We start from the raw sequence: 72,089 nt of genomic DNA, 5'->3' as shown, positions 1-72,089 counted from the left end.
TGAAAACATTGAGACAAAGTGAAATATAGAAGTGGAGAAGGTATCTTTTGAGAAATTGGGATTTTGGTGTGTTCACTTACCTTTAAAGATGTTTGATGCAAGGGATGATGCTGTGACTAAAAAATTGATTGATTTATGTGTGTGACCGATGCAGAAAATATGTAGAAAATACTTAAAAATTTGGACAGGGGTTGAAAATTAAGCTCTAGAGGGCTCTAGACTAAGTTTAGCAAATTCGGTCATGCAACAAGAGTTTTAGCAAGTAGTGAGCAAAGTATCGATCAACAAAGACTCTTAAGTGTTGATCAGTTTTTGAGTTCTGGATTGAAATACTTGCAGTAAAACTTTCAATTTTCCTCGATTTGACTCTGACATTTTCCGACTTAAAGAGATAATTATTGCTTTAGTTGTAAAATTGTATGAAGCCGGCGTTGATATCAAAACAAATTATAATACAAAGCTCAAGCCACCTCCCCACAAAGTGTAATAACTAGTGCACATACATTGTTGCACACAAAGCACATACGAACAATTTTGCACTGAACTCGTGACTTCAACAATAAGAAAGGACCCCAACGAACTAATTCTCTAATGTCCACTGCTAATGAGAAGTACCCTCATACTGATTGTATTTTTGTCATCTCGTTCCCTAGGCTTTCGCAAAAGTATGTTGTATTCAATCCATATGAGGTTTAACCACCGCGTTCTCTCACCAAGCTTGTCGATACTTGACTTCATGGGACCTGTGAGTTCTATTATATTTCAGGATTGCCTTTGACTCCCCGTAAATTAATCTCGACCATTGTTAAATGGCATACCTCGGCTTAGGGGTGGGTCAAAATAAACATGGATAGTTCCTCTTAGTTAATTCAGGGTTTGTGGAGTTCTTCAGGACCAAACGAAAAGTGGATTTGTGGATTTATGTGTAAGATAGGAAATGCAACAAGTGTTGTGGTGGAGCTATGAGCTCTAATGTATGGTTCGAGCCTTGCATTATCCTTGGGGTTTCCTCTTGTTGTGGTAGAAGTAGATGCTTTGTTGGTAGTTTCCTATCTTATTAGTTTTGGTAAGTCCATCCAGGATTGATATGTTTAGTTGATATATTTGCAAGTCTCTGTTGGGGAGAATCTACACAAGTCAAACATGATATTAGGGAAGCAAACAGGTGTATGGATGCTTTGTTTGCCTAAGAAGATCAGTCAACTTTGTTGTTGTTGTTGTTTTTTTTTTTTTTTTTAATACCCTGGGATTTAATTTAGGATTTTTATTGTTTTTGATAATTAAGAGGAAGCCTGTGTTCATCTTGTTCTCAACAGTGTTGATCTTTTTTCTATATTTTTGAGGGAAAAAGTTGATATACACATTTTCGCACTCAAAAAAGTAACTAAAAAGTTTGACTTCAAGTATTTTCAACTTAGAAATTATGATTGAAAGTCATGGTTTCAGTTACTTTTTCATATATGTGTGTATAATAAACACTGCTCTATAAGAATAAATGCCTGTGAGGTGTGGGGGCCAAGGGCAGGGTTTAAGTCTTCAAGAGAGAGCTTCACACACATATACACTTAGATTAAGCTAGAGTAGAAATTCTATCTTGTATAAAAAAAAATAAAGGTTTGATAACTACTTTCAAAGCTCTTCCTTGGCTATTTACACATCGAAGGGCATGTTTAGTTATGTATAAATCAATAAATGGAATTTTAAAGGTCCAAAGTTCATATTATTATCCAAAAAATATGAATGACTTAATGACATAATTAACATATATATGTTGTAAAAATAAAAATAAACGACAACAGGTTAAGCACACAAGTTACAAGCTGTTATTCACCATTTCCAATGACAACAAAATTCAGGAAACGATTCTCCATCAATAACCGCATGAAAGGTCTTAAAAAAAAAAGAAGGAAAATCAAGAAACAAGGTATGTGTAAGAGCACGAAAACCTGGGGGCCCAAGCCCACTTAGAATCGCGGGATTAAAGTTCCCAAACTTGGCCCAAATCAACAGATACTTGTAAAGAAAGTGGGAAGAACAAGTTTGGACTTTGCCTGAGGACACAGATATAGTAGGAGTAATTAGAGGTCTAAGATTTAAATGTGCAAATGAATCTTTACAAATTTACTCGAGGACAATGTTCTTGGATTTTACAAGTACTATTCACTCTCTTTCTCTCAGTTACCGTTCTAGCTGTGATTATTTTTTATTCTTGTTCTCTGGATCCCCTCTGATTGAGAGTCCATTTCCTTTATATACTCCATGGCCTTTTTCATCCTAGCCCTCCATCTGCAATTTTCCTAAATCTCCTTAGGACATTATCCCATTAGACTTCTAGTGAAGGTGGTGGAAGGAGTTGCTGAGTTGTGGATCCACTGTTCAGGTCACTTCCTCATTAATATAGCTGATAAAGCTGTTGTCAACCATTTAATGCGGAGAAACAGGTGAGACTTCACAAGAAGCTTTCCACAAATATCTTGTTTATCCCCTGAAGCACCTACCTTCATCTCTTATACTCCCTAAGTACACCTTGTCACTTCCCATTCCCTCCTCGGACAACCTCACTCCTTGGACTATGGATGCCTCTTCATGAGGAACAACTGAATGCTACAGTAGTGCTTCCAACCTTCGGTCCTCGGGTCCCCACAATAGCCCTCTAAAACCTTGCTATTGCCTCTGAGGTAAAAAATAAGGTTTTACCAAAACTGCCACAATCCGTACGTGCCGAACTTATTCCCACGTGATAACGTCTCTTCACCTGCTCCTGACACTTCGATATCCACAATGCGTCATGATAGGCGAAAAACGTATTGACCTCTTGTGATGAATTAACTAATTAATTAGCCAAGTGAATTAATTAGGTTCAATTATATGCAATGAGTGGCAGCACAAACAAATCACCAAATAACTAAATATGCAGCGGAAATTAAATGATACGGTGATTTGTTTATGAATGGGAAAAACCTACACAGCAAAAACTCCACTGGGTGATTTTAAAGTCACCACTCTTGAGAATCCACTATTATCAAAACAAGCGGTCACAAGTAAAAGAATTCTAGTACTTTATACCAACCTATAGTTGAACCCTTACCCCAATACCCAATTGGACTTGTTCTGTAGTGACAATCGCTCCTTGTATTGCACGGCTCCCAGTATGTGACTAACCAAAAGATGCATGGATCCTAGTATGCGACTTTATCACCAACTTGAGAAGGATGTTAGCTGCAAAGTTTTTCAATTCATCACATGATGAAGATCACGAAGTTGCTTGGTCACAAAACTCTATAGTGTACAAACACAACAACTTCTTCAAGAACTATGGCAAACTAGGTTTCTGGTCACACTTGTGGAATTATACTCTTGTGCAATTATGCTCTTGACTGTGTAACCTAATATGACCCTTAAAATAATCTTTATATATGTTTAGGGTTGTGAGAAAAGAAAGCTCAAACACATACTTACGGATTGGATGAAAAACAGCTCTGAAAAATTGAGTTTCATAAACCTCGATAGATAGCCATCTATCGAGCCATAGGCTTCAGCAGCTTTTAAACCTCGATAGATACTAGCTGCTGAGCTCGCTGTCGAGATTTAAAATCTAGCACTTCTTCACTTGATTCTTGGACAAACTTGCATGGGTTTAACACTTGAACTTGAAACACATCTTAAATCTACCTAAATACAAGTAAAGTATGTTTTGTCAAAGGATTAGCCAATACATAAAATGTTGACATATGTTCCTTACATCAAATCACATATGTCCTAACACGTCATTTATTGTGTCAGGCGGCTCCTTGTCTGCCCATGTTCTACGATGAGATGATGATCATACGGTCCTCATTGCGGAAAATTTACCACTCATTTTTCACCTCTATATAAAGGGGGGTGGAAATAAATTTGCCTCATTTTATCCATTTCATAAATTTTCCTTGAAGCAACAGTTCGATGAGAGATTCTTCTATTGCCTATAGGTGCATCCAAATTCACTTATTGTTATACTTAGCTTTTTTGTTACCCACACTGTAAACGTCCATGGGTAGATTTGCTAAACTAGTAGATACTCCCCAAGGCATGGCTACCTTTAGGACCAAATATGGGATTCCTGATGGTGTTGTATTCCAACACTGTGATTTAGGAGAGTGGTTGGTTTTAAACAGAGCTCCAGGCTCAATGGTAATTTCGATGATCGCCTTCATAGAAGGCAGGATGGAAATCCCAATGAGTAGGGTCACCAGGGACTTCTTTATGAACTATAGGTTGACTCCCACACAATGCATCCCCAATGTATTTAGGGTCCTCGGTAGCATAGATATGATAAACCGTAAGATGAGGACCAATCTCACATAGCATGATGTGAATTAGGTATACAATTGTCAAAGAGGGCAAAAAGGGAAGGAGACCAACTACTATATCAAATGTAGGGTCCTAGCTGTTAGGTTAATTTCGTGTATGCCTGAGTCAAATAAGGGTATGGACGATGATTTCCTCATCATCTCGAGAGACTGGCATGATGGATTGCACTGTCCCACCCAAGAGGGGGAACTAGGTAGGGTTCCCACAGACACTATACGCACGTAGGATTTTTCTTAAAGAAAAGGTTTTATAAGATTCTTTCCCTGACACATAACTTATGTTGCATGTTTCTTGGCAGACAAACATCACACCACCTCAAATAAGCACTTCGTGAACTTTCCTGACCTCAACTGAATTCTCAGATCAGATATTTTTCTACACAAGGACGGTTAGCTTTGGGCAGTGCACGTGATCCTTAGGTTCAACCCCATTTCCAAACGCTTTCAAAGTCCCAAGCACGTAATCAAGGCTAAGGACCCTAAGCTAGCTTTGATTGACGTAGCAGTCCCCAGCTTCCTGACAACAGAGCCTCCCTCATCTGGAACGTAGGACACTCAACTTCCAACCCCGCTTATAACCAAGCTCCCGTACTCCCAGGAGCAACCCATTCCTTTAGATGACAAAGAAGAAGAGCTTGTTTTGGAGCCCACTCAAGAAGTCATAGATAAAGACTTTGAGGTCTTTTACTAACAAGAAGATCCTAAGGACACCCCTGGCCCCTGCCACCGCCGTTTACCTTCTGCCCAAGTCAACACCAGCCAAAAGGAAAACAACATTCTCAAAGGAACGGGGTGTGAAGAAAAACTCCAGACCTCATAGCATTACTTGAAGCCCACGCTAGGGATTTTTCCTCAATAATTCTAGTGTTATTGGTGGTGCCCCAACCACCAACTCCTACTTCCGTTCATGCGTCCTTTAGTGATGCTGTGGATAAAAATAGAAAAAGGGCCCAAGAAGGCAAAGGGTTAGAAAGAGCTGAAGAGGGGGAGATTACTCGCTCATCGCAGCAGCCACCCTCAAAGAAGCCTTGAACAATGAGGGCTCAACAGAAAAAGGGTGCCTCTACTGGGACCTCTAAGGGGTCAGAAGGGGGACAACTATCGAAAGCCTACCCATGGAAGCCATCCTTCGTGCTGAGCTCGAGGAACCCTGTCATGAGTGATGCCACCCTAAGGGATACTCAATAGGGAAGATCAAGCATTCTCTCTGATTGCCTTGAGAATGCCCTTCTCCTCCTTAAGGATATGCACGAACTTCAATCTCTGAAGAAAATGGAGGTCTTTTTGTCCCTTAAGAGGGACCTTGCCAAGGTACGAACTCAATCTTTTATTTTGGTAAATTCAAGCCCCTATTGTATATATACTAACACTTGTCCTTATTCCAGTATGTTCAAGTAGCCTTCGTGGCTGAAAAGTGGGTGGACCACACTTTGGGCGAAGCCCGGGATGCTAATGCCAAAAAGGAGGCAGCTGAGAAGGCCCAGGCCGAGGCAAAGCAGAGAGTCAAAGACTCTCTATTCCATTTGGCTGAGGTGGAGAAGTATAGGAAAAACCCTGAGTTTTCCTTAACCGGTTATGAAAAGCAGGCAGCAGAGGCCTTGACAGCCCAGAAAAAGACAGAGAGTCAGTTGGCCCTGGCCATGGTAAAGGTCAAACAACAATAACAACAGCTGGAGGCCAAGGATAATGAGAGGGCTAAGGCCGAGCAAGCGGCCTATGACGCGGGTATGACCAAGACTGCCTAAAGTCTAACAGCCCAACTCCAGGACATTGCTTGGGCCTTTTGCCTAGAGGTATGGGGTCAGGCCCTCACTATAGTTGGGGTTAGTACTGAATCAGAGCTTAGAGTTTTGGATCAGGTATACTATTCTCTAGCTCTACGCCTTGCCCCTCCTCAACCTTCTACTGATCCCAGCTCTGCATCTGCCTCAACCTAGCCTACCACCACTCCAGCTGCCACACCTGCTACAGAGAAAAAGCAAGACCAGCCACCTCTTGTAACTGTTATGGACGTTGAATCCAAGAAGGTGGCTAAAGTGGGGTAGTTGAAGAGTAAGAAGAAGGAGAAGGAAAAAGATACATCTGCCTAACTTAGTCATAGGTTTATTTAGATAATTTTGTAATTGGGCCTAAGTTTAGTTGATGCCCCCTCTTTCTCCTATTGTAATCCAACTTTTGAACTTCAATGAACACATTCAATTTTTAATATACACTTTTCTTATTCATTTAAGTCTAAATTGTCTATGCATACCTTCTGTTACTTCCTTTCTTAATACTATGTGGAACGTGCTAACCTTTGTCTAATTATCTCATTCAACCTTGCATGAACCTTGAGAAGGTCGTTGGGTTGACATTTAAGACAGTTTATAACCATACTGTGACACTTAATGAAAATTTCATGCAATTCTTACTTTACTTCGGACTTAGGATGCTGGGAGGCTCATCCACTCATCACCTATAAGTCAATTGGTCCAAGGTTTGTGACCCGAGGAGTCGAACAAAACCAAGGTTTTGTTTATTACTTATTAACTTCCACATAAAGGTCAATTTACCCAAGAGTATCTCATGGATATACTTGCAAATGCTTTAAGTGACGCACATGGACACTTCCTTAATTAGGTTATTATGACAAGGGTCTCAGTCATCCACTGTAGATAGATCAAGCACTAATTTACCCAAGGCATGTGGTCCGAGGAACCAGACATGACCGAGGTTCTATTTAGTACTTAGCACAGTAAGAAAAAATTAATTTACTTGAGGTACGTGGTCTGAGGAATCAGGCGTGACCAAGGTTCTCTTTAACACTTAGAAAGATAGAAAAACATTAATTTACCCAAGGTACGTGGTCCAAGGAACCAGGCGTGACCAATGTTCTATTTAACACTTAGAAAGATATAAAAACATTAATTTGCCCAAGGTACATGGTCTGAGGAACTAGGCGTGACCAAGGTTCTGTTTAACACTTAGAAAGATAGAAAAACATTAATTGATTAGCAGTTGAGCCACAGATACAATAATACAGAAACAAACCAGTATTGAATGAAGAGAACATCATATTATTAATAATAGTAACGGCGTAAGTTATTTACATTCCAAGGATGTGTAACCACATTCTCGTCTAAATTTTCCAAACAATAAGCCCCAATCCTTGCTACTAACGTTATTCGGTATGAGCCCTCCTAATTGGAGCCTATCTTCCCGTAGGATGGGTTCTTTGCTGTTCTCACAACCTTTCTTAGGACTAAGTCCCCTGGGGCCAGTAGCCTCAATTTTACTCCCTTGTCATATCCTTACTTGAGTTTTTGCTGATAATGAGTCATCTTCACCATGGCTACCTCTCTCCTCTCCTTAATAAACTCTAAGCTAGTGGACAATATGCCATTATTCCCCTCGACACTAAACTGATTAGTTCTCAAGGTTAGGAATCCGAATTCTACGGGAATCACTGCTTCAGCTCCATAGGTCATTGAGAAAGGAGTCTCTCTTGTTGATCGTGGAGGTGTAATGCGATAAGTCCACAGCACATGGGCAATTCATCTACCTATCTTCCTTTGGCATCATCTAACCTTTTCTTCAACCTAGACACTATGGTCTTATTTGTGGCATCGATTTGCCCATTCCCTTGTTGATAAGCAGGAGTAGAATACCTATTTCTGATTCCAAACTCACCAAAATACCTTCTAAAGACTTTACTATCAAACTGAAGCCCGTTGTCTGAGATCAATGCATGTGGGACCCCAAACTTGGTGATAATGTTTCTCTAAATAAACCTCTTAGCGTCCACATCCCTGATGTTAGCAAGTGGTTCAGCCTTCAACCACTTAGTAAAATAATCCATCCCGACGAGGAGCCATCTTCGGTTTCCTTTAGCACGAGGGAATGGCCCCACTAAGCAAATGGTCAAGGACTTGAAAGTGGGTTTAAGGCTCCTCTTGGCTAATGAATATTTGGGACGTACCTTTGGCACTGGTCACATTTATTTACGTAATCTTGGGAAGTTTTCTACATGCTCGGCCACCAGTATCCTTGAGTAAGGGCTTTATGGCAACGATCTCCCACCTGTATGACTTCTATAAATTCCCTCATGTAGTTCCTCTAACAAGGGTTCCATTGCCTTGGGGTGCACACACAGCAGGTACAACCTTGAATAGGACCGTTTGTTCAACTTCTGTCTTTCAGACAACCAATAATGAGGAGCCTTTCTTTGTATCTTCTCTGCATCACCCTTATCCTCGGGCAATAATCCTTGTTTTAAGAAAGTAACTAAGGGGTCCATCCAACTTGGCCCAACTTGAATACTGTGCACACCCATTTAGGGCTTCATCACAAGGCTAGAACTAGCCATGTCTTCAACAATAACGACCTAGGGAAAATTTGACCTTAGAGATGTTGCTAGCATGGCCAAAGAATCCGCATGAGAGTTCTGTCCTCTCGGGATTTGTTTTAGCGTAAAGCTCTTAAAATGAACTTGAGCTTGTCTAACTTTAGCAAGATATCCCTGCATTCGTTCATCCCGAGCTTCAAAATCCCCATTGAATTGGCCCACCACTAACCATGAATCTGAATATAACTCTACAACTTCCCCTCTCAATTGATCAACCATTGCTATTCCAGCCAACAGAACTTCATACTCAGCTTTGTTATTTGTAGCTAGAAAACCCAATCGTAGTGATTTCTCCATCATTAGCTTTTCGGGCATTGTCAACACAATTCCTACTCTTGCCCCTTTTTGGTTAGCTACCCTATTAGTATACACCTCCCAAGTGGCGATGCCCGAGGCCAAGACCGTCATTACATTTGCCTTCCCATTCTCTTTCTCGGCCATACCCTCAGCAACAAAATCTACCAAGACCTGCCCTTTTATAGTAGTAGGAGGCATATATCTGATGTCATAGGCACCCAGTATGGTTCCCCATTTAACAATCCTACTCATGTAATCTAATCTTCGCAAGAGTGCTTGCAAGGGAAGCTGGGTGAGCACCATCATAGTGTGGGCTTGAAAATAATGTGGAAGCTTCCTCGTGGCGTGTACAATGGCCAACATCACCTTTTCCAAGGGTAGATAACGTGTCTCAGCTACCTGTAAGGACTTACTAACATAGTAAATGGGTCTTTGTACCCCACACTCGTTTCGAACCAGAACTAGACTAACGGCATAATCCATGATTGCCAAGTACGTATATAGTACTTCCTCTTTCTCAAGTCTAGAAAGGACTGGGGGATGCGACAAATATTGCTTGAGCTCTTCAAAGGCTAACACATACTCCTCTGTGCACTGAAAAAATGGACGACACCTATCTGCTGACCGGGAGATAAACCTATTGAGAGCTGCTGTCATTCTGGTTAACTTTTATACCTCCTTAGGGTTCTCAGGAGGATGCAAGCTATTAATGGCCTTAATCTGATCGGGGTTGACTTCAATTCCTCGATGTGTTATCATTTAGCCTAGAAACTTTCCCGAGCTTACTCCAAAATAACACTTAGATGCATTCAAACGCAACCCATGTTCCCTCAACACCGAGAACACCTCCCCCAAATCTGCTAAGTGCTCTACAACATGCTTGCTCGTTATTACCATATCGTCAATGTACGCCTCCACGTTCCTCCCAATTTATGACTCAAACATCCGTGTCACCATTCTTTGATATGTGGATCCTGCATTCTTAAGGCCAAAGGGCATAACACGATAATGGTAATATCTAGTGGGAGCATAAAAAGTAGTTTTTTCTTGATCGGATAGTACTAAAGGTATCTAATGATACCCATGGAAGGCCTCTAAGAAACTCATTCGAGGATGTCCAACTGTTGCATTCACCAATTGATCAATTCGAGGAACAGGGAAAGGGTTCTTTGTACAAACGTTATTCAAATCCATGAAGTCCACGCATACACGCCACTTCTTGTTTTTCTTCTTTACTACCACGGTATTAGCCAACCACTCGGGGTAGAAGATTTTCTTGATTGCCCCTGCTAGCTTGAATTTGTTCACCTCTACCATTACTGCCTCAACATGCTCTTTTGAGGAATGCCGAGTAGGTTGCTTTTGTGGGATCACCCCTAGACTCACGTTTAACCGGTGGTATATAAACTCAGTATCTATCCTGGGTATGTCGTAAGCAAGGTTGTCAAAATTGGGATCCTACATAGAATCGCGGGAGGTAGATAGGATCGTAGATCATAAGATCGGATTGTGAATCGTAAGATCCTACCTATTTTTAGATTTTAAGCAAAAAAGACATTGATAGTGACTTTATATGTTGAGTAATCACGTAAAACATGAATTCATCCATTACAAAACAAAGATTTGCATCATATAATGTAATTTGCATGTCGTTACGTCTATACTAACGAAATAAATATATTTAAGTTTTGACACAATGTATTTAAAAATTTTAGTACATGTTTAATTAGCAACTAAGTACCAAGATATTATTGACACATATTGAAAATATTTTCCAGTTTCTAAGTTCTAAATCCAAAATAAGTTAGGCTAGTTAGCAAATGAAAATTAGCTTATTACAATATGAAATCCAAAATAGAATTCCCATTCTAAGGTAAACTAGCTAATTATAAATATGAAATCCAAACGCAACGTCATTGAGAGTGCTAAGAGGTGATGGGTTTTGGGGTTCTTGAAAGGAGGCATGAATTTAAACTTAAGTACTGTGGGTTTTTTTGAGATTTTCTTTTAACAAAGATGTATATTTGGGACTTCAATTTGTTATTGGGCTGTTGATAACCAATTGGGCTTGTGGGTTTAGTTGGATTATCTTAGCCTAAACCAATCCCATCAAGGAAAAAAAATTGAAACCAAAAACACATATTTTGGTAGGATCCCATACAATCCTACCATTTTTACGATCCTACTACGATTTTAAACATTTTGGTGATGTGAAATCGTAAAATCATGCAATCCTATGATTCAGATCGTGATTTTGACAACCATGGTCGTAAGTACTCCACGCAAACACATCAATATTATCTTTCAAAAATTTCACCAACGCTGCCTTTTCCAAGGCCGGCAGTTGAGACCCCACTTGGAAGTATTTTTCTTCATTCTGTCCAATGACAACCCTTTCAAGTTCCTCAAACAACACTCCATGCGACTTGATCCCAAGTCCAACCTCGGGACCTTCTAGTTGCTATGGGATTTGCTCCCCTTCCCTCACAATAGGATCCACAGGATGCTGTGTAATGGCTACCACCAGACATTGTCTGGCCATTGTTTAACTACCAACTAGTTCCCCTACTTTTCATTGTGTAGGATACTTGACTTTCAAATGCAAAGTTGGGGACACCGCACCCATAGCATAAAGCCACGATTTGGCCAAAATAGCTGTGTACGGGGAATAGGCCTCAACTACAATGAAACTGACCTGCACCTCTTCATCTCCAACCTGCACAGGTAACCTTATCATCCCCCGAGGGACTACCATCCTCCCATCAAAGCCCACCAACGGCGAGTCGTATTTTTCTAGGTCCTTGGGCCTTAAATTTAACCCTTTATACAGATCAAGGTACATGATTTCCACTCTACTTCCTTGGTCTACGAGTACCCTTTTTACATCATATCCACCAATTCTTATGGTAACTACCAAGGCATCATCGTGTGGCTGGAACGTTCCCTCCTTATCCTCCTCTGAAAAACCCAAAGTGAGGGTAGCCATCACCTTGGATTTTTTTGAGAACCTAACCCCCATCATTAGAATCCAGGCTCATAACCACAAACATGACCCTTGAACAGGTCCTGACATTGCCCTTAGGCTTAGCAAAAATTATATTGATTATGCCCAAAGCTGGCTAAGGAGCTACATCCCTCTAGTACTCGGCTCCAAAATGCTCGATCTGACCTGTGGGCTGGTGCAAGAATTGACATAATTTCCCTGCCTTCACCAATAGACCCAGGTAATCTTGCAAAGTCCTGCAGTCCTCTATTGTCTGCCCTTAATCCTGATGATAATGCTGATAAAGGCTCTGGTTCATCTTAGACAGATCCTTTCTCATCTTATTAGGCCACTTAAAGTATGGTTCATTTTTTATCTTCTCCAGTATTTGATAGACTGGTCTTTAACCAATGGTTTGACTGTTTGAGCCCCCATTGATGATGTCTAATTAGGGAAGTCCATTCTAGGACGGTTATTTTGATATCCCGTTCCCCGAGGATCCCTCTTTTTTGGGAATATCTTAGCTTTAGCCTTTCCCTGGGTCTGATCTTCCTCCACTCGCTTATACTTATCAATGTGATCCATAAGTTGGCGCATACTGAGGGCCGGCTTCATAGTTAGTGACTTTCTCAACTAATGTTCTGTCGGGAGCCCTACCTTTAAAGTTCTCACCGCCATGTCCTCGAAATCCCCCTCTATTTCATTGTAAGTTTCCTAATACCTGTCCGAATAAGTCTTAAGAGTCTCACCTTCCCTCATTGCCATGGACAAGAGAGAGTCTAAGGGCTTAGGAACTCTGCTGCAAGTTATAAATCTAGCACCAAATGCCCTTATTAGCTATTCGAAAGACCTTATTGTCCCTTCCTCCAGAGCATCAAACCACCACATAGCCACGGGCTTGAGGCTGGAGGGGAAAAGCTTGCATATGAGGGCTTCATTACCAGAATGAACTGCCATCTTCTAGTTGAAGTGGCTCACGTGCTCCATAGGGTTGGATCTTCCATTGTAAATGGTAAAAGTTGGTTGTGAAAATTGGTGGGGAAGCTTAGCCTTGTTGATCCCCCTAACAAAGGGTGACTTAGAGATTTGCTGAAGTGATTTGCTCATCGCATCATTCTCCATGCTCTGGTGAGATGACCCTTGCCCACGCTTGTATTTGCCTTTTTCCAACTTATCCTAACGAAAAAAGGCTGAGAAGGACTCACTAGATGGAGTTCTTGACCTGTGGCGATACGAGCGATCCCTACTTCCCCCTGATCCATCACTTTATGGGGGTGATGGACTCCTTCTGTCACGCTCCCTTCGCCGCAATTTCATGTGCATGTGATCTATGTCACGCTGCAACTTTCGCGTATGGCTCCCTGACCTTGAATAACTCCGCTCAATGTGCCCTGTATAGTATGACTCTACCACAACACTTGGTGTATGGTGCCTACCTCTCCTCTGTTCCAGATTAACAAACAGATTCTCCCTTTGTGAGGCAACAAATTCTTCCTTATTCTGCTTCGAGTTGGCCATGACTTATTAGACAAAGCTGCAAACTTCTCACATATGGCGCCAATTGTAAGAGCACGAAAACTTAAGAGCCCAAGCCCACTTAGAATCGTGAGATTAAAGTTCCCAAACTCAGCCCAAATCAATAGATACTTGTAAAGAGAATGGGATGAACAAGTTTGGGTTTCGCCCGAGGACACAGATAGAGTATGAGGAATCAATGATCAAAGATTTAAATGTGCAAATGGATCTTTACAAATTTACCCGAGGACAATGTTCTTGGATTTTACAAGTATTGTTCACTCTCTTTCTCTCAGTTATTGTTCTAGCTATGATTATTTTTTATTCTTTTTCTCTGGATCCCCTCTGTCTTAGAGTTCCTTTCCTTTATATTCTCCATGGCCTTTTTCATCCTAGCCCTCCATTTACAATTTTCCTAAATCTCCTTAGGACACTTGTCCCATTCGACTTTTGGTGAAGGTGGTGGAAGGAGCTGCTCAGCTGTGGATCCACTATTCAGGTCACTTCCTCATTAATGCAACTGATAAAGCTGTTACCAACCATTTAATGCGGAGGAACAGGTGGGACTTCACAAGAAGCTTCCCACAAATATCTTGTTTATCTCCTGAGGCATCCACCTTCATCTCTTATACTCCCGAAGTACACCCTGTCACTTCCCATTCGCTCCTCGGACAACCTCACTCCTCGGACTATAGATGCCTCTTCGTGAGGAACAACTGAAGGCTACAGTAGTGCTTCCAACCTTCAGTCCTCGGGACCCCATAGTATGCATAAGAAATCTCCTGAAAAATAAAATTGATCTAGTACTCTTTCACGGAAAATTGGAGGCTAATAATTACACTAGTACTGTTCTAGATTCACACTTACCTTTTGGTAGGATCTATTGATCGGTGAGTCGTGTTTAACCAATTGCATTAACATAATAACCTACCGTTACCATATAAACAAAAGAAAACATTGTATCAAAGTTTGTGCAGGGGTAGCGCCACCTTATGGCCAGGGTGGTCCCGGGACCACCCTAACCTGAAAAAAAAATTATACATAATAATTTAAAATTTTATATTTATCTACCTTTAAAAAAAATTTGGGAACACCAATTTTTTTTATGCTAATAAAATTAAATTTTGGTCTATAATTTGAGTAACTTAACAATATATTAGGGTCTTTCAAGCAAAAAGAACTGCATGCTTTTATATTCTTTTAAGTCTATACTGCGACTTTACTTTTAGTTTTTGCTTTACCTGACACACTGTATTGTATGACTACTTTTCTTCAAAAATATTATAATATATATTATACAACTAATTAGTCAAAGTCACGTAAATTTAGCTTTTTTCATTATACAACTACTTTTCTTTTTTCTTTTTCTGATAATTTTGATTAGAAAAAAATAGTAGTTTTAGTTAATTAAGTGAATAAACTTAAAAAGTTACTTAATGTTTATATAACACCAATTAATTCATTATATATATATATATATATATAATAAACTTTTTATTTTTATGATTAAAATTATACATGTGATTGTCCATTCTAAGGAAATTTGATTAAATTTACACGAAAAGTGTCACTAAATATTATGTTTTTACATTTTGCTATCATATTATTAGTAATAAACTTATTATATTTTTATTTATTTAATTTAAATTTAATTAATTATATTATTTATGACATCACCGGTTCGACCATCGGTCGGATCTCAATCTGACCAAAAAACCAATAACTAGTCCATTTTTCGATTCTTTCACCATACTGGTTTATAAAACCATGGAAAAACCGGGGAAAAAAAACTTGAACGAAAATCTGGGAAAAAAAAATATAATAAAACCACTAACAAGGCCTAAACCAAATGCCAATGGAAAAGCCCAATACAAGATCAATCTCATCTCAGACTAAGACTATCACTACTCTAACACCAACATGATTACGTTTTTAATTCAACAAATATTAAAAAAAATTCTCACTACCTCAGTGCCTCGCGGATTCACAAGTCATTAAACAATTTAAATTAAAACTAAATCAAACCTAAAGGCTAAAAAGAAATAAGAAACTCACTTACTCTCCCCAGCCATCGCCGTCCATCCCTGTTCAGCAACACTAACAACAGCCACAACTGAACTCCACAAGCTTTATGTTGTAAAATTTTATGTATTTATGTGTTTTTTTTATTGTTGTTGTTTTGGTTGTTGTTGTTATCAATATATAAAATTTTCTTTTTATTAGATTGTGTAATCTATACTTTTTGAGGAATACCCTGAAAAAAATTCCTGGAGCCGCCACTAAGTTTGTGTAGTGATAAGCACTAAACATATATAAAGTACCTACTCAAATTAATTCAGGAACCCTATTTCTAAACGAACCAAAGCAAAGTCCAAAGGAGTCCTAACACAACATGCTTAAGTAATGCTTTGGGTAATTACTCTTGCTCCTCCTTGTGAGCATGAATGATAGACCATAGCAATGTTAATTTCGTGATTGCTTGGGGATTCCGCAACTAAAACTCACTTCAACATCTCTCTAGTCTAGTGTGTGGAGTATCCCCTACAGCCTATTATATACATTTCTGGTAATGCTTAAATATATCAACCTTCAAATTCATATACATTATTGTAGCTAGCAAGTATGTAAAATTTTTTACAGCTAGCAAGTATACATTACTGTAGCTAGCAAGTATGTAAAATAGGTTTTTTTTTTGGAGTTTTAGCGACTCCAATGCTAATACTGTATCTTCAAAATAGGACCCACAATCAAGTGCATCGAAAGAAAATGCTCCATGATAAAGAGAGCTAGAGAGATCACATGTGAACGTACTTATGCATGAGATGAGAATAAGGGGCCATGGCATGGGCTCCAATAGTACTCTGCATGATATGTCTATGCTTCCTGTTTTGCAGGATACTCCCAACAACACTAAAGAGACCAACAAAACATGGTTGATGCCTACTGTCGTAGTGTGCAATATCTTTGATGAGAGATGTTATATCCACGGTATTTTTACCATGCTTTCACTCTTAAGTGATAAATTGTTATTGACTATTATTAGTGGGCAAAATAGTAATTTTAATGGAATGATCAAATTAAAACTAATAATAATTTATCACTTAGAATTTATTGTAAAAATATTGTAAATGTGACACTTGTTATTTCTTAAGAAAAAATTACACATTTTTACCTCAAATTATACCCCATTTTACATTTATCCCCGAACTACAAGAATGCACAATTGACCCCTTATACTAAAAAAGTAAAACTCATGTTTACCTCTTCCCGTCACTTTCTCAATTAAATTTAACGAAGTGTAGCATTAAAATACCAATTTACCTTATAAATTAGTTTTTTAATGCCAAATTACATTTAACTAAATCCCAAAACAAACGGCAGAGTATAAGTGTCACAAAGTTATAACTTTGAGGGTTCAATCATGTATTTCAATTGTAATACCCAAATACTTTTATTTGAGGTTGTTAAGGACAACTTTTTCACGCTACATGGTTTTATTTCATTGGCAACCCGCACCAGATCAACTTTATCATGGATTTTGGAAAAAAATCTCTTTTAAAGCCCAAAAGAGCCCATTTTTACACAAAAAGACGTTAAAGCCCATGGGCCAAAACTCATGGAGATATTATCTCATAAAAGCCCATGGTTCAAGCTCATGGCACATCATCTCATTTTTAGCTCATGATCCAAGCTCATGAGTCTCATCGGGGGAATTTTGGGAGTCGTGGCTTAGATGGCCAAGAAGTATGTTCAGTAAAGCTCTAGAGGTTCAAAGTTGATAAAGGAAAACATGTTACTTGGCATGTCTTTCCCAATTCCCTGAACTCTAACGGGCCAGTGTGCAATAGGTAACATTTGGTAAGCCTCTCATATCACATAACACTTAAATGATAAAACTCCACATGCTCTTTACATAAAAATTAATGTTCATCATATAATATAAGTTTAAAAATGTAATTATATTATTTCATATAAATTATATTATTATTTTCATTTAAATCAATTCCAAGCACATGGCTAAATATATATTAATATCTCATACTAGCATTAAATGCTCTCCTGACTCTCCAAGAATTTGGTTAAAATACAAAAAGACTATAATGACATCTCTAAAACTTCATCAAATATTAACCAACTAGTCTATTACTTACCAAAATTATATATGGACTAAAAATATATTTTTCCAAAAAAAGGAAACTTAGCAAAAAATACCAACGATAGTTCCAGCAAAAGCTACCTTAGATCCAGCAGAAGCTGCAACACTTCCAGCAAAAACTGCAATAGCTTCTGCAGAAACTGCAATAGCTCCAGCCAAAGTTGCAGTAGCTCCAGCAGCAATTGCAATAGCTCCAGCAACAACTTAGGTAGTTGACACATGTCCTACAATGACATCACTTGCCCATTAATGGTCAATCCCAGCAACTACCTGCTATACCAAAAGAAGTAAGGGTCCCATAAAAGAAATCCTACCATTTTAAGCTAAGATCCTTAGCCTCCAGCTGCAGTACCAGAAATAGGAAGGTCTCATAAAGGTTATCTCACCATTTTCAGCCAAACCATGAATTTAATGCTAAATATTTTCCTCCAGCAGAAGATGTCATTCAGATGACATCATCCAGCAGTTACTATTGTAGAGCTGACAACTGTAACAACAGCTTCAGCAACATTAAAGGCTCAAATTTTCTTCTTTTGGCTAAAAAACAAAAACCCACTAATGAAACCACTTACTTTGTCAAAGACTTTTCCTTATTGGATAAAATTTCCCTTCAACTAATTCTAATCTAGTTACATGCTTGGCTCTATATAAAGAGGACTAAGCCACACACTAATACACCATCCATCCCTCTCTCACCCCCTTATTCTGAAACTTCATTCATTTTTCTACCATATCTCTAAACACCTCTATATTTTTCTTCATTTCTCTTACAATACCTTTCTTCTTAGAAAGCAACATAACCAATGTCATAACACACAAAACAACTCCAGCAGCAACTATAAGTTCATGTATTTGCTATATTTAACCTTCATATGATCTATTTCATACTTCCACAAATTTTACAAACACACTCCTCACAAACTATCCATACATACTTCTCACATATATATCTCATCTATCTTACAAACACCATATCTCACAAAACATATATATTTCTTACCATCTCCATACATCTTAAAAGATACCCAACACTCTTCCAAGAACATATTACAAATGGAAGGCATATGAACATTAAAGACTAAAAGTCTTTCTCTTAGAAGGCACAATGATCTCATATTAAAGTCATTCTCATGAAAGACATAATTTTCTAATACTAAAAGTCCCTCTTATAGAATGCAATAACACTTATATTTGACTAAAAAATAAAAAGAGTATTACATGGGGAAAATTATTTAAGTGCATAATAAAGAGGATAAACTTTACCAACATATGCACACGGTTGGACATGTTCCCTCTCCCTCCAGTTGCACCTATTTTTCCCCTTCAATTATGAAATTACCATGGAAGGGCTCATAATATCATATTGTACTGCTGGACTCATTTTATCATGCTATCGAAATGTTATAAGTCCACTGTTGTTATGCGGCTAGAGCTACAAACTAAGAAGATAAGTCATTATATTTTTATCTTCAAATTTATATTATTAAGTATATTTTATTCGTTATAATTATGCCACTCGACTAATGTCATTATACTGCTAGAATGTTATCAGTTCATTAACGCTATACGGCTGAAGCCATAAATCATATAAAGAACAAAGTGATGCTATATGGTTGGAGTCAGAAACATAAGAGATAAGTCAATGTTTTCTCCATCTTTGAAATTACATTAACCCATTATTATTGTACCGTTGGATGCAAGTTACTTTAATATTATCTCACTATTTAATAAAACATGGTCTCACTAATACTTCATTAATGAACATACATATTAATAAATTGATCTTCCACCGTTGGACATATATTATTCGAACATATATTATTTGGACATATACCACCGATTGACATATATGATTTGGACATAAAACACTGCTGGACATACCTTATTTGTACATGCTAGACATACCTTATTATATTGGATATGAACTATACTATAACTGGATATTGACTATTGGACTCATCCCATTATTGGATGTATGCCACCTAATTAATTATTCTCTAATATTGGAAATCACTTAATCTATATAATAATGATATTCAACTCATCATTTAATCAAAGCTATTCAATTAAATATATTATTTATTTATTTCAACTATTATCATGATTTTAAGACTTTGGGCTTTATCTATTTTGTAGGCTTAAAAATGCACTAGAAGTCATTAGTCTATGCGGCCCAATGTCGAGTTCTGGATTGGACTCCCCAAAACAAATCTAGGTCTAGGAAAGTCACATCTCCAGCGAAAGATACGTGGCTATGCGCAAAAACGGCCCCTGACATTCTGGTGACTCCACTGGGGAGTCATAGAGTATAGCCTTATCATGCCTCCAAAAGTCTAGAATCACATATCATGAAAGAGATCTCAACTCTGACATATCACACGCTTAATAGCTCTTGATCTAGCAGCTCACAAAGCTGAGTCATGACATTATTATGTTCAAGATGTTTTGTGAAATGCCAAGCCACCTATCTCTCAACTATTTAAGCTACCCCAAGGCTTGCAACCTGCTTATTCTAAGCTTATAGACCCCATGAGGTGAAGAAAAAAAAAACTCTTATCCCTAAAAAAAGATCCAGCTGTAGCAAAAAAAAAAAAAAAAAAGAGGTTCAAAGTTCCACAATAGTGTCTCATCAACAGAAACCTTACCTTGTGCTGAAATAAATTATTATCCATCATCCTAGCCATAGAGGGCTCCAACGGTAGAAACCCCGCTTACCGCTGGACATATTCATTTCTCCAGCCATAGATGGCATCAATAGCAGAAGGCCAAAAACCCCTCTTTTTATTGGAATAATTTATTATTACCCATTATCCTAGGCACAGGGGGCTCCAGCAGTAGAAACCTCTCTTACTGCTGAACATATTTGTCTTCTCAGCAATAGATGACCTCATCAGTAGTAAACCATCATGCTGCCAAACAAACCCATTGTTATCCATCACTTCAGTATAAAAAGAGGGACCTCTTTAATTGAAATCATTCCTATCGCTAGATAATCAATTTTCTTCTCCAGTGGTTCAATCAGATAAGTTTCCAACAAAAACACTTAATCCCCTCCAAATTATTCCTATCCAATAGCATAAAAATATACACATGCCTATTTGATCCTATTTATCCACTCACCAAAATACTCTAATAGCCACCATAAATATTTCTCATTCCATCACCAAATTAGCCCACATATATTTACTTTCTCATTACCAAATTAGGCCATGACACAAACCATTACCGTAAAGCCCAAAAACCACATATGTTGCCCTATTTTTTCTTCAACGCTTGTCAAAGCCCAAAACTGGCCCTATGAGTCCAATGCACAAATCTTATCCCTTCAAAGCCCAAGACAACATATACTTGGCAATATTTAAAAAGCCCATGAGTCAAGTCCATGGCAAAACTATTTTATCAATGGGATTCAACCTCATAATCAAAGCCCATGGTTTAAACCCATGGCAAATTTATTTTATCAATGGAATTCAAATACCATATCCAAAGACCATGGTTCAAACCCATGGCAAATTATTCATCAAAAGCCCAAGCTAACTACTTGGCAACATCAAAGCCCATTACTAAATGGTACCATCAAAGCCCAATTCTCGTTGGCAACATTAAAAGCCCAATTTTCGTTGGCAACATCAAAAGCCCAGTTCTTGCTAGCAACATCAAAAGCTCAGTTCTCGATGGCAACATCAAAAAGCCCAATTCTTGTGGCAACATCAAAAGCCCAAGCTAACTACTTGGTACTATTTTATCAAAAGCCCAAGCTAACTACTTAGCTCTATTTTATTGGAAGCCCAAGGTTATTAATACTTGACAAATATTATAGTATACTAAAAGCTCAAGTACTATTTTTGGCAAACCATCATTTAAAAAAATCCAAAATCACTTTACGAAAATAGTAGATCTTGCTCAAAACTCAAAGTTGATAATCTTTGGCAAAATAAATTTTTTTTTAACAAACGCATAATACTTGAAGCCCAAAGCTAATAACCTTTGGCAAATTAATTTTCCTAACAAGTATATAAGCTAATGAATCATGGAAAATATTTATACCATATTATCTATCTTATGTAATAACACCATTCATTTTTTCCAAATCCCATGGCAATGTGAGTGTGTGCCACTAATAATTAAGCCCATAGAAATTATATTCAAAACCTATGACAATTTTATTTATTTTACAAACCAATGGAAAATATTTATAAAAATCCATGGAAAATTATTACTTATTCAATTATTATAATAATCAAAAGCCCATGATAATTATCTTAAACCCCATGGCAATTATTATTTACCTTGCTATTTCACAAAAACACACAAACACTCAAATAAAATTATATTATTTCATCATGATAATTATTTATCTTATATTACTAACATTTAAATCCCAATACTAATAATACTTGGCAATATCTTATCAAAAGCCCAAGGTTAATAATACTTGGCAAATACTATATTATAAATATTTGAAACCCAATAATGAACAATTTTTTTTTATACAAATTATATTACTAAGCTCTTAAACTCATAGCTATAATTAATACCCTATTATAAAACGATCAAATCTATTTTATAAAACCCATGGTAACTCTTTATGTTACGTAACACTATTCATTTTTCCAAAACCCATGGCAAACATACATCAAGCCCATGGAGAATTATGAATTTGTGTTACTACTATTTAAGCCCATGGAAATTATATTTAAAACCTATGGCAATTAAATTTAACTATTTATTTTATGTAACACTATTCGTCTTTCCAAAACTCATGGCAAACATATATCAAGCCCATGGAGAATTATGAATATGTGTTACTAATATCTAAGACCATAAACATTTTTACCTTAAAATATATAGCAATTATATTAAAAACTTATGACACTTATTTACTTCGTACTTTATTATAAATCCATGGAACTTACCTTAATAAAACCCATGGTAATCATTTATCTTATATCACATTATTTATCTCTCTACTATTCAAAAGCCCATGGAAATTATTTTAAACCCCATGGCAATTAATATTTACCTTACTATTTTACAAAAACCCATGGAAATCATGATAAAGAAATATTATCATGAAAATTATAAATATTTATCTTATGTTATATTATTTATCTCATTAGCATTCAAAGCCCAAGACCAATAATACTTGGCACCATTTTATCAAAAGCCCAATACTACTTGGCAATATTTTAAAAGCACAATATCATTTGGCAAACATTATCGTAGAATCTTAAAAGTCCAAGACTAATAATACTTGACAAATAAATTATTACAAATATCTTATTGAAAGCCCAAAACTAATAATATTTGGCAACATAGATTTCCTAACATATTGTGCATGCCCAAAATACCTTTAACGGGCTAGGCCTAAAATTGGGCTCACAACTTACTTATATAGTGGGCTTAGTGTTTCCTACTATGGGTAGTCCCTTGCCAGGCGACCCAATGGCTCTCTCTAATTTTCGTGAACTCCTCTCTTTTTCCCTCCGGTTGCTCTCCTTCCTGATGATACTAATACTGATACTATCACTCTTTTACTCTCTCTCTTCTCTCTAGAATTGCCAACCCCCACTTCTCATTCTATTCCCCTATTTATAGCTTGAGATGGGTGGAGGTGTTATGATTACTTCCTGATCTCACTCGTGTGGATGGGGTCCAATTCCATCATTTCTAATAAAAAGATGCTCTGTTGGGAATGGTGGTAATGGTATTGGAACTGGTTCCAGCCTCCAAAAGACTGCTCGGCAGCGATACTCCCCAAGGCAATACCGGGCTACCGAGAACATAGGCTGTTCTCGACAAGCACATTCCCGATCAAATTATAATTGATCGGCATGGGCTTGCTTCTGATACGTTTAGGACAAGATGGACCTATTATGGTACTTGAGCTCAACTTGGGCCTGAAAGTGCATGTGGCCCAAGATTAAGGATCCAATGGGAATGGGATCATGCGATGCACCATAAGGCCTGGGCCCAAGGCTCAATGGGCCTGGGACCATTCCCCGTACAATAGCCCCCCTTGATTCGTGCTGGCCTTTGGGAACAAATCAAGGACAATCTGACAGGCGCAAGAGACTCCTCGGGGAGCCCATTCATCAGTTATTAAATGGACAAGATGTCCATTAATGCTCTCTCAAAAGGAGCGTTATGCTAGGATGTCATGTCTAACTGCTATCACAACCTGATGGTTCGTGAATTGAGGCTACGCATGTGGGGGTTATAAAAAGAATTCAGAAAGGTTTTCCCGCCTCCTATTCCATTAAATGCTTCCACCCTATAAATAGTTCCTTCTGCTTCTTCAGATTATTTTGTACTTCCCTGCTCCTTCAAATTTCTCTATGTCGAGCATACTCCTCCTGCGTATAGATCCTCCAACCAAGAGCATTACCTTCTAGAGCCCCAGTAAGTTTTCCTCTTTTCCTCTTTCTTTTCTTCAATTTCTTTTCCTCCCTCTAGTATTAGGAATGGGTTATTCACACCTTCTTGACACTGAGGCAACTCTGCCTAGTTTTAGGGCAACTTACAATATTCTCGAGGATGTAGATATAGCCTACTGCCATGAGGGTGACATCGTTCTTCAGCGACGCCTTCATGTAGTGTTTTTCCCTTTAATGGCCATTTTGGAAGAAGGGTTAGGTTTCCCGTAGATCCCCTTATACTCAGTACCCTTAGGTTTTATGGTTTATGTCCCAACCAGCTTCCCCTTAATATTTATCGACTAGTGAGTTACGTCAGCCACTAAACCAAATATATGGGTTACAACTAGACCACCACGACATAAACTTCATGTACAGTTTGTGCGGTAATATTAAATCTGACTACTGCCTTAAGGTTAGAGATGTATGGGTATGGCTCATATCATGCCTTCTTGACCCTAACATAAACTCGGCGGGAGAGTACGTCCGAGTGAGAGGCAACTGGCTCGCCGGCGAGCTTACTTGCCCAACTTCGCCGCATGACGTTGGTCAGTACCCTATATATTTAACTGTGTTGTTTCTAATATTTGGCTTGCTCTTGTTTTTGTTGAAACAAATATTGACCTACTTTGTCTTGTTTTGATGCAGACAGTAAGAGGTTCAAACCAAACCTCAGAGTTGTGCACGTGAAAGATTTGATTTTTGTGCTTTGGTCAAAGATATTCATGAATTCTGACAGGTAGCTCCGTGCATCCCATCTTATATATGGTTGTAATTTGGTCTACTCCACGTGGCAGCCTTTTGGACAAGCCCTGTTAGTAGATAGCCCCTTACTGTCGTACATCGACGTACGACATCCTAATTTCTTTCCCCCCAATCTTATCATAGGTGAAGTTTGGGACCTCGGTCCTCGGATAGTGAGAGCAGAATCACTAGTGCCTGTGAGGGATGAATCAGTGAATCTCGTTTACCAAAATCGTACTGTCCACAAACCCGTTGGTGAGCCTTAAACCCTAGTTCAGCCGACCGAGCAAGAAGCAGCCAAGTCCGTAAATTCATCCGAAGCAGAGACCGATCAAGGTGAAGAAGAAATGGTGTCAAAGCAAAGGCTAACCCTTGAGCACTTCTTGCCTAGCGCCCGCCCTGAATCGTAACAGCAACAGCCCCAAGGCAGAAGCCCAACTCCCCCCTCCTACTGGCCACTCACGAAAAAGGCAACATACTATCAAACAACAACCTAGGGTCTTGGGTGACGTTCCCTCAAGAACCCCACCTCCCTGGGAGTCTGGCGGGACTACGATCCGAGAGCCTACTAGAGTTGCTCGGCCAACAGCCTAGGTTGGTTCTCATGTAGCATCCTCCACTCAGCCAGAAGTGGCCTGGCAAACCACCTTTAGGCTTGGTAATGATCCCCTTCCAGTGACAACTAGTGTCAGAACCTGGGCGTAGGGCAAAGGTTGGCAAGTTTCCTGGAGCTTGGAACAAGGTCTCCTCCTGCCTGAGGACATGCACTTCTTCTCAGGCGAAGCTGATGAATCATTAGCTAATTGGCTATAGTGGCAAACCATAGTAGTAGTACACTATCCTACCTTTCCCTCATTATATAAATGCACTTGCATTTTCTTTCTTTTCATGCTTGTTGTTGTTGTGTTATCAAGTCGCGCAGCTAGCTTATGTTATTGATGAACGATTAAAGGAAATCACCGAGGATGATGAACGGGAGAAGGCTCTAAAAGACGTTGTCGTTGCCATTACGAAGGATAAGAGTTGGGCTTCTGAGGCCGTCAAGAAGAAGGCTCAGGCGTCTAAGAAGGCCCAGACATTGGCGGAGAAGAGGCTGACAGAGATGGACGTGAAGCTGAGGAGGACGCCAATTTGCCGACCCCGCTGCTCAAGTCTGAAGAAAATTGCTTACCATGCCATACTCCCCTATTATTATTATTTTTCTATCCCATCATTGATTTTTCCTTTATTTGGTTTTGCCTATGGCCACCGGGATGTGGTGACAAAACACTGGTTAAATTTTAATTCGTGCCTATTTTATTTTGTTCAATTAGTCATCTTAAGATGGTGATTGGACATCTATTTTAATCATATTTATAAATAATTGTCATATTGTTGTCAAATTACTTTTCCATTTGTAATGATCTGATAGCCGAATTGAATTTTACCTCAGATTGGTAATAAAAGATTACTCTTTCCTTTGTCCTTAGAAAGGATAGACTATGTCTTTACCCATTTGGCAACTGGGACCGAACTGAAAACGAGTTTTTGCACTTTGAAGAAATAAACGTTAGGTTCACACCCACTCGGTAATTAGAATTGAACCAAGCACTTGATTATGTACTTAACGAAAATAAATGCTTGTGTTCCGCTTGTTCGATGAGTAAGATCGAACCGGAGACTGGTTCGATCAGGCTTCTGTCCTTTGGGAGATTTAATATAAGGTTTCCACTTGTTCGGTGATTAGGATTGAAGCAGGAATAGGATTCTGTCCTTAGAGAAAATTAATATAAGGTTTCCACTTGTTCGGTGAGTAGGATTGAACCAAGAACAGGCTTTCTTCCTTAGGGAAATTTAATATAAGGTTTCCACTTATTCGGTGAGTAGGATCGAACTGGGAACAGGCTTCTGTCTTTAGGGAGATTTAATATAAGGTTTCCACCTGTTCGGTGAGTAAGTTTGAACTGGGAACAGACTTCTGTGCTTAGATAGTCGGCAAATTAACAACGATGCAGTTAAGAGTATGTATGCATGAACATTGATCTCATATTGCATAACATTATAAACACATGGCATTATGCTCCACCCAAGTTTCTACATACCAACCGTCAGTGGTAAAACTTTTTCAAGTTGTGAACATTCCATGGCCAGAGAAGTGGTCTCTCATCCAAATCTTCTAGGTAGTATGCTCTTGTTCTAACAATGACGATAATTCTATATGGCCCTTCCCAAGTTGGGGCCAGCTTTCTCGCGTTAAGGTCACGTGTGTTTCCCATTACCCTGCATAGTACCAAGTCTCCGGCGCTAAACTCTCTCTCCTTTTCACATCCCTGTCAAACCCGGGCAAGTTTCTGTTGATATTTTGCTAGCCGAATGGTTGTAAACTCCCGATATTCTTCTAATAAATCTAGCTGCTTCACCATTAACTCATCATTCTCAGTAAGGGTGAATCTTGAAGCCTGAGCACTTCACAAATTAACCTCTGCCGGTATAACTACTTCCGCTCCATACGTTATAGAAAAAGGAGTTTCTCCCGTGGACCTTCTAGGAGTCGTCCAGTATGCCCACAGAATGTTGGACAATTCCTCAGCCCACTTGCCGTTAGTGCCCTTCAGTATTTTCTTCAACCCGTTCACAATTGTTTTGTTAATGGCTTCAGCTTGACTGTTACTCTGTGGGTATGCTGGGGTGGAATACCTGTTCGTGATACCAAGGTCGCTACAAAACTTGCGGAAGGCCTTGCTATCAAATTGCAACCCGTTATCAGATACCAGAGACTCTGGTACTCCAAACCTTGTTACTATGTTTCTCCACATAAACTTCTTAACATCTACATCTCAAATATTAGCTAATACCTCTGCCTCAGCCTACTTAGTGAAGTAGTCCATGGCTTCTAGGACAAATCTTCGGTTCCCTGTAGCTCGAGGGAACGAACCCATAATGTCTAGCCTCCACTACGCGAAGGGCCATGGACTACTAATAGGATTCAAACTCCCTGCCGGTTGATGGATCAGAGGGGCATGTTTCTAACATTGCTCACATTTTTGAACATACTCAGCGACATCCTTGTACATTTGCGGCCACCAGAATCCCTGAGTCATCGCTCGGTGGGCTAACGTACATCCTCCCACATGGCTACCGCATACCCCCTTAGGGAGCACAATTAAGAGCTCTCTAACCTCGCTTGAGGGTAGACACTGCAAATAAGGTCCCCCAAAAGACCTTCGGTATAACTTGTGATCTGCCGACAACCAATACCATGCAGCCATGCGATGCACTCTATTTGCCTCCTTCCCATCCACTTGCAGCCAATCTTTAACCAAAAAGTCTATGATTGGACTCATCCAACATGGCTCAAGCTTTGTTATCATAGAAACATTTGCCTTAGCATCAATAATCAGCTCTGCCACCACATCTACCTTGATCAGTCGGGGTACCTCCTCGGTTAGAGGAAATGCCAACATTGCCAGTGAGTCAGCGTGTTGGTTTTGCCCTCTGGTTATTTGAACCACCTTCACCTTCTGGAATTGGTTTATTGTTTGCTTTACTAATCGTAAGTATTCCATCATCCGTGCGTCTTTGGCCTCAAAGCTGCCTTGCATCTGATTAACCACCAGCGGAGAATCTAAGTAAACTTCCACATCCTAAGCGCCCAGATTCAGGGCAGCCCATAATCTGGCAAGTAGGGCTTCATACTCAGTTTCGTTGTTGGAAGCCTTAAAACCCAATCTAAAAGAATACTCCAGCTTTATCCCTTCTGGGGTGATGATGACAATTCCAGTCCCAGCCCCCAGTGCGCTAAACGCACCATCCACGAATACCTTCCACGGTTGGACCTCCACATGGCAAACTATCTCCATCTCCCTTCTCGAGGAAAACTCTACAACGAAATCAGCGAGAACCTAACCCTTCACCGAACTTCTCAGCTTGTACCTAATGTCAAAAGAGCCCAGCCAAGTTCCCCACTTGGCTATTCTACCCGTGAAATCAGATCTCTTTAACAACAACTGCAAGGGATACTCGGTTAATACATAGACGGTATGAGCCTGAAAATAATGGGGCAACTTCCTTATAGCATATACTAATGCTAGCACCAACTTCTCCAGGGGCAAATACCTCGTTTCAGCATTAACCAACGTTTTTCTGACATAGTATATTGGTTGCTGCACACCTTGATTTCTCAGCAACACGACATTCATGGCATGCTCGGACACCAAAAGATACATGAATAAATCTTAACCGGGCTCTAGGGATGACAACATAGGTGCCCGTACCAAATATTCCTTTAAGTCCTAAAAAGCCCTCTCACACTCCTTGTTCCACTAGAAACCCTTCCACTTTTTCGGTAGCTGATAAAATGGACGGCACCGGTCTGCAAATTTGGAAATGAATCGGTTTAGGGCAACCAGCATGCTGGTCAGCACTTGGGCTTCCTTTGGGTTGCTCAGTGACTTAAGGCACTCTACAGCTTTAATCTGATAAGAGTTGACCACCATTTCCCGGTACGTGATCATATACCTTAGGAACTTGCCAGCCCTCACTCTAAAAGCACATTTGTCAGCATTGAGGCGTAGCTTATGCTGCCGGAATACTTCTAACACTTCTTCAAGATCATCAATGTGCCCCTTCTCCTATTTGCTTTTAACCACCAAATCGTCAATATACACCTCCACTATACGCCCAATTTTATCCCTAAACATCCTCGTCATCATCCGTTGATAAGTGGCTCCAGCATTCTTTAGCCCAAACGTCATCACAGTATAGTGATAATTGGCCTCAAGGGAGATGAATGATGTCTTTTCCTGATCCTCGGTAGCTAGGGCAATTTGATGATAACCCTGGAAAGCATCCAGAAAACTCATCCTCAGGTGCCTATACGTTACATTTACCAGTTGATCGATTTTCGGCATAAGGAAGGGGTCTTTTGGACATGCCCGGTTCAAATCGGTAAAATCTACACAAACCCTCCATTTCTTGGTCTTCTACTTCACAACCACAGTATTCACCAGCCATTCTGGGAAGAAAACCTCCTTTGTTTCCCCTGCCTCTTTCAGCCTCCTAACTTCTTGCTTAACTGTTTCGACATGTTCCTTAGCTGACCTCCTCGGCTTTTGCTTCTTGGGGGAAATAATGGATCTATGTTAAGCTTGTGAACTATAAACTCAAGGTCTACCCTGAGTACTTTGTATGGACTCCAAGCAAATACATCAACATTTTGTACAAGCAATAACAACATCTCCACCTAATCTTCGTCCTTCATACTGGCTCAAATTTGGAAACTCCTATCTTAGTCTAGTAGTATCCTCACTCTTATTAAGTCCTTGGCACAGCTAGCCCTCATTCCCCCTAGGATTCCTGTAATTGCTATATGGGAACCTCCTTGGCTGGTTCCTTTTGATCTTTTGGTTAATAGCGGCCATCAAGCATTGCCTGGCTACTTGCTGATTTCCCCTCACTATAGCGATACCGTGCTTGGTGCAGAATTTGACCTTAACATGCAGGGTAGACGGAACTGCCCCTATCACGTGAATCCACGGTCTTCCAAGAATCGCCGTATACGGAGAAAATGAATTGACCACTATAAAGGTTACTGTTACCTCCTTACCTTCCATGTTCACGAGGAGCAAAATCTGCCCCTCCGGGATCACCATCCGGCCATCAAACCCCACTAGGGGTGTGTCGTATTTAGACAGGTCCTCTTTCTTCAATCCCAGCCCCCTGAACAAGTCGGGATACATCACTTCGGCAACACTTCCCTAGTCCACCAATACCCTCTTCACTATAAAATCGTTTATCCAAGCTGTAACCACTAGAGCGTCGTCGTGCAGCTGGATTGTCCCTTCCAGGTCGTCATCATTAAAGGTAATGGGCTCCCGAGTAAACTTCAACTTCTTCTCAGAGGGTTGATTATCCAAAAAACTCTTTACCAGAACCACTACAGTATCCCTCTCCTCTTAGTCACTAGGGTACTCCTTAAAGCTGCATGGATGACCTCTATCACTCCTAAAAGAGATGGAAGAGGATTCCCCCGAGGCCGAGTACCCTGCCTAGTCTCTTAATTTCTCGGGTCGACAACAAACTCTTTTAAGTATCCTGCCCTTACTAACTGCTCCAAATGATCTTTTAACATCCTGCATTACTCGGTGGTATGCCCCTTGTCCTTATGATAAGTGTTATACAAGTTCTGATTTCTCTTTGATGGGTCACCCCCCATCTTGTTTAGCCACCAGAAGTATCGCTCGTTCTTAATTTGGTCCACAATTCTGTGTATTGGCTCCCTGAACATCACATTTACTTCCCCTACTTGCGCGCCCGGTTCCTGGATCCTCAAATCTTTCCGGGACCTTGATTGAAAATCCCCTTGCCGAGGCTGGCTGGTGACCGAGGCCTTGCCTTTGTTCTAGTACCGATCATCCTCTAACCTTTTATACTCTTCTATACGGCTTATTAACTGCCTCATATCCTCAGGAAGTCTTCTTGTCAACAAATCTCGTAATTTTGAGTCCTCGGGCAATCCCAATCGGAAAGTGCTCACTGCGATTTTCTCATTACCCCTTCTGATCTTGTTGTATAGTTCCCAGTAATGGCTAGTATAGCCGCGAAGAGTTTCCCCAGCTCCCATCTTCATTGACAACAACACGTCTACGGGCTGTGGCACCCGGCTGCAGGTCATAAATTGGACCTCGAATTCCTGAATCAGCTCGGCAAAACTATGAACTGAGCCCTTCCTCAACCCATTGAACCACCTCAAAGTAGTAGGCCCAAGACTTAAAGGAAACACCTTACATATCAACAAGTCGTTATGACTATGCAAAGACATCATCTGGATATAATGGCTTACATACTCTACGAGATTCGTTTTCCCATCATAGGAGTTAAATGAAGGTCTAGCGAATCTACTCGGCATCGGTACCCGCTCGATATCTCCCGAGAACAATGATTGAGCAGTTCTACGCAATGTTTGGCTCGTAGTATCCATGGTGGCATTGCAGGCTTGTCGCCCCTCTAGAGAGATTGAGTCTCGGTCTGCATACTCTCGAGACCGATCCCAACATCAATAGGAGCCAGATTAATGGGACACCTCTACATAGCCACCTCCCATACTAGCCGACCCCTTTGCACACTCTTCGCGGCCTCTTCTCCAATGCCTACCTCTTGCTTCTAACTCCAAATCCCTTACCAACCTTCGTAAGTGTTCGAGCTCCTCATCCTTCCTGTCAGAACATCCATGCCCGGAGGCACATGATAATGTCCGATGTGTTTAAAATGACCCTTCTCCAAGACCAGACTATTCTTCCCCCTGTTCATATTCCCTGTCTTCACACCTCTTTTGCCTTTTTTCCCCCCAACCGGATCCCCGAGAAGATCCTCTAGAGCCACTCTTAGCATAACTTCCTGATTGCCTCCCGGACATTCTCCAGGTATGTGAATCTTGGCAGGACTACAGCTATATAGGAGATCCCCACAGACGGCGCCAATTGTGCATGCCCGAAATACCTTTAACGGGCTAGGCCTAAAATTGGGCTCATAACTTACTTATATAGTGGGCTTAGTGTTTCCTACTATGGGTAGTCCCTTGCCAGGCGACCCAATGGTTCTCTCTAGTTTTTGTGAACTCCTCTCTTTTCCCTCCAGGTTGCTCTCCTTCCTGATGATACTGATACTATCACTCTTTTACTCTTTCTCTTCTCTCTAGAATTGTCAACTTCCACTTCTCATTCTATTCCCCTATTTATAGCTTGAGATGGGTAGAGGTGTTATGATTACTTCCTGATCTCACTCGTGTGGATGGGGTCCAATTCCATCATTTCTAATAAAAAGATGCTCTGTTGGGAACAGTGGTAATGGCATTGGAATTGGTCCTAGCCTCCAAAAGACTACTTGACAACAATACTCCCCAAGGCAATACTGGGCTGCCGAGAACATAGGTTGTTCTCGGTGAGCACATTCCCCATTAAACTATAATTGATCGGCATGGGCTTGCTTCTGATATATTCAGGACATGATGGACCTATTATGGTACTTGAGCTCAGCTTGGGCCTTAAAGTGCGTTCGACCCAAGATAAAGGATCTAATGGGAATGGGATCATGCGTTGTACCAGAAGGCTTAGGCCCAAGGCTCAATGGGCCTGGGACCATTCCCTGTACACATATATATGTACTTATGTATACCATAATATTTATATAAAAACATAGTAACTATTAATCTTATGTAACACTATTCGTTTTTCCAAAACCCATGGCAGACATACATCAAGCCCATGGAGAAATATGAACTTGTGTTACTACTAACATTTAAAGGCCATATAAGTCATATTTGAGACCTATGGAAATTACATTTATTTTACAAACCCATGGCACACATTTGTCAAAAGCCCATGAAAAGCTATATTATGAAAACAATTGTTTATTCTACAATTACACTAAATAATAAAAGCCCATGATTCAAGTCCATAGCAAAACTATCGTATTAATAGAATTCAATCCCATAATAAAATTCCATGATTCAAGTCCATGACAAAACTATTTTATCAATGGAATTCAATCCCATAATCAAAGCCCATGGTTCAAGCGCATGGCAAATTATTTAACAAAGCTCATGCAGTTAAGAAGAAATCACTAGTGGTCCAGCAATGATACTTGCAGCAAATTTAGCATGTACAATTTTACCGCTGAAACTCATACCAGCCATACCTTCCTAAGAGCTTCCAACAAAGAGGTGGAGATCCAATGCTCTCAATTATCATCATCTACTCAACAACCATTAATACATTCAGCAAGTCACAAAGCCACCAAGGAATGAGGAACCATTTATTCAAATCAAGAAAAAAAAAATACTCCAGCGGTAAATGAAAAGATATCCAGCAGCTTGCCTAGACAAACAAAACAAGCTCTTTATGGCTGGAAGATCTCAACTATCCCTTTGCTACAAAAAAATTGATCATTTGAATATTGCCATGTTCTTTTTCACTAAGGAGTCTAGCGATAACATCCAAATCAGAACTCCAGCTGCTCATGTTCAGAATACTAACAATCTTTACAATCTATACAAACACCTCTAGCAATCAAAATTTGACTAATCAAGCATATTCAAGCAAACAACCATTATACAAGACCGTTACTACAAGTACATGCACTATTTCAAACATTAAATTGCCAAGATTCCACTGTTGAACTTGTCAAGGTGCTTCCCCCCTTCCAAATCTATGCTTATCCAATGCCTTTACACACTTGGGGGCTTGATTTATTAGTCCAAAGGGTTCCATTTCTGGGGGCTACAATTGGGTATTGATCAGCAAAGCTACTGCTCCATCTACAGAAGCTTCAACTACATCAGCCTGCTACTGCTGTGCCTTATGAGATAGCCTATGTAGCCCACATGTTTAGCAGCACCTATTTTCTTACTCCAGCGGTCCTATCAGCATTTTCCTATCCAATCTATCACATCATCTCTAGCGGCCAACAACCTTGGATTCGCTCATTTACAAAGTCTTTGTTCAGGGGCCTTTTTTGGTTGCTCGGCCACGTGTGGTCCTTTGGAGGGGTGACCTTGCTAGACCCGGGTTCGTTTAGGGAGTTGCGTCCCAGAACTCAACATTGGGTCACGTGGTCCAACGGCTACCAGTGTACTTTTAAACCTACCAAATCATTAAAGCCAAAGTCTAAGAATCATGATAATAGTCAAATAAATATACAATATGCGTTTGATATGATATCTTTGATTAGTAGTTGAAATATAGTATTTATTTAGAAGTAAAGTAATCATATACTCAATGATGTAAATTTAAAGATATGGAAGCAAAGTCACTTATCTTCATATGGTTTGTAGCCCAGCTATGTAGCATCAATGAGCTGATAAGATTCCAGCAGAATGCCAGGAATAGAGGTTAGTTAAGCTTGCCCTTCTTATCATGCATTAAAATGAGTTTAAGCCTTAGTTAATAGTGGTAATAGTAGTTGGAATAAAGTAATATGTATTCAAATGTGAAGTAATCATGTACTCAATACTGTAAATTTAAAGATAATGAAGCAAAATCACTTATCTTTGTATGGTTTGTAGCCCAGCTGTACAACTTCTATGAGTTGATAATATCCCAACAGAATGACCCCAGCGGTAGAGAGGCAGTTTGCCATAATAGCTTCAAGATTGAAGGGGAAAAATGGGTGCAATTGGAGGGAGAGAGAGTATGCCCAGCTATGTGTAGGGGTTGGTTAAGCTTGCCCCTCTTATCATGCACTTAAATGAGTTTTTCTCTTGACAATGCTCTTTTAGTTGTTGTGAAGTTATAAATAGTATTGCCTTCCATGAGAAGGGCTTTTGTATGGAGTACTTGTGCCTTCTAAGAGAAGGGTTTTGTGTAAGACGGATTTGTGCCTTCCATGAGAAGGGCTTTGATATGAGATCTTGGTGCCTTCTAGGAGAAGGGCTTTAGTAATAAAAGTTTATGCCTTCTATGAGAAGGGCTTTTATAAGAGAGAGATAGAGAAGAGTGTTGATATGTGTTTATGAGCAGCAGAACAGTAGAACTTCAGAGTGAGAGAGTATGAGAGTGGAGTTTAGAAGAGTGTAGTGTGTTATATGTAATGGTGTAGTAAATGAATATGAGATTGTATAAGAGAAGTGGAGAAAGCGATGTTTTGTGGGATGTAGTATTTGTAATATGTATGATATATGGAAGTATGAGAGATATGGTGGTTAAAGATAGTAAAAATATGAGATTACAACCGTTAGAGAAGTTGTAGAGATTGCTTTCCAAGAGGAAAGATTTTGTAAGAGAAAAATATGGAGATGTGTTTAATTATTTGGAGATAGGATCAGTAAGATAGGTATATTTTTTGGATATGAAGAGTAAGAGAATGAGTATAAGAGGGGTAATAGTGTTGTAGTGTGTTTAGCAATATTGCTGAAATTTACTGCTGGGCTTTTCTGCTAGGAGGGTGTATGAAGGCTTATAAAGGCATTTATAAGCTAAGGGCTGAAGAGTTTAGTTCCTAATTTTGAAACTTAAAACTCAGAACTTCATTAAGAGCTTAGGGAAAGAGAATAGAGAGGTTTTGTGAAAGAGTTGTTCTCCTCCCTTTTTGTCCCCCCTTGAGGTGTTGATCAGGGGTCCTATTTAGTTAAATTTAAGGGGGTATTTTAGCAAAGAATCTCAGCCAAAATCTGTTCCAAATAGCAATGAATCTTCAGAAAATCCATCTTAAGATTTGGGCAAAAATGGTAGGTTTAACTTTAAGGTATTCTTGCTGTTTTAGGTAAGAGCTGATGGGGAAAGAGCAGCTGAAAAGGAAGGTATTTTGGCAAAAAGATGGTTACTTTGGTTGGTTTTAGTTTTAGCCAAATGTGGAAAAAAATTAATGCTTAGGCTGCTGGGTCAACTGTCATAGCTGTTCTGAAAATGTTGTTCCAGCTGTCAGGAAAAGCTGTGATAGCTATCGTAAGACAACTATCATAGCTGTCATAAGACAGCTGTTACTTTGGGCAAAAGCAAATGAGGTCAACTGGGTGGTTTTAGACTGTTGGAGAGGACATTCAGCATTTACTTTATGGATTTGGCTGAAAATGGTAAGATCTTTTTCAAGGGTATCTTATTATTTTGGGTATAGCAGCTAGCAGTTGAGATTTTAGCATTAAATGGCTGATGATATCATTTCCAGCCAGGTGTCAAGTGTTGAATACACTACTGGGGTTCTGCTGGAAATGTTTCCTTCTTAGGTGTTTGTGTTTTTGGTACAAGGTTCCATTACAACACATTTTTAGCAAGTAATAGAAGGATTGGTTGAAAGTCAATGAAGCTTTAGAGATTTAGTCAAGGTTTCATTGTGTTGTGACATAGTCTTGGTGAGCAAGAAGAGTATTTAATGCTTTGCTCTGGCAGAGAAATATATGGTCAGATTGTGGCAGACAACAGTTGGGTATTAGAGATATCATGAATATTTTGCATATAATTGGAGATTAAAGATAGCCAATCAAATTAGGCAATGTGTTTGAGTTGGATTTTAGCTGAAAGTAGTAATAAGATTTATGTAGAATAATATAATGAAGTTTCTAAATTTGTATGGCAACAGTTGGGGATTGAATGAATAGTTATTTTTCCAGCAGTTAGATGGCTGGGGATATTGAGTATAAGTTTTAGGAAAAGAGCAATGAGAAATTTTATCATCTAAAATGCTATGTGATAAGAGATGCTTATCATATGTTACCCACTACACACGGACTTGTTAGAGTTCAGGGAGTTGGAGAAGACATGCCAAGCAACATGTCTCTTTTATCAACTTTAAACCGCTGAAGCTTTACTAAACATACCTCTTGGCCCTCCAAACCATGACTCCTAAAGTTTCCCCAAAAAGACTTATGAGCTTGGATCATAAGCCGAAGATGAGATGGCGTACCTCAAGTTTTGTTGTCATTTTTGTGTAAATATGGGCTCTTGTTGAAGAAGCCGCTTACCATGAGTATAAGAGAGGTAATATGAGTTGTAAGCTTTGATTCATTGCTTAAGCCCGATCCATATGTAGATGTTGATGATATTGCGGGGTTATGATCCCAATTGATGAAAAGGAAATGTGGACCATGAATCCGCCTCTTAAAGTAAGGATCTTGCAGGCCATGTGAGCCTAATCCATGTAGTTGAATGAGATATGAGCTTATTTTGGGTTTTAAGAGATTTATCCAAAAAATCAATAATATGTTGATGTGGCATGAGTTGCTAATGAAGTAATGCCATGTGGGCCAAAAAATGAGTCCTCAATAGTCTTCAAGTAACGTCTTCACTCGTGCATGCCTTTACAAAGCAAGCCCTTGTAAGACAAGCCCTTGCAAAGCAAGCCCATGCACTCGAGGGGCTGAATGTTGAGGACAATTTTTACATGCCACATCGCTTTATTTCATTGGCAACCCGCACCATATCAACATTATCATGGATTTTGAAAAAATCTCTTTTAAAGCCTAAAAGAGCCCATATTTACACAAAAAGACGACAAAACCCATGGGCCAAAACTCATGGTGATATTATCTCATCAAAGCCTATGGTTCAAGCTCATGGCACATCATCTCATTTTTAGCTCATGATCCAAGCTCATGAGTCTCATCAGAGGAATTTTGGGAGCCGTGGTTTGGAGGGCCAAGAAGTATATTTAGTAAAGCTCTAGTAGTTCAAAGTTGATAAAGGAAAACATGTTGCTTGGCATGTCTTCCCCAATTCTCTGAACACTAACGAGTCTGTGTGTAATAGGTAACATTTGGTAAGCCTCTCATATCATGTAACACTTAAAATGATAAAACCCCATACTCTTTACATAAAATTAATGTTCATCATATAATATAAGTTTAAAAATATAATTATATATTTCATAGAAATTATATTATTATTTTCATTTAAATCAATTCCAAACACATGACTAAATATATATTAATATCTCATATCTAGCATTAAATACTTTCCTCACTCTCCAAAATTTGGTTAAAATACAAATAGACCATAATTACATCTATAAAATTTCATTAAATATCAACCAACTAGTCTATTACTTACTAAAATTATATATGAACTAAACATATCATTTTCCAAAAAAAGGAAACTTAGCTAAAAATACCAACAATAGTTCCAGCAGAAGCTGCAACGGCTCCAATAGAAACTGCAACAGCTCTAGCAAAAACTGCAACAGTTCTAGCAAAAGCTGCAGTACCTCCAATAGCAACTGCAATAGCTCCAGTAGCAACTTAGGTAGTTGACACATGTCCTAAAATGACATCACTTGCCCATTAATAATCAATCCCAGCAACTACTTGCTATACCAATAGAAGTAAGGATCCCATAAAAGAAATCCTACCATTTTAAGTTAAGATCCTTAGCCTCCAACTATAGTACCAGAAATAGGAAGGTTCCATAAAAGTTATCTCACTATTTTCAGCCAAATCATGAATTTAATGCTAAATATTTTCCTCCAACAGAAGATGTCATTCAGATGATATCATCCATCAGCTACTGCTGTAAAGCTGACAGCTGTGATTGATAGTTGTAACAGCAGCTCTAGCAGCATTAAAGGCTCAAACTTTCTTTTTTTGGCTAAAAAATAAAAACCCACTAATGAAACCACTTACTTTGTCAAAGACTTTTCCTTATTTGCTAAATTTTTCTTCAATTAATTCTAATCTAGTTACATGCTTGGCTCTATATAAAGAGGACCAAGCCACACACTAATACACCATTCATCCCCATCTCACCCCCTTATTCTGAAACTTTATTCATTTTGCTGCCATATCTCTAAACACCTCCATATCTTTCTTTATTTCTCTTACAATATCTCTCTTTTTAGAAAGAAACATAACCAATGTCATAACACAAGAAATAACTCCAGTAGCAACTATAAGCTCATGTATTTGCTATATTTAACCTTCATGTTATTTATCTCATACTTCCACAAATTTTACAAACACACTCCTCACAAAGTATCCATACATATTTCTCACATATATATCTTATCTATCTTACAGACACCATATCTCACAAAACATATATATTGTTTACCATCTCCATACATCTTAAAAGATACCAAACATTCTTCCAATAACATATTACAAAAGCCCTTTCTCATGGAAGGCATATGAACATTAAAGACTAAAAGTCCTTCTCTTAGAAGGCACAATGATCTCATATTAAAGTCATTATCATGAAAGACATAATTTTCTAATAATAAAAGTCTCTCTTATGGAAGACAATAACACTTATATTTGACTAAAAAACTAAAAAAGTATTACATGGGAAAAATCATTTAAGTGCATAATAAAAATGCTAAACTTAACTAACCTATGCACACGGTTGGACATGTTCCCTCTCCCTTCAATTGCACCATTTTTTCCCCTTCAATCATGAAGTCACCATGGAAGAACTCATAATATCATATTGTACCATTGGACTTATTTTATCATGCTGTTGAAATGTTATAAGTCCACTATTGTTATACGGCTGGAGCTACAAATTATGAAGATAAGTCATTATATTTTTATCTTCAAATTTATATTATTGAGTATATTTTATTCATTATCATTATGCCACTCGACTAATGTTATTATACCGCTGGAATGTTATCAGCTCATTAACGTTATACAACTGGAGCCACAAATCATATAAAGAACAAAGTGATGATATACAGCTGGAGTTAGAAACATATGAGGTAAATCAATATTTTCTCCATCTTTGAAATTACATTATTAAGTATATGTTAACCCATTATTATTGTACCGCTGGATGCAAGTTACTTTAATATTATCTCACTATTTAATAAAACATGGTCTTACTAATGTTGGGATTTATGCCCTAAAATCCAATTTATTGGCATATCATAAATAATTAAATTATTTAATTATATGAGACTATCTATAAATGAACTAAAGGAACATTATCTTAGTCCATGAGATGCATAGTATGTGATTTACGTGAAATGTCACAGAAGATATAAATCACAAGTTCTTTGTAAACTCAGAAATTTAGTTCGTAGTCAGTGATGAAATTGGGCATTTCATCTGCGAAGATTATAACATATCAACTAAGATGATTTGTCTTGATCATGGAAGTGGAGACTTCTAGTTGATATGTTGATATGTTTTAAGAGTTAAGACATATTGAACTGGATCGCTGTGAGATTTATTTTTCTCCTAACAATTGTCAAATGAATAATAAATCTCACGATTTCTATTTACATCAACTCTAAATCCTGAGAGAATAATGGACCTGATCATGAGGTGTAAGTTGCTTTGATATATTAAGGGTGAAATCTATAAGTCACGATCAAAACCTCAGTATGTTGGGCAGCCGCATTTAGTGTTGATGAAACATATATTCTCAAGATAGAATTCATAATCTCTTAACGGAGATATAAAATATTCCCTTGAGATAAGTTTAATGGGTTTGGTTATTCAGAGTGTTGGGCTCAACCATTTTAGTAAGGAGTTACTAAAGTTTATATTTATGAAATTTGATTTCATAAATATATGATGAATAACATAAAGGATTAAACCGGATACTCAGGGATTAAGATATAGTAATTTTCAAAGTGACAGTCTATATTCATGACTTTGTATTACTATGAATATTTTAATGAAGGGGTTGCATGTATAATAAAGTTTTGGGATATAATTTATTAATAAGGCCTAGAGTGCAATTATATTCATATAGTAGTATTGAATATAATTAATGGTAACTTTGGACTTGTCAAGAGTTGACAGAAAAGCCTAAGGCCCATTGGAGCTAGAGTCTTATTTGTTCCTTTTTGGTCCCACTCCAAGCCACATACTAAAACCCAATTGGAATGACCCAAAAGGTTAGCCCAATTATATAATCAATTATATATAAGGAGAGAAACATACTGAATTTTTTAAAGAAAGGGTTTTAATAAGAGAATTCATATAAGTGGTTTTTCATTTAGATCATATAAGAACATGAAATGGTTTGAATGTGAATGTTGGACACTCTTCAATTCTCTCTTGAACAAACACATATAACTGATTGAGAGACTATACTTCTTGGGCGTTAGTGGAATTGGAGTGAAGATTAAAAGTGTTCTCAAGTATTTCTAATCTTTGTTTTGAAATTCACCACACCAAGGTACACTCTCTTATTCTTGTATTCTGAAATTTACATAGTATATGTCATCAATTGCGAATGAAGTAGATCCGTTAATTTTCTGCTGTGTATGTTTTGTATGTAATACAAACATATATTTTTCCATCAACTAATACTTCATTAATGAACATGCATATTAATAAATTGATCTACCACCATTGGACATATATTATTCGGACATATATTATTTGGATATATACCACAAATTGACATATATGATTTGAACATAAAACAGTGCTAGACATACCTTATTTGGACATAGACCATTGCTGGACATACCTTATTATATTGGACATGAACTATACTATAGCTGGATATGGACTGAACTCATCCTATTATTGGACGTATGCCACCTAATTAATTATTCTCTAATATTGGAAATCACTTAATATATATAATAATGATAATCAACTCATCAATTAATCAAAGCTATTCAATTAAATATACTATTTATTTATTTCAACCATTATCATGATTCTAAGACTTTGGGTTTTATCTATTTTGTAGGCTTAAAAATGCACCGGAAGCCATTGGTCTATGCAGCCCAATGTCGAGTTCCAGATTGGACTCCCCAAAACAAATCCGGGTTTAGGAAAGTCACACCTTCAGCGGAAGACACGTGGCTCACACAAAAACCGCCCCCGGCAAAGGTTATTATTAAATCTTCTTTTAAATATAATTGATGGGTCATAGGTATTCTTTTTATTAGTAACTGTAGCCCACTATTTCACTAAGCCCACATCTCTAATACGAACTATAGGATAGAGGGAGAGATAATCAGGGTTTTCATAGAAAGAGTTTTATCAAAGAGGCTAAGAGGTGTTTTTTCTTGGAGTTTAGAGCACATACAATTGAAAAGGCAACCAAATTGTCCAAGGTATGATTTCTCATCGTTAGAAACAAAGAATTAAGGAGTTAGAATTTATTATGGAACTTCAATTCCTAATTCAAGAACATAGCTGTAAAATTTCAATTGTGTTTAATATATATATATATATATATATATTATAGGATGGCTTTAACGTTGTTTCGTTGATTTAATATATATTAAATTTGTATTTCCTTCTCATTGAGTGTTTCCTAATCATTTTCCCTAATTTATTTGGAAAACCATACACTCCAAGTAACTAAGGACATAAGTAGCATACCATTTGAGTCCATAAGAAGGTGTGTGAATGCGGATCTCCTGGAGTTTGCCCACTAGATCAGTTTTAGTATATGTCATCTCACCAACAAATATGTTGAGGTTATTTCTTACGGAACTAGAGTTGTGCATCAACTCAGCAAGCCCCCACAAACAATATATAATTTTTTTTAGAACAAAGTTATGGCTATAGAGCTTAATTCATGGTTAAGGTTTTACTTTTTGTTTACTACATAGGTTAAATCCTAAAGTATTGGCTGTTGGCCCTGAGTTTTGATGAATTCAAGAAAACATATTTTTGGGTAGAGATGTTTTGCATTAGTGTTATCATTTAGTTCAGCAAAGTAAAATCTTAGTAAATCAGTTTGTATAATTCAATAAGCTTTGTATTTTGTAGAGGATATTAAGTATATTTTCATGATTGATTATAGGTCCTATTTAAGAGTGTTTTGAGACTCTTTGGGAGTTGTTTTGGCTGGACTTTCAGAGTGATTCAAGCGCTGTAAGTAATTGTGCATAATATGGACAAGTTTTGTTTTTTAGGTTCTTAGAAGTTAAAGATTTTTGAAAGTTATATTTTTAAGCTTACATTTTTAAAAGTTTATCGAAAAGTATTTTTACACTATTGAAAGAGAAATTTTGACTTTTAAATAATGTTTTAAAGAGAAACTTTGAATTCTAAATAACATTTTGAACGTCCAAATCTTCTTTAAAAGATGAGTTCTAAACTAAACTATTTTCATAAAATAATTGCGTTTCAAAGTAAGTTTTCTAAAAAGGTTCTTGTTCTTTAAATTTGTGTAAAATCAAGTGATTTCAAAGTCATATTCCTATTCTCCAAATGGTATTTAAAATGTTTCTTTTAGAAAATTGAATTTTCAAATTTGCTCAAGAATTGTAAAATATTTATATAATTCCTCGGTTCCTATTTGTTCCCTAAGGGAGTCAAGCATCCTTTGATTCTGTTTCAATTCAATATTGTGATATTCGATATGTCTCTATATCTGGAATAATTGTAAATATTAAGAAAATTATTTTATTTTGTATATGTTTTGTTTTGTGATATGTGACTCAAAATGAGTGTTTTTAGAGTTGATCAGATATATGTGTAAATCCACTCACAAGATTGTATCTGAGAATATGTGAGATGTATATGTGACATTGTGCTCTGATCAATTATATGTATGTGTTTTAAAATGACTTTAAGATTTGATTATATATGTATTAAGTGGTTCTTTATATGTTCTGAAAACTATATTTGATATTTTGAGTGAAATTGTGAAATCAAACTCGTGCTTTGCTTGACTCTATTCCGGTGTGTATTCTGTATAATTACTTACTAGATGTGTGGCTCACCCCATCAATTACCGTTTTCAGATTAAATATAGTTGAGAATATAGAACCCTTGGATTGCTTTGTAATGTGCAAAGTAGAGCGTGGAAGTTGTAAGCGACTTCAGTTTTATTTGAAGACTTATAGAATTTTAGTTATCTTTATTTGTAATTCATGTTTTATATAGTGGAGATTATTTCCAATTTGTGGAGTTTAGATTTTTGTAAAAGGTTTTTAAGAGTATTGTTTCTTTGGAGTTTTAATTTATTTTAGATTAATTATGTTTATTGAGTTATATAAGTACAGCAAGTTAGTCATGCATCTAAATTCATATTCCATGGATTTAGGTCGTGACATCACTAGTTTATGAGTAAAGTATAAAATGAAGGATAATTTAAAGTGGAAAAAATTGTAAGTTTTTCCACTTATTAAATTTTATTTTAAACTTCTTGTTTGTTATGGATTAATTGGGTCAAATAGTAAAAAGGGCCTAAGGGGCCCAAATGCGCTATCTGACCCCAAAAGCAAAATCAAATTACTCAAATCCCTTTCCACTTTTTTCTTCCCCAAATCACCAAATTGACAAAACCCCATTATGTGATCCCAACCTTAATCTCAAGAAAACTGTTAAATATGTTGGAGAGGAGATGACCCACTTGGAATCTATTGCTTCCTCTACGATAACCTGTTTGGATTGAGCATCACACATAACTCAAATCTCATAACTCAAACTCGATTCCTATAACTCATTTCTCTAACTCTATTTTTTCACTCATTCTAATAGTAACTGTTTGATTTTATATTTTAATGCATATCTCTTCTCTATAACTCAAATTTTGCATAAATTGGTGGAGCCCATATCTCTTCTCTATAACTCACACAAAGTGATTTGACCATAAACTGCCAAAGACCCCACCAAGGCTAAGTATTTGCAACAGTGTCATTGAAACTCATAACTCAAAACTAAGAAATATCTTAATTGTTTTTTCAATTACCATGACTCAAACTCAAGTTTCTGAGTTTTAAATTATGGAAACTCAACTAAAAAATAAGTTCAAACAAGTTGAGTTTCACTGGGCCTCATATTTTTTGAATTTTGAGTGATGAAAACTAAGTTATATAACTCATTTTTCATTAATCCAAACACCTTCACTTATTGAAGTTTCTGTTTCATTCATTCATAAATCGATATTATTGATTTGATATATGTGTGTTATAGTTCTTGTTGAACTCATTTCATTTTTTTTTTTTTTTAAATCTCAACCTCTAAATGGAAGAACCAAGCTCGGCCTCTGAAGATGTAGGTATCCCAACTCTCCTTGAATATTTTTTTTTGTTATTCCCCTGATGGATGCCCATAAAATATATATATATATATATATATATATATATATATATATCTTTTATTGTATTCATGTTATTATTGTATTGGGTTTACTTTCGTACTTGAGGTTTTTTCATGGATTGACAAAGGGAGAGATTATTAGGGTCACGTGTTTTGGTATTGTCAACCATGCAAAATTATGTGTCTATAATGAGACTCTTATGCTTTCTTGCAAAAGTTTCACACACAACACGCAACACGCATTCTCTTTGCTACTCTTGATACAGTGCACAGGTACAATGTGATTTGACTATTTATAGTTACTCTTGTACTAGTGTGAGTATTTTTTTAAAAATTGTGTTTTTGCTTTAAAAAGTCTTTTGGAGTTTTGAGTTTTGCATTGTTTTTTCCTTTGTGTCCATAGCATCTTGTTGCCATGTTCTTCTTGTAGGTCTATGGTTCATTTTTCCTTCTATGTTAGTTTTTTGTCTGTCTCCGGCCAAGTATTTTTGGTTTTCTATGCCCTTTGACAATCGTTTCAAAAAAAGGGAGAAATTTGATGTTTGAATGTCATTTCTTAGGAGGAGTCATAGATTTAAGAGGTGAACTTTATGTTAAAGGGAAGAAAATTTTTTAATGTAACTAATTTAAGGGGAGAGTTAGTTTGATAAACTTTGATATTGATATATTTTGTGTTGTGTATGTTTGGTTTTGTAACCATTTACATACATCATGCGTTGTTTCTATATATGATGATGATGTATGTGTTTCACACTTTATCTCACATGTGTTGTTTCTTTTCTTACTTTATAAACCTATTTCTTTTTTATTTAACTTGTCATTATTTTCCACATGGTATATTGATGCGTCTTGTTTAATTAGTGCCTTTCAGGAAAGACAGTTAAAGCCAAGTCAAGATTCCGTGTCTTTTTCTTGCAGCAACTTCTAGGGTTCAGATCTTTTAGACTAGGCTTATTGTGTAATCTTAAGTAGAATGTATTTTAGGACATTCAATGTACTATTGTGGTTTTGTCACGGATTGCTAAAAATGGAGATTGTTAGGTTCATATTTTTATGAAATTGGCATATCTTATAGCAAAATGCAATTTACTTGTTTATTATTTGTCATTATTTTCCACATGATGTGCATAACATGTTTGTTATATATAGCCAAAAAAAAAAAAGAATCTAGGTTTACTTTATTTATTTAGTTAATTAAATTCTTTCCCTCTCTAAGTTTGAATAAAAAAAATGAAAGCCTCACTTATTGTTTAGCCAATATATCTACTTATTTGATTATTACCCTCAGTTGAGTAAAAGGTTAACTAGTTAAGCAATTCCAATTTTTTTTAAATTTCCGATAAGACATCAATGGGCTCCTCCCCTAAATGGCTGGTACAAGGTAAATGCGGATTGGGCTGTTTTTTCAAAACATAAATGGACCGGAATTGGTGTGATAGCAAGGGACAACCAAGGCCAAGTGATTGCTGCCATGAGCAAGAAGTTGGAGCTTCCATTGGGACCAATGGAAATTGAAGCAAAAACAATGGAGACGGCTGCCATTTTCGCTAAAGACATCGGCATCCAGCAGGTAGTTTTTGAAAGTGACAGCTTAATAATATGCTCAGCTATAAAGGGGGAATCTGAAGCCTCCCCAGCTATTGCCAACATTATTGCTGGTACCATACACCACATGCAGATGCTATGCCAGTTTGAAATTTTCCATACTCGAAGGGAAGGAAACAAGGCAGCAAATGGATTAGCCAAGTATGCACAGTTTATTCCACCCATTATAAATTCTGAGATTTCCTCAGATGTAAACCAGATTTTACATAGTTGGAATGAATGAAATGCACTAGTTTTTATATCAAAAAAAAAAAATCTGGTAAGTAAATAGAAACAGGTATATTAATTATATATATATATATATATATTAAAGCTTATAAAAATTTTTTTATAAGAAAAATTATCATTTAAAAAAAAATTCTTTTAGAAGAATATTAAAACCTAACCACTAATAATATATACATGTATTTATTGTTTACCGTCTATCTTAATAACAATAAAAATAATTAAAAACTATGTTATGTATTTGTTTCATGGTTTTAAAAACTGGTACGGTGAAAGAACCGAAAAATGAGCTAATTATCAGTTTTATGGTCGGACCGGGGTCGGACCGATGATCGAACCGGTGACGTCATAAATAATTTAATTATTATTTATTTAAATTATATAAATAATTAATAATTTTTTAATATACTAAAACTAATAGGCCAATAGTAATATATATGTTTCCTTTTAAAAAAATACAAGTATATAAGTATATAACATATTTTTAAAGAATTTAACATAATAACATTACTGAAGAACCATCCTTAACATAATAAACTTTCAACAAAACCAAATAAATAAGTTCATTAGTCATTACATTTACATCCAAATGGCAAATAACAAATAAGTTCATTACATCCAAATAGCAAATAAGTTTTATAGTTTCAAACAAACAACTACTAAGTTTAAGACCCAAGCCTCATTTGTTATGAAGAAAATTGAAATCAATATCAACATGTGAACCAAATGCTCCACCACTAGCATCATTATCATTATCATCATCCTCATCCTCATCTTCTTCATCTTCAACATGAATAGGATGATTTTTATCTCTAAATCCGGGAGGAGCATCATCTTCATCACCAAATGATTCCAAATTGATGTCATCATTATCTTCAATCACTTCATTGTCCATATCTATACAAATTCCAAAACCAAAGAACAATAAATGAAATAACAATTCTAATAATCATTTCTCATAAATCATAAATAGTCTAATAAAAATATGCAACTAGGAAAATAATTGTTATAAGCTAACCTCTTTGTACATGGCTAGAATACCCTTCTTCGATTGGATAGGCTCCCTCTTCATATAATACATTCTCTATCTCCTCATGATCTAGAAATGGAGATTCCTCATCTTCCACTACCCAAAATTCAGTTTTATCGATACTTGCATAATCAATAGGATCAAAATTGAACTTCTTCCTTTTGACTCTATATCATAAGATGAACATAATGAATAATTGATAACCAAATCACTTATATTTCACAATCACAAAGAACCCACTTGACCAAATCAGTGAATCACTCATATTTCCCCACAAAAACATTGAAACAAAGAGATTATATAATATATACATTTCTTTCAATTGGTAGTTATAATGAACATACACAAGATCATTAAGTCGTTGATGCTCCGATCTATTTCTTCTTTTGGTATGTATTTGTTCAAAAACACTCCAATTCCACTCACATCGAAGAGGCAGCTATTTGGCTAAGGATCCGAATTGCAAACTTTTGTAAGGTTAGGGCACAAGATCCAAACAACTTCCACTACTCATCTAAGTTCCATATACAACATAACAAAGATACAATGAATCAATAAACACAGCTATACTTATCCCAAAAATATAAAAAAGAGCTATGATCTTTAAAACATATTTTCATTTTATTATTAGCTAAAATAAACAATATCTTACTCGGCTGAGATGTCTTGGTTAATTCTTGAGCAAGTTGGGTTTCAAAAGTTTGTTCACACTCTCGAAATAACCTTAATTCCTCCACCAACTTCAATCGATCAACTGAAACTTTTGATTCAATAACATTTATCACAGTAGATTGTGTCTCTAGCCTCTTATTAAGAGTGGATGAGTCATATTGGAATGCAAGTTTCAACCAATAAGCAGTAGCATGAATATCTCTATAGAATTGGTTATCCTAATAATCCTTGATAATATTAACATAAGGCTCCCATAGTCCCTTCTTGTCTTTGAATTTTTTTTTTTTGATTCTATCAATTACTCTATACATGCCTTCATATACATAACTCATAGCTGGTTTTTCATCAGAATCAACAATGCGTAATAAACGAATCAATGGTGACATAATATGCACAATTACATGACAATCATTCCAAAATTGATTGTCAAGAATGATTTTCACCATTGCCTTTGCTCTCTTATCTTTTGCATATATTGATTCAACATAAAATTTGCTAGTTACCAATGCTTGTAAGTCATGCTTATGTTTCTTAAGACTTCTTAAGACAATGAAAGTAGTAGCAAACCTAGTTGGCCCTGGACGCACAATTTTTGTCCAATTTTTTCTAATCCTCAACTAAGCTTGCAAAGCCACATGGTTATAGATGAACACTGTGATCTTGGATGCACGCTTTGCAAGTTTAGCTACATGATCCATCTTCCCAATCTCCTTGAAAATAAGGTTTAGGCAATGTGCTGCACAAGGTGACCAACTAATTTTCCTATATTTTCCACACAAAATTCTTCTAGTAGCTACATAATTTGCAGCATTATCAGTGACCAAATGTACTATATTTGCAGGACCAACCCAATCAACAATTTCATCAAACAAGTTACTCAAATTAATAGCATCCTAAACCAAGTCAGAAGCATCAACAAAATGTATAAAAATAATTTCTTTAGGACAATAGGCAAAGAAATTAATCAATGTTTTATGCCTAGTATCAGTCCACCCATCAGCCATTATTGTACAACCAATGTCAGCCCAATATGAACGATGAGAATCAACAATCAATTGGACTTCTCTTTTTGCTTCTCTCAACAAAGGCACTCAAAGGGCATGATAATTTAGGCCTCTATATCCAGGATCATAAGAAGCTACAACATTGAACATAGGTTGATAATAATTAGAATTCACAGCATTAATTGGAATGCAAGCATCATACATCCATCTTGGTATAGCTATATCAACTCTCCACTTCTTTTCTTTGCCAGCAAACACACTTTTAATAAAAGGTTAAGCTCCCGGTGTTGTTCTAGGAGCAAAGTAATTACCAATGTCACCAACCTTTCTCTTGCCAAGATTGGATTTTGGTGGAAAACCACTAGGACCACTTCTATTTCCCCTACCTAACCCCCTACCTCTAGGAGTAATTTCTTGGACATCTTCAAATTCTGGTGAGTCCTCCAATGGAGAATAATCAGATACTTCTTTATCCTTTTTTGTTTGTTCTTTAGATTTAGCAATTTCCTTCAAATTATCAACCATTTGAAACCTAACATCATAAGGTACACCCATACATGCAGCCACATCATCTTTAATTCTAGCTAGATGTCTTTTCATCCTATTGATGCCCCCTCCTTTATAACTTTTTCCACAATGTATACATCTATAACTACTTTTTTCGTCTTTCAACTCTTCAATTATATGATCTCATGCCGGATCACATTTCGCTCTCACAGATAAAGAATTAGCATTAGACCTGATAGAAGCATGTTCATTAGATGGTACAGAGGTGAACTCCATTTCACTCAACAATTTCAGACTGGCAACAACTATTTTATCAACAAATAAATTCATTAACACAACATACACAAACAATAGTCAATTATTTCAGACTGACAGCAACCATTTTATCAACAAATAAATTCATCAACACAACATACACAAACAATAGTCAATAATTTCAAACGGGCAACAACCATTTTATCAACAAATAAATTCATCAAGACCAACATACACAATCAATAGTATAATACCCTGTAAACTATATTTCACAAAGAATAATGCTCTGTAAATCAAATCCACAACATACACAAAATCACAAATAAACCAAAATGCTATTGTAAACTAATAATTGAAGTTACCACTTACCAGTGAAGTCACAGAAGGAGAACTTGAGATGAAGCCGAGAACATTAGAACATGAACTGAGAATCTGAGATGAAGCCGAGAGAAATGAAAAAAAAAAAAATAGAACTGAGAAAATGATCAAAATCAAAATCAAGTAATCAAAATCATAAAAAAGAAAAGAATATTAATTATTACTTGATGAAGCCAAGAGAAATGAAAAAAAAAAAAACAGAACTGAGAATATCAAAATAAAAATAAAAAGAAAAGAACATTACGAGTACGTAGTGAGGTAGAGACTAGAGAGTAGAGACTAACCCAGATGCCGAGAAGTAGAGCGGACTAGGAGTGAGCTCAAAGGGCGAGGGTGTGTCGCTATGCATGAGGCAGAGAGAACAGAGTGAGGTAGAGAGTAGAGACTAGAGAGAGCTTGAGTTGAGTTGAGCAGCCTTGAGAGCTTGAGGTGAGTGAGAGAGTGAGGCAGATGAGAAGAGGAGGCGTGAATCGTGAGGTGAGATGGCTGATGAGAAGAATAGTTGTTTAGGTTAGTTTTGAGGAGCAAAAAACAACGTAGTTTAGTTTGAGGAGCAAAACCGGTTTGACCACACCGGTTTACAATTCTCAGGTTGAACCGGCCAGTTTGCACCATTTATCGATTTTAATGTTATTTTCGGTTTTATACCATAATTGGACCAGATTGAAGGGCGGTTCCAGTTGAACCGGTCAGACCGGCCAGTTCCGGTTTTTAAAACTATGGTTTGTTTTTTTATTAATTAATATTAAGATAAACACAAATACACGCCAAAAAAAAAAACCTGGCTGCCATGCGTCGGTTTACATCTCCCACTCCCAAGTGGGGCAAAAGGGAAAAACAGTAAAATATGTAAGGGCATATTTGGCAGAAGGAGAAGGAGAAGAAGAAGAAAAAGAAGAACAGGGAAGCAGAAGAGCCAGAGGAGATCGGCGTGAGAGAGTGAGAGTGAGAGAAGGAGAGAGACCGAAACTGATTTTGGGTGCAAGGGATGCTCTTAAAACGCAGCGTTTCAGGTTAGGATTTTTATTTTTATTTTTATTTTTTCCCCTCTCCTCGCCGTGTCCTGGCCGTGACTGATTATTAAAAAAAAGGGAAGGACACGTGTACGACACGGGCACGGCAGGCAAATTGCCGTGTCCGTGCTTTCTCTGTGGCACACAGTCTCCTCAATCCCCTGTGGCATGTTTGATGTTTCCATTTTCCTTTTCTCATTTTCTTCTTCTAAACAATCAATGCATTGTTCTGTTTTTTCTACATTTAAATTGTTTTCTCCAATATTTTTTTTTTGACAGGATTCCTAGTGCAGCCTAGGACTTTGATAGTTGGTGTGTAATAACATTATTGTTATAATGGATCCCAGATACATGGGGGAGATATTGAAGTAAGTTTTCTCAAATTGTTGTGTTTATGTTTCATTTGTTATATTTAGGTTCTGTTTGTTTATTTTATTTATAATTTTTATTTTGGGTGAATTTTTAGGCATTTGGAGAAGCAGAATGAGCTCCTAATGGATTCCTATAGATCAATGACACATGAATCGCACAAACTTCAGGTTTTCTTAAATATCCAGTTTCTTTTTAAATATCCTGCTGTGTACTTTTAGTCACAACCCCTATGATACTTTTAAGAATAGGCAATTGGATTCATGATATGCTCGGATTTGCTTTACTTATATCTCTTTCCCTTCACATTTTTAGTGTATAGTAGGGTTAAGTGCATTGACAATAGCTTCTTTAATTCGAAAAAGCCGTTCTTTGTTAGATTGTACTAATACTTTATTTTGGGTGCACTGATTAAACAATAAAAATGCAAGTCATACTTTGGATGACATTTTTTGTGCTTCAGGCTATTGGTTTGGCAATTGGTCGTCCTATTGTCTAGGCCCGCTCAATTGCTTTGAATACTATGGTAATAAGCTAGGATATCAATATTAATACAAAAAATAATACTAGTGTATTTAAATAATGAATGTTGGAATGAATAAGAGCTATTAATGAATGTACTGTTTTCAACAAGCTAAAAATTAATGGGAAATAGAAAATGAATTTATATACGTGCTCCCTAAGATCAATTCAATTGCAATTTGTATTTTGAGTGAAGAAAAATATCATTTAATTATTTGTTTCATGTTGTTAATTTGAAATGTACCGTACTGAATCTTCCAGACTTACAATATGTAGGTAGAAGAAGAAATGCTGATGCGCAAGTTTTTCGAAATAATGACAGCTCATGGTTTAACGAAAAAGGTATGTTCACTTCAAGTATATATACATTATTATGTTGTAATGTCTTATGTATCTTATTTAACAATTTCTAGTGTTCTTGAGAAATAATGGGTTCTTACAAATGTCTAAATAAATTCATCATCACCTTTGATTTCTTACATAGGAACCAAACATATCTTGCGTGTCATTTTCATTTGCAATTGTTTTTGGACCTTTGGATTTCTGGCAGATAGTTTGGCTTGATCCTCATCAATCATCTGAATACTCAACTTAAATTATGCTCAAAACATATTATAACAGACAAAATCTGAAAGATCCTCGTTTTTTTTTTAAGAATAAAAATAAAATCCAGGCTTGGATAAGTTTCCTCCATCATTGGCAGTTGCCACAGGAAGTTAAGAAGTATGTGTTCAGACCATTGATTGCAGAGTCGTCCTGCTGCTTGTAATTTTCCCTTGCCCTTTCATGGCTATTTTTTTCAGTTGATTTTAAACCCTAAGAACAATGTCTTCTTAATATGTAGTAATGTTTTGTATGCATTTCGTTAAAGAAAATCTCTCTCTCTCTCTCTCTCTCTCTCTCTCTCCTCCTGGAGAACTTTAGAATTAACAATTTATTTGAGTCTACTCATATGATACAATTGACTATCAGTAAATATTTTTAATTATGAATCTTCCAATTGAGTTGCTATAAGTTTTTGTTTGAAAAACTTAAGGAGATGTTAGTTGTCATCTTTTATGTTTTCTTTACTTTCTCTGTTTTATGTCAGGTATGATGCATAACAGTTATGTTCCCAGAACCTGAAGTCATTCTTGACTGTTGGAAATATCTTGTATGGCACTACTTAACTATCATCCTTTGCTTCCTGTTGGTTGTTTTAGTGCAGTTTTTGTATCATTCAATTGGTTTCTTGCTATTAAGAAATCATTGAAATTTAACATTTTCTTTAGCTTTCCTCTGGTTATGCAATGAAGATGGAAGGATTTGGATGATAAAAGTAAATTTCGGTGCCATCTCTTTAACTCACGTAATATGGAGAGAGTGTACATGATTGGTATTCTGAGATATTTTCTACACTTTTTTGCCTAATGGTTGAAATCTAGGGAATTGATGGTTTCCGATTGACTTAGCATTGTTAGCCTCAAGATCTTTTCTACCTTGTTAGATGGTCCCTTGACCTAGGACAAATTGAAAGTGGTCTAAGTGTGCTTGTGATGGGGATGATGAAAACTAAAGTTACCTATCAAAAAAGTGTGCTTGTGGTGGGTTTACGATTAGGAAAATCTATGATTCTAGGGTTTAGAATTGTTGAAGAAAGGGTTATAGGGTTGATTGAGGAATCAAAAGGTGGTTTGATGGCTATTTAGTAGAAGAAAGTATGTGGGGTTTTAGGGTTTTGATAGGTAAAAGAATAAGGTTGGTTTGGGGTTGTAAAGAAGGAAGCAAGAGAAATTTTTTATGTATGAATAGTATTGGAGAACAATACCACAAGTAATAGAAGAACAAAAGAGAAAGCAAAGAAGAAAAGCGATAAGAGAAAGGGAAGAAAAAGAATAATAATCCAATGTGCCTCAATACTCAATACTCAAAACACTAAATATTTATATTAATCAACTCCATCTCTTCTTTGATTACATTGAGCACAAACATATATATCTAAGAACCCAACAAGTATAAACTTGGACTCAAAGCAAATAAAACCTAAAATATCTAAGATCTACTATAGAATTCCTGACTCAATTTTTCAATAAAAGTTTTACTTATCCAAAAAAAAAAAAAATCTAGACCCAGCTAAACTCTACCAATATACCCTTAATTCGTAGTTATCGCAAATATTACATGACTACAAAATTGACCATAACTGGTTGAATAAAAGCCCAAATTATAAACTGTTTAAACACTAAGAGACTTAACAAGACCTTCAAAACCACAATTTTTTTTAGTTGGGACTTTATACGTGAATCCCAAGAAATAAATCCTATCATAGCAAATAATTCTCTCATGACTGCATCATCCCCTGCTGTTTTAGCTTAGGCAGTTTGTTAATGTTGGACAGCTTGTTTGGTTTCTCTAATAGTATACGCTTGTGTAGAGTGAAGACAGAAATAATGTTCCTGATGATGGCAAAAATGGAGACTCTACTGCAATAGTCATTGTGCAGAGTGAAGACAGAAATGTTCCTGATGATGCCGAGAATGGGGACTCTAATGCAATAGTCATTGCACAGAGTGAAGACAGAAGTAATGTTTCTGATGATGCCAAGAATGGGGACTCTACTACAATACCCATTGCAACTAGCAAAGAACAACAGTGAGGGCATAAAGTTGATCTCAATTTTGAATATCTGTAACATTGTTTTAGAGAAAGATCTCTTCTCCTTATTCTTAATTAGAATGCAACAACTACAAAATAGTAACATGACATCAAGTTCTTAAACCGAATATGTGCGTCAATGACACTGCCTTTTATACGTGTATTCTGACTTCTACATATACGTACATGAATTTATTTGTCTCATGGCCATTGAGTATTTCTAAATAGTTGTGAATTCATGCGTAATCTACTTCTCTATGTCTCTTTTGTGCTTCCCTGGTTAGCGCCTTTAATCTTTCTTCCTTTGAGTAAATCATTTTCATGGGTCAATTTGTTTCCAGATAAATTATGTATAGAATGTGTGATCTGTTTAGAGCCATCTGTTTTCATTGCCAGTTAAATTATGAAGAAAACCTCGTCATCTTCTCCTCCGCTGGCTGTCCTGAAGTTTCCATTTTAATTGAGTTGACTGTTCTTTATCTCGTGTTCATTCATGATTCATCTATTTTCTTATCTTTTTGAGGGCTTGTGGCAGGTACAAAGGATCTTAATTGGTCATTGATGTACTAAATGCAACCATATGTTTCGTTGTCTCAGCAATGATGAATGAAAATCAAATTGTTCAGTGGGCCAAAATATTCTTTTTTTTTTACATTGATATTGAGGGTTTAAGACAAGCACAATTGTCGCTCCAGTTTACTAAGATCTCTCGAGTTCCCCAGGCTCCCTCCCATTGTCATTTTCCAATGGAGTAGGGGTTGTATTTTTTGCTTGAAAAAAAAAAATTATCCAAATTGGTTTAGAAAAATCTTCTCCAACCTATTAATGTTTTATAAACTCAGCCACTTACAAGCATCTACAACAAGAGCTCTGTGCGGCCTTGATGGAATAAACCAGAAAATTTATTTCTAAAAGTTCATTGGCCCAGTTGGGTAAGTTCATGAGCAGAAGATTTAGCCCATCTCTCTACACTTTTCGGTGTTTTTGCTTCCATTGTCGAACTTTTATTTCCCACCCCCCTCCCCCCTCCCCCTTCTTTGGTTCTTGTTGTGGAACTAAACTGATCTTGTTCACGTCTCCTATTACAGTCAAAATGCTCCAGACTGGGGGAGTAGTAGAATAAAAAAAGTTTTCAGCTACCAACGTGGCATCCCCTTTCACAAGGGTTGTTATTGTGTAGTATGTGAGTAACCTGTCCTTATGTGAGAGGGAGGAAGTATACTCCCAAAATACACAATAATTATCCTGTCACAATGATAGCCTTACAAATCACCCGTAGAGCTAATTTCATAGTCTAGTGGAAGAGGTTTATGCTTTACAATATGTCAAAATTCTTCATGGATTAATGGCACTGTTCGGTTTTATTGTCATAAAAGAAAATCTAAATCTAGGTTTAAATCTCTCATCCCTTATGTGTTGCAAAGCTAAAGTAGAAAAGAATGTTTATAATGTATTCCTAAGTTCTATGAATATTCTAATTTCAAAAAAAAATTGGGCACAAACAAATCATCTAGGCTCTTAATAGGAAAATTAGACAATACCACTAAATTACAAGACTCTTAAATAAACAAACTTTGAATCTTTCAATTGGTGTGAAATTGGATTAGGATTGGAAATTTGATTGCAGAAAATTATGATTCAAATTGTCCCATTTATGTGTTTAAGATAATTTCTTTTCAGCTTATTTAACTTATAAACAAGCAAGATAAAAGTACAATTTTACATATTTATATATGATTTAAAAGAAAAAAAAAAGAAAAGAAAAAAGAAACCAAACAAACAAGGAAGGCTTTAAAAGTTATATCTAGTCAAATAAACTTAGCCGAACACAAGCTCAAAGATAATATGAAATTTGTGATCAAGTGTTTAGCAATCATACATTCATACCCCCAAAAATGAAAAAGAATGGTATTAAAAAGATATTGAGATGGGATAACACAATTGGTTTGAGATCACAACTTTGGATAATTTCCCAACAAACGAACAGTTATTCAAGATTGCCTTCAAAGTAATTTGGGAGAAATCCAAAAAACCCTATAATTATATCTATGTGACAAATTAAACCTTAATACTTTTAATCATTTAAAACTCTTTATCATTATAGTTTTGTTAAACACTTTAAATCCTAAAAAAATCTTGATTACAAAGGTATCCGGAATCTTGAAAGGTGGATTGAAACAGAAGAAAGCCTCAAGAGTCAAGAGTCTAGTCCAAGTAAAGCATCAAATGCCATGATCATGAGTCGGACTATTTTGGCATGATATGGGAATGGGATTAACGTTAACAAGGCACGACTTTTTATATTCTTTTTACTTTTTGTCCCACCACATTACTTTTTTTTTACCACCGTCATACATTGGAATATTCTCTTTTTTTTTCATTCTTAATATCTTATTACTTTTCACTTTGTTTTCTTTTTTTGAGAAAATTAAAAGATTGCATGACAACCAGAATTACGGGATTTCTACTTTTTAGGCCGCAGGCCCGCAGAATTATCTTCGACCCAGATTAATTAATTTACCTAGCGATGAAATATGAGAAGGATTAGAATAAACTTATAGCAATATTTATCAACAAATCAGAGTGGCGCAGCGGAAGCGTGGTGGGCCCATAACCCACAGGTCCCAGGATCGAAACCTGGCTCTGATATAAGAGTAGCTTCCTGCCTAGTTTTTTTTTTGGTTTTAACTTTTAACTTCCATTAATTGTCTTTTAAATCAATTCTATTTCTTCATTAAGCATTTTATTTTGTTATTTTTAAAGTGTATTAACTTTTAAAATATAAGAATGCTCTGGATAAAATATATTTCACAAGAAGTCACTCTAGCTAAGATGATAGCACTACTTTATATTTCACACATCGTGTTGATACAACTTTATAGACCACTTCAGATACAACTTACCACTTCAGATAGTAGTGAAATTTGTTGTGCCTGTAGACTTATGTTTCTGTAATTTAAGCGACCTACGTGAAATCCCATGCATGTTATAAACACAACAAAATCTTACAACATTTCATAACACTATTATTTTTAATTTTTAATGGATCCTAATCTAATATTTTATTATTTTATTATTTTATTTAGACCTCCCATGCATACTATAAACACAACACAATTTTACAACATTTCATAACACTATTATTTTTAATTTTTAATGGATCTTAGTCTAATATTTTATTATTTTATTTAGATCTATGAGGGATTTAAACTGATGTGACAATTTGTTGTTTTGCTAACACTGACTAAGTGTGATTTTATTATAAACATTACTCAAAATTTAAGGGACTTCGAAAAGCACAATATAAAATGTAATTTCTGTGTTGTTTCAAAATATTTCATAAGTGGGCAGGCCCACCGCCTACCACATCAATTTTTTAGATTTATGTACAAATCTTGAGAAGAAATATAGTATCCATGATTTTTATTTGCATATGAAAGGTGGTAAATCTTGTACTCAATAACCTAAGTAACCTTATTAAGTCAAATTCAGTACACATTTCTAACTGTCACATAAAGAAGAAATTAAATCCATGGTTTTATAATTTAAGCTTCAGTTGAAATCACTTTTATATGGTTTTTCCAAGTGCAAGAACCAGTAAGTACTGGATGGCTGGAGAGAAAAGAACTACAAATTGTTCCTTTCTCCACAAATGTCCATTTTAAACCCATTTACTTGATGGATGGTTTCAAATTAAACTCTTTAGTTTCAACTTTTCAAATTTAACAGAGTTACAAATTAAACTATATAGTTTCATTAGTTTCAAATTGAAACTAGACATTCAAATTATATCAATTTAAATCCCACAATCAAATTACAAAAGTACAGGGCTTAAAACTGATAAAGTTTTACAAATCCTGGGTTAATAATGAAACTAGTTTTATAACAAATCTTAAACTTATGTTTGATTAGAAACTTTCGAAATTATAAACTTCAAATTGAAAAGGGTTTAACATTAATTTAAGTATGAAACTTTGCTACCTCCATCTGCCAGAAGCCTAACCACATCCTAAAATTTTTAGGCATGTATGCACAATTACTCGTTCAACGGGAAAATTTCAGGTCATACGTTGTTCATTCACAATTTATTATTATTATTATTTTTTTGATTGGGTTCATTCACAATTTAACTTCATCTTGATCAAAAAGACGCAATGTGTAACATAATGTCACAACGGCCAAAGCCAATTACGATACCATTGACAAGATTAAGGCAACAACTGAATACGAAAAAGAATTTAGTCAAAAGAAAAAGAAACAAAGCAACAATTCTTTGATTAAGGCATAAGCAGTGTATATATATCTAGGATAGAAGTCAAAAAAGTCTTTCTTTTTGTGCATAAAGAGTACCCCATAAGTCCATAACTAGTCAAAACGAAACAAAACTTCTAGTACTTAGTTCCTAGTTCCTACACCCATTCTAATTAAAGTTATCACTAGGATAAAGGGAATAAAAGAACAATTTTAGTCACCTTAGAATCAGAATCCCCATATTAAACTTTAACAAAAGAACCCCAACAATCTCCCTTGGCTTCAATTACTGTATCTAGCTGAGAATAAACCGACAGTGAAGAAAACCTGCAACAAGAATCAGTGTCAATAAAAGATTCAAAAGCCAGACAATATTAATGTGTCATTATCTATTCAAACAATAACGGAACACCAAAACAACAAAGAATTAGCCATTCAAAACAAAAACTATAGGCTTACTTGGGTCAGCATTGATTAGCATAGCAGTCCCTCCAAAGCCGCAAGTACCTCCTTTCCTCTTGTTCTTCTGCCAGTAGCTATTGAAGGCATATGAAGCATGTGCAACCACAGTATCAGGATGGTAACAGTTCCCCTGTGGCTGAATCTCCTCACAATCAGCACCACCTTCACTACAAGCATAGTCCAATGCCTCTTGCAATGTCTCTGCAGGAACACTAGGCTTAGCCACACACCACAGCTTCTGGACCAACCCTATTGATGGTGCTGGAGCAATAGAAGCTGGATTACATGGTGGCAATGTGAAGCCGAAAGGTGGAGACGCTGGATCCATGTCTGGAGGCATCTCTGGTGCAGATGTGAAGGAGAATGATGGTGGAGAAGCTATTTGGGCAAGTGGGGGAAGTGGCTTTTTGGCCACATTGGCAGGAACAGGGTAACCAACAGAGGGGTGAAGTGGGGATTGTGCAATATTTGGTAATGGGGTTGGCCTTGCTGGGAAAGGGTCTACAAAGAAAGAGAGCTTCCTGCTCATGGGTTTTCTCTCTTTTGGACTAGTGACTAACACATTGAAATTTTTTTGCTCAAAAAATCCAAGCTTTTTCATGGACTCTGAGTGGTAAAACACCAAGCTCACACTTTTACCCGATAATGAGGAGAAATTTGGAGGTGGGTTCACTGAGTAAGTTGAGTTGGTAACCTGCAGAAAGTCTAGCAGAGGTTTGATAACTTTCTCAGCCAAATCATCTCTGTACAAAGCAGAGTATGAGTGCAAGCAGTTGGAAGAGAAAGCAGCAGAGACTTTGATTTCTTTCTCCAAACCCCACCTCGTGAGAGAGTGGTAAATGTTCTTGAGAGACGGCAGGACCAAACCCAACTTACGTTCTTGCCCTTCTTCACAAAGTACGGTGTTACCTGCAACAATGGTGGTGATTTTGGTAGCCGGGTAATGAGCTAAAACATGGGTCCTGAGCCACGTTTCAGCCATTAAAACACTGCTCGAGACCTTATTGAGGTTTCCATCACCCACAGAAACTGCTATAGGAAGTGCAGAGTGAGAAGGTGCTTGGAAAACCTCTGGGTTTGTGTCATCATAAAGGTTTAAAAGTTCAATAGATTCTTGACCTGCGCCTGCAAAGAAAGAAACACAAAGAATTAGGTCTTTGTGCAAGCAAACACAACATAAAGAAAAACGGAAAAATGGAGCATTTTGGGAACTGAGGACTGAGAAGGCAAGACTGTAGTGTTGTTTACAACTTACCAGTAAGACCAAGGGAACAGAGAAAGAAAAGTTGAAAGAGCAACACCATCTTCATCAACATTATTTGTGATGCAAAGGCCATCATCAACCGAAACAAAGAGAAGTGGAAGTCACTACTGTTCCCTCTCTGTTTCTCTCTCTATGTGCAGTCGAGCTACACAGGAAATGGGCCTTTGCACATAGTATATGGGGTCACAGGGTGCCTTTCGGTATGTGCAACAATATCATCTGCGGTTAATTTCCTACAGTCCAACCCAATATAAAACATGTTTTCTTTCTTTTAGTTTTTGGGGTCTTCTTTCTTTTTCTTTTTCTTTTTTCCTATTTTGGGTGGGCTTTTTTAAAGTTTCACCCATATTGCAACGGGTATGTCTCTCCTTGTTTGTTTGTTGCTAGGTAATCTTGTTGGGATACGTGTGAGGACTGAGGATGGAACAAAAATTGTATTGGGAAGTGTGAAATGTCAGCTGTGACAAGCCCAAAACCCCGATAGGAGAAGTGACTATTTGTTTCTCTAGACTCCCACACCACATACCAGAGAGAGAGAGAAGAGTTGTCATCCTCTCCTCTCCTATGGAATCGAGCTTTTGAGTTGGACCAGACCGGTTAGTGGCTTAGGCTAGCAAAAGCACAGAGAGACGCTTTCTGTCCTTGAGTCCCTACGACACGTCGTTGTAACGAAACAAGCACCATCGTTTTCATAAAGATCACAGGAAATGGCAGGCCTGGAGTTTGTTTGACGGGAGGGACCCACTAGAATTAAGTTACCCAAAAAAAAGGGGCCCGCATAAAAGAACAAAAGATAGTAATCAGTGGGGACCCGCCCTTCTACTTATTGACCAAGTTATTGATCTATTATGTAGATATACAGCTAGCTGTGTAGCTGTAAGTCTCAATCCTTAGGCGCATGATAAGCGTTGGATGGAGATCCGTTGATCAAGCAAAAACTTTTTGCGTTTTTACTATTTTTTTTTATCATATATTTATCTTTGAAAAAAAAAATAACTTTTATATTGTATAAAGCAAATAAACTACTAAAAGTTATAAAATAATCTTATCAACACATTATAATGAAATGAAAGTAAAAAATGGATTGAATTGAGAACTATTGTAAGTTAGGGGACTAAAATTTTTTTTAAAAAAGGGTAAAGTTAGACAGCTAAAAGATTTCATTTATAATTTAGTTGTTTTTAGGATACTCAGTCACTATTTGGATAGTTTAGGTTATGTTTGGTAACAGTTTTTGTTTTTTATTTTCAAATTTTTGTTTTTGGGAATATAAAGAAAAAATAATTTTCTTATATTTTTTAAATCAAAAACATGTTTGGTCAGTTGAATTTAAAAAAAAAAGTTTTTTGAAGAAAAAAATAGAAAATACTAAAATATGTTGTTACTAGGATTTGAACTCTAATACTAACTCATTAAATGAGATACAATTATTAAATTAAATGCATGTTTTCATTAACTTTTGAAAATTAGAAACTAAAAACATATAAAAGGTTGTTTTTAGTTTCCTTCACAAATTGAAATTTGAGAAAAGTTTTTGTATTCTGTCCATTTTGGGTTGCCAAACAAGTTTTTTAGTCTAAAAAATAAAAAATTGTTTTTGAAAATAAAAATAAGGGGAAAAAACAGTTACCAAACATACTCTTATTTTTTGCCAACGTATTTTACTATTTAGTTTATTTTTGTTGCTATTCATGGGTCTTACTGCACTTTTTAGTACTATTTATAAATCCTACTGTACTATTTCAGCTAATTTTTACATTTATCTATAGTACTTTCAACAACAAAATTTCAGACCCTCAATACTGACTATTGTTTGTTTTTACTTTTTAGCCTTTTTTTTTCCCCTCAACAGGAACCATAGATAAAATTTGCTAAAATCAAATGGTGGAGTACATTATGATTATTCAAATTTTAGAAGTAATGCTCCATCCTATAATAATGAATCTTTCTAATTAAATTTATGATAGGATCTACCATTCATGTAAAAGGAGATAGTATTGTAGGGACACGATTTTCAGACCAAGCCCAAAAATGTAACGGATCTTGGCCCAGTGAACCCAGTACAATAAATTTGTAGAGAGTGGGTCAAAGAGCTAGGCTTTAGTACATTGATAACAGTTAATATGATTTTGGATGATGAGCCAACAAGAATTGAACCCGGTTTGTGCGAGAAAGTTTGTCCTCGGCACAGTCCGAGGAGCTCTGTTCTACTGTATATTGGATGACAATCGTTACAGGAGTTGTTGAGATTGTTTTAGTGCTTTCTCTTCTCCTTTTTTCTCCCTCCCTTTTTTCTGGGATCTCTACCCTTATTTATATTACATCTCTCTCTTCATCCTTACCCTACATGTGGACAGTTGATATTTTATGCTGATACTTATCCTATCAGCCCCCTCTAAAAGTCTTCTGAGGTGGTTGTAAGGCTGCCATAATACTATTCAGAGGTCACTTCCTCATTAATGCAGTGAAAGCAGCTTTCCCTTAGATATTTTTGAGTCTTTATCCCTCTTGAACGTTTATGATGCTCGTTGCTATCATTAGAACTTCCTGAAAGGTCATCCTTGATCATTAAGATCTATACTAGATTTGCGTTTAGCTTTATCCGAGGAGATAGTACTCCTCGGACTCGGACCACCCATGCTTCTCGGCCAAAACCACATGCTCTCGGTCAAAACCACACGCTCTCGACCAAATCTCAAAATCCATGACCCCACAAGTATAATTCCAAAAGTATTAAATATTTTTCCTCTTCCATCCTATATGAGCAAAAGTATCAACATATTTATTACAACAATATTTGATTTTGTGTTTATAGGATGAATTTTTTATATTAAAAATTTATTTGAGGTTTAATTACAAATTGCACTAACTAATTTTGCAAAAAATATTTTCTCAAAAAGAAAATTGCAATGATTTTAATTTAGTTTTTTTAAGTTTCTTTAAAAAAAAAAAAAATCAGTCCTCTTAATAGGTTTTCAATTTGGTTTTTTTGTCCAATCTTGCCATTAATTTTAGTATTTTCTATTTTTCAAAGTCATTTTGGTGGAATTAATGGTGTATATTAGATTGAATTGGATGGAAGGACTACATTAGAAACGATTAAAAATTAAAAGGACTATGATTTTAAAAAAAATTAAAAGAATAAATTGTGAACATGTGAAAATTAGAGGGTATAATTTGTAATTTAACATTTATTTATAGTTATAATTGAAAAGTTTTTAATGTTGATGCTCCTTGTTTTGGTTAATGGAGGCCCAAGATGATGAAAAAAAAACCAAAGTGGCCCAAAGGGTCCAATTCAAACAAACTCGCCAACTCGATTTGGCCCAAAATTGTGGTGCTTGGATGACCTTAGGGCATATTGTGGAGCTCAAAACCAGCTAAGCCTAACAAGACCCCAGGCATGCTCCAATACTTGGTGGTGGGTAGGAGGATAAGATCCATCCAAAAAAAAAAAAAGGTAGGAGCATAAGATATGATTTTTATGCCTTAATCTCAGGGAAGGGATTTCTTTTTTTTGGGATAATCCGGACTTTCACTATAGAAAAAAATACTAAGAAACAACATAAGACTGCAAATATCAGCAATTCCAACAGGGAGGTTGGACTTATTACAAGAAAATGACCCTCTAAGCCTACTAGCCAGCTTAGCAGAAGCATGAGCGGCACCATTACAGCCACTACTAATCTAACAAAATTTACAACTCAAAAAACTCTGGCTAATTTCTAAATTATTTCTTATTAATGTGGGGATGGGGAATGGGGATGGGGATGGACCAGGGCACTCTGACAAGACATTCATGCATGAATAGGATTACATTACATCCATTTGCTTTTTGGATCTTTATCATGAGGATGGATGGAGCTTATTATAACAACTTTAAAGGAGGGAAAGGATATGCATGTTTGCCTTGTGAACTAGAAATGCCTTTGAGTTGTGGAAGAAAGGGAAAATCTTTTCGTGCTGTCCACTCCAAATATGGAACAAAACGATTTTACTATATAACTCTGCCTCCGGACATTAGGTAATTATTAGGTACTTTCGGAGTATCATAAATGTGTACTTTTTCTTTTCATATAATTGGAGGTCTTACTAATTAAATTTATAGTGGGACTTACAATTCATGTGAGAGGGAAAATATTCATTTATAGTACTCCCGAAGTATTCAAAATTGTCCCCTAACATTAGCCAAAGCTGGCCTATAATTATTAAAAGTTATAATTAACTTTCCTAACTATGATTTGCACCGTTTTAAGCCTTACTGGTTACTTCAGGAACCACCAAACTGTCGGCTGACATTTTATTCATTTGGCCCCAAGAATATTAATCGATTAGGAAAACTTTTTCAGAGAAAAGAATTTTCTCCAAACTCAATTGATAAACAGTTCTTTGCCCAAAGCGAAGTCCATTCAATCAGATAATAGAATATTAAAATTCTTAAATAGACCCAAAAGGTTTAAAAATTCGCTCTTCCCCCCCCCCCCCCCCCCCTCCCAATATGTTAGCTAGTTCTTTTATAACTTTATATGTACAATTTTTTAAAGATTGAGATACAACTATAGTTTTTAAGCATTTTTTTATACAGATGATAAAAGAAATACTGATATAACTCTTAATCACAAAATCTGAAATTCTCATTTTTCAAAAATTAAAAATTAAAAAATAAAAATAAAAACATAGTGTTCATATATCTAATTCTTCAACTGCAAATTAAATAAGAAAAAAATTTTGCTTTAGACAAACAATGAAGGATTCTATTAAGAGATTTACATATCTATTCTAGAAATTAAGTAGGAACATATATCTTAAATATACTTTGATTTAATGAACTACATAGTAATAAGAGGATCGAAAGCTTAATGGATTTATATAAACTTATCTACTTTTAAGAAAATATATTAGGAATGCATTTTGATTTAATGAGAAATATATGTATGGTACACGAATATTGAATATTAAGTAGAAACAAAAAATTACGCATTAGTCATTGTGGGGATGAGGATCCCACGTATAAGTTAAATGGGTGATTAAGGTAATTTTCGAGGACGCACCTCGGACCTCGGGAACGAGCATCTGTTATGTGAGGCGCATAAAGTTAAAACATTAAAGAAGAAAGAAAGCAGATTTGACACAGAATACAAGAAGGATGAAGAAAGAAGGGTGTAAAAGCCATCTCCTTTGCATTAAATACAAGACAACCATTTCGCTGGCCGAATTAATGAGGAAGCAACTGTGAAAAGTGATGGCATAGCTAAGAATTCAGGGTAAAGCTTGCTAGTCTGTTTTGGATGGGACAAGGGCCCTAGGTTTGCAATCTTAGCCCTCCAAGTGTAAGATTCAGATGAGTTGTAGCTGAATATAAAATCAAGAGGAAATTCCAAATGCAAGGAGAGAGAGAGAGATATATATATATATAGAGAGAGAGAGAGAGAGAGAGAGAGAGAGAGAGAGAGAGAGAGAGAGAGAGAGAGAGAGAGAGAGAGAGAGAGAGAGTCTATCAATCTGTAACCCAAACCTCAGACTAGACCCGAGGACCAACACTTGTATTTTTTAACCGGTTCTTAAATTTTGAAGTAATAAAAGAAGCATTCTTTTTCATTCAGTTCTATGAAGTAGACTTTCTTTGTTCATGTATTGAATATCATAATTAGATTTGACTTCCAATCTCTAAACAAATTTGTTGTAATAGAAAAACAATATAGTCTTCATTTAAGTCAAAAAATTGATTAACTACTTTTTCGTCGTTACAGTCATTTATGTGAATGTAATGCATTTTGTAAAATATAATATTTTAAATAAAAATTCTTAGCAAGGAGGAGGAATATATACTTAAATTTTATATATAATTTTATTTTTCATAAAAATAGTGGAGGGAGGGGGGAATTTTAAAAAGTTAAGCGGGCTATCTTATTATGTACTATTGAAACAATCCATATTGAAACCGGTGTATTTCAAGAGATACGTGGACTAGATTAATGGTTGGTACAAAATATTTTGATCCATTCAATACATTTTTTGTTGATAATTTGTGTGTTAAGGGAGGAATTTGGACTTTTGATGTCTCTGTTAAAAATAGTCAAAATACGAGAAAGTGACTATCCAGTTGAACTACAAAAATCTTGGCTATAAAACTCTATATTACATATTCTAGTTTTGTCTTTTAAAAAAAAAAAAAATGGTAAATTCTACCAACATACCCTAAGGTTTCGGCTAATGCTAATTAGGCTAAGAGACTTTTCAAAACTAATCAATTTAGTTCCTCAAGTCCACTTAGAACTTAAGATAGTTGAGAAAAACGATTGACTTGCTTAACAGTGTTTAGAGACTGTTGAAATATGAGGAGCTGTGCTGTGCTGTGAAGGAGATCTATAGCTTGAAGAAGTAATGTACAAGGTGAAGATAGAGGCTTAAACTGCAAAATCAAGTGCTGCAAAAACTACAATCATTTAGTGTAAATACTTGTAAAGCTACTTGTAGTTTAGTTGTATTTAATTAGTTGGTTAATAGTGACTGTTAATTGATGATTAGTTCCCGATTAATTGTTAGTTAGTTAGATTTTGTTAGCTTTTTCCCTCTCTATTAGTGTATATAAACTCAGAGCTTAGTGTAATTATATTCATTCAAGCATTTCACAAACACAATTTCTCTCTCTCTCTCTCTCTCTCTCTCTCTCTCTCTCTCTCTCTCTCTCTCTCTCTCTCTCTCTCTCTCTCTCTCTCTCTCTCTCTCTCTCTCTCTCGGGTATGACCTCCATAGCCAAAGCTTGAATCTTTGATGGAGACTAAGTTGTCTTTACGAATCAAATTGATTAGTTTTAAAAAGTCTTGAATCCGGTCAAATTGATTAGTTTTGAAAAGTCTTGAATCCGGTTGGTATTAGCCTAAATCTCAAGATATGGAGCGCTGGCCCGAGGCCTATGCTTAAAGGCCCACCACCAAAAAAAAAAAAAACTAGTAAGGAAAAAGGCCCCGTCCCCATTGTAAAAGGCCCAAAATTTTATAAAACTATATATATTTTTAAATGGTTGTGCATTTTTTTATTTTATTAGTAATGCTAAGGATACTGAAAATTTTACTATAAGCTTACAAATTGACATACCACCAATTACAAAAAAGTAATTTAAACATTGATTAATTATGTTATTCAAGTTCATCAATCATAGTCACTGTCACATCATATTTTGAAAATTTTGTAATACCTTTAGCCCATTTTCCCTTTTCATTTTTATCAAAACTTCCAAAATACAAGATCAATAGAAACCTAACCCAATTGAAATCTTAAAATATTTCAAAAACATATTGTGATAGTTTTAGACTTTAGTTTTTGTAAAACGATATCCTACAAAGTCACACACACTAAATAATCTCTCTCTCTCTCTCTCTCTCTCTCTCTCTCTCTTAAAAACACGATATAAAATTAAAAATTAGATTACAACTTTACTTAAATATGCATCGTCACATATCTAAAATAAAAAATATTTTTTAAACATAATATATTTTTTATTTCTTTATATTAAAATTTATGGTTCATCTATAATATTCAATTCCTTATATGAAATTAACATTAGTTTAGTTAGTACTATTCATCAAATTATGTATTTAATATATAAAATTAATATTGATTTGATTGCTATTAAATAATTTTATTTAATTAATATTTATGTATAAAAGACCCCATATAAATTTTTTGTCTTCGATTTCAAATTCTATTAGGCCACCCCTGAGGGTATGTTAATAGAATTTACCATAAAATGTAAATTACAAAAAGCCTACTCCTCACATATATAGGGTCTGTTTAGATACCGCTTATTGTTGAAAACTGAAAACATTGTAGCATAATAATTTTTAAATGTGTGAATAGTGCCATGAGACCCAGTTTTAACTTAAAATTTGCTAAATTCCATATTTGTGGGTCCCGTGCACGGGACCCATAGAAAAAAAAAGCCAAATGCATTAAGGGTGTATTTGGATCAAGGGAGTCAATACCGTATCGGAGGCTATACCGGTTTGGCCAGCGGTACGATATATTTCGGATACCGGTCAATACCGGTGTACCGTTTCGGGTTTACCGCTATTTTATATATTTAATATATATAAATTATAAATGTACTACGTCCACAATATTTTCTCAACATTTAATACAACAAATCATATGTGACTATTTTTTATTAGTTCTAATTTGAACCTACCACTAAAATAACTTTTTTACTCTACCAATAAAAACTCATAACAACCTAAAACTTAAAATTTATTGTGAAAATATTGTAAAGAATTTTTTTTAGATACACGTATCTCAATTTTCCACTAATCTCTGCCAACAAATATTTTTTAATAACTCACTTTTTTTTCTTTTTTTTTTCACCTCCATTCATTCTCTTTTACTTTTACAATTTATTTTTCTTTATTCCTATCTTGATTTTATCTCCTCCACATGTTTAACTCTACTACTAGGTCTTGTCTCATTTCAAATTTCAAAAGGCTAGTACTCCTTGACTGACCATCACGTGGGCACCTGCAACAAGACATAAAAAAGAAAAATAAAGAAAGCGTTGGTATCTAAACTCCAAGTAAATGCATCATATGGGTATGCTAACTTTCTCCCCAAGAGTCCAAGTATCAGAGCTCAGACGGAGTTGATTTGCGAAGAAAGAGAGCGAAGTAGAGCATAGAGACAGTGTGACAAGTGGAAGAGCCTGACATTATCAATGTTGAGGAGCTTATGCGAGACCTTGAAGATGAAGAAGATATGGATTTTGATGACGAAATCAACAGCAAGAAAAAGAAGAAGAAGAAGAAGATTAGAGGAACACAGAGTCACAAAGATTAGAGGAGCACAGATTAGGTGAGTGAAAAACTACAAAGAAATCTGTGTTTTTGTTTCAAGCCGGTATCAATTTTCCGGCCGAAATCCGGAATTTCTGCCGGCATGTACCGAAACGCTCCCGGTATTGCCGGTATTTAAACCGGTACGAAATGAGGAAGTCTTTGTACCGTTTCAGGCACCGGAACGAAAAATATCGGCCGTATCGGCCGGTACGGTACGAAACTAACTACCCTGATTTGGATACTGCTTATTGCTGAAAATCGAAAACATTGTAGCAAAATAATTTTTAAATGTGTGAATAGTGCCGTAGGACCCAGTTTTGAAGTTTTTTTAAAGGAAAAAGGTACTTTTAGGTTCCGTAAACAGTGCACGAGACCTACTAGAAAAGGAAACGCAGACGCATGGATAGCGTAAAACGCGCTATCCAAACATGTACTAACTTTCAGTTTTCAACAACATCCAAACTCACGTAGTTTAGCTAGAAATAATATATCTCACATTATTCATGATTTGCCCTAGTGGATGCCGATGGAGCATTACCTTCGTACTTTTTTTTTTTTTGGTAAAAAAAAATGAGGGGCTTTATGGCTATATTACTCCCCCGGTCAGGGCGTCAGTCTGACTTAAGCTCTGGTCGTTCTCACCAGACTGTGTGGAGGGTCAACCCCACCAAGGATGCCCACTAACAATTGGCTATGGAGGTGATTCAAACCCAAGCTTGACAAGCATTACCTTCGTACTTTACTGACTAAATAAGGCATGTTTTGCATGTCCAATACTAGTTAATTGCCTGCACTTTCCAAGCATAAAAACAATGAGGGCAAACAAGTCTTTGCATTTGTCGTTACTTGTTAGGCAAATTGCGAGTAGGAATGGCAACGGGTCGGGTTCGGGCCGGGTTTTTGCATACCCGGACCCGACCCGCGGGCCAAGACCCGGAACCCGGACCCGGCTCGATTATTAATCGGGTTTTTTTTTCCGAGGCCCATACCCGCCCCGCGGGCCCCGTTTATCTTCTTGGGCCCAAATCTAGCCTAACAAAAAATTTTTTTTTTTTGAAGCCCATTAAATTTTTTCCCTAAATTCAAGCCTATACAAGCCATTTAACATGGCCCAAATGCCAAAATTTGGCATTTAGGCCACATTATAGGGCAACCAAATCAAACCAAATTATAAGTTAATCATAAATCAACAAATCACAACTAAGATTTTAAATCAACAAATCACTTAAAAAGCTACAAAATAAATCCCACAAGTCTAGGAAATTACAAAATGTCTTATCCTCCAACTAACAAATGAAAAAGACTAAGAAATTCTTACAAAATGTCTTATCCTCCATAACCGGGTTTTTATCCGAGGCGGGTTTCGGGTCGAGTTTCGGATTTTTTTATAAAACCCGGACCCGACCCGAACCTGCTTCGGGGTTTTTTTTTTAAAAACCCATACCCGACCCTATTCTTTATCGGGCCGGGTAAAATCCGGCCCATTAGGGTCGGGCCGAGCCGGGTATCCGCGGGCCGAATCTAAATTGCCATCCCTAATTGCGAGGCTGTGATCTCGTTTATTGTTCCAATGTGTCTTTAAAATAGAGCAACAATAACATAAAAGAACTATAGGTTGTGAGTAATTAACATGCATGGTAAGCGTTTGACTGTCCATAACACTTTTTTTTTATATGTAAAGTGAGTTAGCAGTTTTTTTTTTTACCCAAGAAATAGGAAAAGGAGAGTTTTGAAGCCAAAGTAATTTTTAGGTTTTTTTTGAAGCACATAAAATGTTGCTTTTTTCTCTCATATTTATGGTAGA

At 36.4% G+C, this 72,089-nt stretch overlaps 4 protein-coding genes and 1 non-coding gene across 7 annotated transcripts; 2 read left to right on the top strand and 3 right to left on the bottom strand.

Annotated features, from left to right (window-relative positions):
- Positions 1-8,712: 8,712 nt before the first annotated feature.
- Positions 8,713-9,687, bottom strand: LOC142625351 (uncharacterized). Its single transcript, XM_075799029.1, has one exon. It carries the CDS (start codon positions 9,685-9,687, stop codon positions 8,713-8,715), a length of 975 nt encoding a protein of 324 aa, XP_075655144.1.
- Positions 9,688-27,849: 18,162 nt separating this feature from the next.
- Positions 27,850-28,425, bottom strand: LOC142625350 (uncharacterized). The gene has a single exon (XM_075799028.1). It carries the CDS (start codon positions 28,423-28,425, stop codon positions 27,850-27,852), a length of 576 nt encoding a protein of 191 aa, XP_075655143.1.
- Positions 28,426-51,714: 23,289 nt separating this feature from the next.
- On the top strand, positions 51,715-55,708 carry LOC142623509 (uncharacterized). Of its 3 annotated transcripts, none has more exons than XR_012842158.1 (7): positions 51,794-51,958; positions 52,238-52,326; positions 52,425-52,497; positions 53,126-53,191; positions 53,505-53,614; positions 53,940-54,002; positions 55,263-55,708. XR_012842158.1 is itself a non-coding variant. In XM_075796949.1 (5 exons), exons 2-5 carry the CDS (start codon positions 52,295-52,297, stop codon positions 55,482-55,484), a joined length of 393 nt encoding a protein of 130 aa, XP_075653064.1. In that variant the 5' UTR covers positions 51,715-51,958; positions 52,238-52,294; the 3' UTR covers positions 55,485-55,708. The 3 variants fall into 3 exon arrangements, 1 of the variants encoding a protein (XP_075653064.1); XR_012842159.1 differs by having other exon boundaries at positions 51,797-51,958; positions 53,553-53,614; XM_075796949.1 differs by lacking the exons at positions 53,505-53,614; positions 53,940-54,002 and having other exon boundaries at positions 51,715-51,958.
- A 2,352-nt stretch (positions 55,709-58,060) lies between these two features.
- TRNAM-CAU (transfer RNA methionine (anticodon CAU)) lies at positions 58,061-58,132 on the top strand. The gene has a single exon. It is a non-coding gene; the product is annotated as a tRNA-Met (tRNA).
- Positions 58,133-59,734: 1,602 nt separating this feature from the next.
- LOC142623725 (glucan endo-1,3-beta-glucosidase 1) lies at positions 59,735-61,668 on the bottom strand. Its single transcript, XM_075797175.1, has 3 exons — positions 61,452-61,668; positions 60,194-61,321; positions 59,735-60,061 (listed from the first exon to the last, which is right to left on the bottom strand). Exons 1-3 carry the CDS (start codon positions 61,534-61,536, stop codon positions 60,030-60,032), a joined length of 1,245 nt encoding a protein of 414 aa, XP_075653290.1. The 5' UTR covers positions 61,537-61,668; the 3' UTR covers positions 59,735-60,029.
- Positions 61,669-72,089: the final 10,421 nt, after the last annotated feature.

Source organism: Castanea sativa, chromosome 2, assembly GCF_040712315.1.
Source record: "Castanea sativa cultivar Marrone di Chiusa Pesio chromosome 2, ASM4071231v1".
NCBI classification, from domain to species: domain Eukaryota; kingdom Viridiplantae; phylum Streptophyta; class Magnoliopsida; order Fagales; family Fagaceae; genus Castanea; species Castanea sativa.
This window is presented reverse-complemented; position numbering and strand designations above follow the sequence as displayed.

Coding starts and splice junctions, on each gene's coding strand:
- LOC142625351 (XM_075799029.1), bottom strand. CDS start 9,687: ATGACAGCAGCTCTCAATAGGTTTATCTCCCGGTCAGCAGATAGGTGT.
- LOC142625350 (XM_075799028.1), bottom strand. CDS start 28,425: ATGCAAGGCAGCTTTGAGGCCAAAGACGCACGGATGATGGAATACTTA.
- LOC142623509 (XM_075796949.1), top strand. CDS start 52,295: ATGGATCCCAGATACATGGGGGAGATATTGAA. Junction 52,327..52,424: donor TACATGGGGGAGATATTGAA/GTAAGTTTTCTC, acceptor GTGAATTTTTAG/GCATTTGGAGAAGCAGAATG. Junction 52,498..53,125: donor ATGAATCGCACAAACTTCAG/GTTTTCTTAAAT, acceptor TACAATATGTAG/GTAGAAGAAGAAATGCTGAT.
- LOC142623725 (XM_075797175.1), bottom strand. CDS start 61,536: ATGATGGCCTTTGCATCACAAATAATGTTGATGAAGATGGTGTTGCTC. Junction 61,322..61,451: donor CTGTTCCCTTGGTCTTACTG/GTAAGTTGTAAA, acceptor CTTTCTTTGCAG/GCGCAGGTCAAGAATCTATT. Junction 60,062..60,193: donor GCTAATCAATGCTGACCCAA/GTAAGCCTATAG, acceptor TTCTTGTTGCAG/GTTTTCTTCACTGTCGGTTT.